The sequence below is a fragment of the Populus alba genome, chromosome 1, assembly GCF_005239225.2.
Source record: "Populus alba chromosome 1, ASM523922v2, whole genome shotgun sequence".
Taxonomy (NCBI): domain Eukaryota; kingdom Viridiplantae; phylum Streptophyta; class Magnoliopsida; order Malpighiales; family Salicaceae; genus Populus; species Populus alba.
In genome coordinates, this window is record NC_133284.1 from 13,628,303 (window position 1) to 13,698,736 (window position 70,434).

Sequence of the window (70,434 nt, forward strand, 5' to 3'; positions counted from 1 at the left end):
CTAATATAATATTATGTGCCTTGATATTTGATGACAAAAGTTAGTGGGGGCTCTGTTGACCATTCATTAAGCATAATCTAAACACAATTATTATTTATTATTTTCATTGAATTTTAAATATAAAATGACAATAAAATCTATGTTTAATAAAAAATGTAATATATCTCCTCAAATCAAAGAAAATCTAATTTTAATTAAAAAAATAACTTATATCCTTAGGTTAATTTTTATTCGACAAAAATAACCTTAACAAAAACTCTCTTTCCTCTTCCCAACAAAGCAATTTTTCTTTTTATTTTCCACTAAACAAACCTAATTTCTATTCCCATATGGTGATGAAAAACAAAATACAAAACCAATATTACCACAATTTAGGTTAGGTTAGTTTTGATAGTAAAAAATATTTGATCTCCTTATTGTTTTTTTTTTTTTGTATTTAATTTCTTAATATAAATTTCTTAAAAGAAATATTTGTCTAAATACATCATATTCATATATATAAGATATGCCTTTAAAAATATTCCAAATAAAAAATTAATATAAATCAATGCTTTTAATTGATTAGAAAATATCATTTAGTATATACTAGTTTACATTGCGGATAAAATTGTGTTGGACTTTCAAAAAAAATCCAATGATTTTAAGAAACTGAAGGTTAAATTAGTAAATTTAAGTATTTCCCTATTTAATACACAAACTTCTATAATTTACAGTAAATCCTATCATCAAAAAAAACTGGAGGTTAAATTAGTAAATTTAATTAGTTCTTAACAAATATTCTTAGGACACCCGTTTACCCTTATTTGACATTTGTATACATGCTTTGCATTTTTGTAATCCAAAGAAATCTTAAGCATTAAAATTGATTTCACCTTTCTTATATTTCTTCACTAGCCATGTACATGCAATATATCTCGGGTTGGTTTTTTTTTCATAAAAAATAATATTCATATTTTATAAACACATTTTAATTATGAAAAAAAATTACGATTTAGATTATAGACCTGATTAAGTTAAATATATTGATTTTATCTTAATTAAATGATAAAATAATAGATAATAATAAAGATGAACCAAATCTTTTTAAAAAAACAACTATAGTAACTTGAAAAAAAAAATTCAGATAAAAAAAAAACAATTAATTTGTTGATTTTTAATTTTTATAATTAATTTGACTGGACTCAAACATGAAAGTTTGACATTTAAAAGTCAACTTATTATTATTCATTTTAATATAATAATAAAATATTTAATTTTATAACTATAATTGCTATATTAGTATAATATAAATTCAAGTATAGATCATTATAATGTTAAACTTCTAATTTCATTTTCATTCAAATAAAAACATTTTTACTTTATTTATTTATTACAAATATTAACAATATCTCTATCCCCTTCAAATATAAATATTCATTCGAGAAGTTTTATGAAAAACAAACTTACTAAATATAAAATGATAAAATTTAATTAAAGAGAAAAAGATTATTATTCAATATGAGTTAGCATAACAAACTTATAACCTGAGCAATAAGGCTGAGCTAACCCAAGTTAACCAATCAAATCTATAGCTTAAGTCATAAGATTAAAATAATTCGATAAAAATAAAAATAAAGAAAATCTCAAAACTTATTACACACACATAAAAATAACCATTGTTGGAATGTTGATAGCGAGAAAGAAAATATGTAAAAATAAAAAAATATCAACCCTAATTAATTTTTTAAACCTGTGAACAGTGTTATTAGATTAAAAGCATCCCATCTAGAAAAACTAAAAAAATTAAATTCTTAAATAATTAAATGTTAAAGTATGAAATTAGAAAAAGAATTTCAATTATACAAAATAATCCAAAATAAAAAATAATAATTAAAAGAATGAGGATCAAAATAAAATTTTTATTTTTATTTTTTGATGGAATGATGAAATTGAAAAGAAAAATAAAAATTAACAAAGGGATCCAAAGAAAAAAAAATAAAAAGAAATGAAGATCAAAATTAAAATGAAAAATAAAAATATTTTTTTTTATTGAAGGGTAAAATTAAAAGAAAAATCAATTTAATAAAAGAACTAAAAAAAAGAACAATCAAAAGAACGAACACTATATTAAAAAAACAATATATAAAAAATTAGAATTAAATGATATAATTGAAAACAAATAAAAATTTACAAAATGACTAAGAATAAAAATAAAAAATTAAAAAAAAAAATCAAAATCAAAATTAAAATCTCAAAATATAGGGTAATGACTCTTAAATTTTACAAAGGTAGCACGATTTTTAAGGAAATAAAAGAGAAAGTTAATGGGGGAAAAATTGTTAGCAATGAACTGCACCACCCCAACCACATAAGTCATTTTATAAGAAAGAGGATACAATGACACATCTAATAACACAATATAAAATGGCTTTTGGCTGGCGAGAATGCGCAGCAAGTATTAGGCTGAACCATTTTCTATTTTTATTTTCTTTAGGGATTTTTTTGCCCTCCAAGTTCTTTTTTATCATATTCATTTATTCTTTAGCTTTAACATATTCTTTAAATACTATTATTGATTTATATTTGATTCTTAATAATATCTTTTTGAATAATTATTGTTTGGTATAAATAATAATATCAATAAATAAATTGTTCATGAAAATGTAATTCAAATTATTTTTTTTTATTTTTAAATAAAATTTGAATATGATTTTTCTAACTTTTAATTAAACATAAAATATGGACATACTATGTAACAATTATAAATATATATTTTTATTAGAAATTTAGTTTAAAATATTGCAGCACTGCGTCGCTTACAAATTAGTTTCTAAATACTTCATACTTGCTTTCTAGAAGAAAATAGTGAGATTAGAAATTGTTACACGTAAATAAAATAAATATCTTTCCTTTTTATGTAGAAATAAATAAGTAAATGTCTTTCACCCAATGACATTGAGCACACTGAGTTCTTTTTTTTTTTTTTTATCACTATTATTTTATTTAATTTATGTGTGTTTTTAGGTGAATATTATATAGTTAAATCATAGATTGAGTTAAATAATGATGTTAATTTTGAATTTTAATTAGTGCTGAAAGTATATATCTTTTCCTTAATAATGGACCAACCATTTTGAATTTTAAATACTGTAATGTGTTTTAAATGTATTTTTATTTAAAAACGTATTAAAATAATTTTTTAATTTATTTTCAATTATAATATTAGAATATTAAAATTATAAAAAAATATTAATTTAATATTTTTTTATATAAATATACTTTTAAAATATATTGGATAAGGACGCCTTCCATCTTATTATGACCAGAAAAATATGTGGGAAAGTATTTCGACTTGTCAACCTGATATTTCTTGCTGTTTATAAGGGTAACTTCGCTATTTAATGTAGAATAAAGGAACATCCGAGATAGAACGCTTCCTTTATATTAAAAAAAATAAAAATTTATGTAAAAGCAGGTTCAACTTTTAAGTATAGGATAATAATTATATTTTATTTAAAAATATATTAAAAATATAATTTTTTAAAATTTTAATATCAATACATCAAAATAATTTTAAAATATAATTAAAAAAAACAAAAAACACTGTTTAAAACAAATTTACAAACTGCCGAAAAACATGAGAGAGTTCAGGCCAGCTCCGCATGAACGAAGCTTGGACTCGTAGGCCCCCCTCCTCTCTCTGCTTGTTGAAAAAAAAGAAGAAAAACATCAAATCAACTTAAATAAAAACAAACTCTAATTGGAGTCGTAATCAAAAGCAAAAGAAACAGACAACAGTTTAAAGCAAGAAAAAAGCTAACCATTTACGAAAATAGCGAAGCATCGCTCCTTTAGATTCACTGCAATTTTCCGCTTCTTTCTCTCTCGCCAAACACGGTACCTCCTCGCTCACACTCACTGAATTGAGATTTGAAGTGAGATTTTTGCTCAATTTTGGTCCGTTGATGTTTGATTTTTAGTTTTGCAAGTGAGAATTGAAATGGCAGATCGCTGCTGTCGTTTTAGTGTTTAAAAGTAGAATCTTACTTGCTCTGTTTCGAGCTCAGCGAGAAATGCGAGTATTAACTTTATAAGCATGAATGTTTGCTATTAAAACCTGTTTATGCGTGCATAGGATTTTGAAATTGCGATCTGATTTGCTTGAATGAATAAATTTCATATGATCAGCTTGTTTTTAGTGCTCTTTTGAGTGGAAATTCTGTATTTGAATTTATGAAATGCCATCAGAATTAATTGTGTATAAAAAACATCAAAAGCACATTATGCTTGTCGAATTGCTGTTAAAGGGTGAAATTGACTTGCTGTGCGAAATAGAGAACATTAAGGATGAGAATATTTCTTCCAACAAGAACTAAACGATTAAGCATGCAGCAAATTGTGGCAGTCTAGACAGTTGAAAATTAATGTGGAAAAAAAAATGAAAATAGTGTTGTTGATGCTGAAGTGCTACTGATGGAAGATCCGATAATTATCATTTTCAACATGTCAAAAGGATGCCTGGTTTTTTACACTGGGAAATTTCTTACATAAAAGAGGAGAAATATTGTTTTATATAACAGTTATTGCGCTTGTTTTTGTGGTCAAATATTGTTTTACGTTGGTTTCTTTTAGTGGAAAGTTTATTTGTGAATTGTTCTATTGAAAAACTCAAATCTCACACCTTAGCGTGCTATTTGGAAGTTAAATCCTCTAGGTTAGTTAGATAGACCGCTGATTCCATTTTGTTGTTTTCAAATCTTCTTATAAACTCTTGGTCTACTTGACAGGTTAATATCCATTGCAACCAGGTTGAAGGTGTGGCATTTTTATGAAACGCTTATTTCTCCAAAGAGTTGGGGAATTAATGACTGCACTACGCATGTGTATGACCACACTGAACCAACTGATATTTAGGAACCTAAGTTTTAAGTGCAGGCAAGAAGTACTTGGTTCATGTGGGTGGTAATGTGTCCTTTCCTAATGCAATGGCAACTTTTTTGTTGCATTATTTTAGGGCTTTTTTGTGCGTCCACCATTTCTTTTGTGCCAGGGAAGTATGAGGGTGGGGGAATTTGGTCAGGAAATGGGTTACATAGTTCTGGATCAGTTTCAAGCCATCACTCTAGAGGTGGCACCTCTAGCTATGTTAAAACATTAAAATTTTCTCTCCCATTAAACAGTTCTGTATCCTGCGAGGAACTAGGAGTGGGATCGCTTAATACCACTTGCTTGGTGAACTCAAATTTGTACTTGAATTCTGATCTTTATATCTATGGAACAGGAAACTTAGAAATAATTCCACATGTTTCAATTGTATGCCCAATAAAAGGATGCACAGTGATGGTTAATATGACTGGAAATGTTAACATTGGTCAACATGCAGCAATCATTGCTGGTTCAGTTGTTTTTTCTGCTGCCAACTTGACCATGGATAGTCACTCTTCTATAAATACAACAGCCTTAGGTGGATCACCACCGCCTCAAACTAGTGGTACACCAGTTGGGGATGATGGAGGCGGTGGGGGTCACGGTGGGCGAGGTGCTTCTTGTTTGAAAAGGAATAAAACAAGTAATTGGGGTGGTGATGTTTATGCTTGGTCAACCTTGGCTGAGCCATGGAGCTATGGTAGTAAGGGTGGTGGCACATCGTCTCAGAATAAATGTGGAGGGAATGGTGGGGGACGTGTCAAACTTCAAGTGAAGGAAATATTATACTTGAATGGATCTGTCACTTCAGAAGGTGGGGATGGGGGGCTGAATGGGGGAGGTGGGTCTGGTGGAAGCATATTTGTGCATGCTGTGAAGCTGTGAGTATTCACTGTCTGAATAGACTAATCCATGCTTTTTTTTCTTCTTTTTTTTTGTGCTGTGGTATGTGGACATGTTACCTACTAGTTGGACAAATAGGCATCATTAGTGTGGGTCACTAGCTTTTCATTGTCAATAGGTGCTCCTGTCCTTAAATATCTTTGTTGAATTAAGATCAAGTTTTGAATAGGTTTCTTTATATTCTCTACAAGTTGACAAGCAGGGTCTACCAGTAACTACACTGCTTTAGACATGGCATATCCCAGGCTCCATAATTATTCAGTAATTGAGCAATTCATGTCTAAAGTATTCTACGAGTCTCGCTGCCCTTGAAGCGTTCTTTGAGTGCGTGAGTATCCCTTTTTATAGTCTATTATGATCAGAACCTGGGAACCCCATTCTTGGACAGCATAGATAAATTGAAAAGCTTGCGATAATCTATCTACTCTTAAAAGGTTCATTGGAATTGAATGCTTGGCCTGCCTTCTTTAACATCTCTCTTTTATTGTCTGTTACTTTGCACAAATCTTTAGGAGCCTCCATGGTTTTGCTCCCCAGCCATACACTTTGTTGGCTATAAGCTTTGAAACAAAGAGTGGTGGAGTGGGATCAGATAGATCCTAGATCTGACATTTCCTATGCATCATTTTTGACTGGATCTTCACTTGCTCTATGCTGTGTAAGAGGTTCATCCTATTTTTAAAACTCACTTAAGCTAGCAAGAAATTCTTTTGTGGAGTATGTTGCCTTCAATGTTGCATAGCTTGCAACAGTTTTGATTTGGATGTCTAGTTCAGTGACATTTTATCAGAGTGCATCTTCAATCATATTTTGACTATTCTCTTTTTGGGTTGGCTTTACTATGTTTATATCAATTGATAGCCATTTCTTGTCCCCTTAGGTGAAGGCAGTGAATACAATGAAAAGATTCTATAAGCAGCTCAAATTCTGCATCATTTATTCTATTGTACAACTAAATCAATGTTGTTGTCTTAGCTGTGGCTATTATATTTATACTTTTTGGTTGAAGAAATGGAAAGATAGATTTTTTTTTTATGCTTCTCGTACTGTTTTCAAATTATTTGACATTTTCTATTCCTTAAAATGGTTTAGTAAGCTGAATGGTGAGATTTTAATACTGGAATTTCCCTTTTTTTGTCTATTTGGGGGGGCTGTATACTGTTGAGATTTATATTTGATACATTGCTTAACATATCAGAATTAGGAAAGAGATTTTCAAAGTAGTATACCGTTGAGATTTATATTTGATACATTGCTTATCATATCAGGATTAGGAAAGAGATTTTCAAATTTTTGTGCTGCTGTTTTTTTTGGTTCATTTGTTTATGCAACTTCTTGCATCGTGTTTTGATTGCACAGGAAGGGATATGGAACTGTTAGTGCAGCAGGTGGAAGAGGATGGGGTGGAGGTGGCGGTGGAAGAGTTTCTTTGGATTGTTATAGCATACAGGAAGATGTGAAAGTTACCGTGCATGGTTTGTTCTGATCAAACATCTGTATGTAGTAGTAGAAGCAACTTTAGTTAACTTGTAATATTTCATTCATGTGCAAGAGGCTCCACTTGCTAAATAAATCTTAATAGTGCACACTGGAAGTTCCTTTTGATGAGATCAATCCATTCACTTACCAGTCTTTGTACCCAAAAGCTTTGATGGATTTTTTTTTTTAATTTCATAAAGAGGTGCAAAGCTGATCTATACATGTGCAATAGGGCACATGTGAAATCAATGAAGTTGGCGCATTACAAGAACATGTTTTCTGTTGGCTATGAGCTGAATTCACCATATTCCATAACTCATTTCCTAACTAGTATTTCTAGTTTCTTATGCAGTCATAACTTTTTATTTTTTTCCATTTGTTTATTCTTTTGGAAGGCATAAACATGTGTTTCTCCATCTTCATCATGAGCACAGCTAACATGTTTTCTTACTTACCATCATGCATGGACTGCTTGCAAGAAGATGAAAATTTCCATGATTTCTTTTGAGATAATTCTTATGTTTTCTTGTGGCAGGTGGTTTGAGTACTGGCTGTCCTGGGAATGCTGGAGCAGCTGGTACCTTCTTTAATGCAGATTTACTCAGTTTAAGAGTGAGCAATGACTATGTGATGACAGAAACAGAAACACCTTTGCTTGATTTTCCTACTATGACCCTGTGGTCAAATGTTTTTGTGGAGAATTATGCAAAAGTTTTGGTTCCACTGGTTTGGAGCAGGGTTCAGGTTGTCTAATATTTTCTCTTCATACATATATGTTACTGTTTTGTTGAATTGGTCGCTTGTTTGTGCTCTCTGCATATGCCAACAACAAGTTTTAGCACCTATAATTCATATACATTGTCTCCCAAAACTTATATTTCCTCAAGAACACATGTGATTTCTCTTTTACTCTTAGATACGCTGGTGCTTTGTAGGTTGTTCCTCCTAGTAATTCATGGTATGTTTCTTCTTAAACAGATAATACGGAAATGGAAATGCATTATTAGTTGTCTGGAACCCAATTTCTGACTTGTCACATGTGCCAAGAAATGATGCATTTGTGATGGCGCATTTCCACCTTGACATTACATGCCATCAAATGTTATAATCCATCTTGACATTACTACTTCTGAAATTAATTTTATATGATTATTCAAGATCATAAATTGGTTTTACATGACACCTACTTGACATATGTTTATTTCTGTTGTAGACTGTGAAGGTTGTTAGCTGAACTAGCACAGTAGGTTTTCCTTAGAAACCTGGTTGTTTGAGCCTGTGTCATTTGTGATATTTGAAGCTTGAGTTAATGAAGAAGGTGATTTATATAAATCTGTAATATAATTTTGTTTAGAGAGTGATCTAGGTTCATGACATCTTCACCGAGGAAATTTGATGAACTTCTCTCTAGTAGACACTTTCTTCTTGAACTTCAACTGACAAAACTTGAATGTATATTTTCCTGTTGGTAGTGGTTGTAAGATTCTTGGACCATTATTCTGCCATAGTCATGGAAGCTGTTGTTTCTACTACTACTCAAGTGGTTATTCTGTCTTCCAGTGGAATCTGTGAAGAAACTCGGTCTTCTTTGTCACCACTGTTTTTCATAAAATGCTACTTTTCTTCGCTGCATGATGAATTTCACACATTCTGAAGCCTTAATACTTTTTAACATTGTTTCCAACTCCTTGAATGCATAGGTTAGAGGTCAGATTAGTTTATATCGTGGTGGCAGCATTGTCTTTGGATTGTCTGAATTTCCAGTTTCAGAATTTGAGCTTGTAGCAGAAGAACTTTTGATGAGCGATTCTATCATAAAGGTATCTTTGTTGAACAATTTTCATGTTTCATTTCTGTATAGCCTGAATCAATATGCATGTGTCTATCTTGAAATCATTCATAATGTTATACAAAACCTTTAATGGGGAAAAATCCAACTTAAGTTACACAAACAGATATACACATGCATAATGCATATGTAGATAACATACCTGTAAAATACTAAGATTAATACTTAGATTTTTACTAGAAAGAGAAATGAGGTGTAGAAGGAACTGGTTTCTGGTTTGGTTGTTTTTCTTTCTTCCAAACACGTCCCTCTTCCAATTTCTTGAAAGATGCATGTATTGTGAAGACTGGAATGAGGGAAGGTTTAGAGGAAGGAGCATCACCCCCTCCTAGTCACTGAGAAAAACAAGTACCGAAGCCATGTTGCAATTTTCACTGGATAGATTATCAATAAAGTGAAGAAAGAATGAGATTTAATTTTGCAAGGGCTTTAATGAGTGCCAGTTCAGCTTATATCCCATTCATACCATTGATGTTTGAACATGGGACCGGGGAGCTTTTTTGTGTTACTTTGGAGGATGTCTTGTGCTTTCATATTCCCGACCTTTTTCAATGAACTTATGTCATCAAAACAAAATATCATCACATTGTACATAGTAATTTTTCTAATTAATTGAAAAAAGGTTTAAGTCCAGCCAGCTTATTTCTACTGGTTTATTGCAGTCATATTTACTAGATATTTTCATTAAGAATAAATAAGAGTGAATGCAAGTAATAGAAAAAGGCATCTCCTTGATGGAAAAAGGAGAAAAAAAGAAAGGAAATCGAATTTAAAAGGTTTTCAAATTCCTTTATATGCCAGTTTTTGCAGCCATATTTAGCATATTTTGAAGTCTTTTCTCTTTTCAGATTTTTTTGAGTTTCATTGCTTCAAACATTGCATAGATATATCCTGTATTCTCTATTTGAGGAGCTAAAACTTTCCTCTCAAAAATGAAGGTTTTTGGTGCATTTAGAATTGCTATCAAAATGCTACTCATGTGGAACTCCAAAATTGAAATAGATGGAGGTGGGAATACTGTTGTTACTGCTTCTGTCCTTGAAGTCAGGAATCTGATTGTTCTAAGGGTACGATAGTTTTAACCTTATTTTAAAAGCTTAACACTTGCTTTAAACATACATCATGTTTGTCTTCAACCAAAAATCTGAGGCTGCTATTCGCTTGTGTTTGCAGGCAGGCTCTGTCCTCGGCTCAAATGCAAATTTGGGGTTATATGGTCAGGGACTACTAAAGTTGACGGGTCATGGTGATACAATTCGAGGCCAGCGACTTTCCCTTTCTCTTTTCTATAACATAACTGTAAGCCATTAGCGTATGGATATGTTTCATCCTTTGTTATTTACAGTGTTGGTGTTTTATTTAAAATCTATTGTAACCTTGTACCTTGTTGAAACTCCAAGTGCTTCAAAAGATTAATGGCTTGTTCTTAGCATGTAATGAGCCTAATACAGCAGTCATGCGACACACAGATTTGTAAACTCTATAACATGGATTTGGAAACTCTATAATGTTGTAAGGGATGGTTGCAAGGAATCGTTCAGGCAGCTGATATTTCACTCCAAGAAGTATGTTAGGACAAACATTCAAGGTTGATAAAAAGATGTGTGTGGTTTGGATCTGGGTTACCATGCAAACAAGTCGTAATGAAAACTGTGATGATACAATGGAGGGCATAAAAACACTATCCTCTCCGACCAACTCTTTCTTCTTCATCTTTTTCTGTAATTTTGTTAGAAGCTGAAATTCCATTACAGTGTTGAATTAAAAAATGGCATGAAAGTGTCATCTATTCTATTTGCTTCTGCACTCTATCCTTGTTTGAATTAGACTATAATCATGTGTGAATTCCTTTTATCCTTGGATCTTATTCACTAGAAATTATGGGTGCTGGGTGATATTTCTTGATGATGTCTGAAAACAGTTTTAATCTCATAATCACATCATTTGTTTTTCCAGATATGACTGGTAATTTCTTTCAGATTTGTGTGATTATTCTGTTATTGCTAATGCCCATTATGGCATAAGGTTCTGGAGTACATTTGGCAATAACTGCTAGTGACTCCATGCCAAATACAGGTTGGACCTGGTTCTTTACTTCAAGCGCCGTTGGATGATGATGCTAGCAGAAGTGTGTGAGTATGAACTTCTATTTTAAGTATTGGGATATGCTGTATTAATACAATTAAAGCTTCATAATATTTCCCTTATCATTACCTTTTTTTATGATGTTGTTGTTGCAGGGTTACAAAATCCCTTTGTGAGAGTCAGACATGCCCAATAGATTTGATAACTCCCCCAGATGATTGCCATGTTAATTACACGCTGTCGTTTTCACTTCAAGTAAGAGTTGAATTTAAAATATGAATATTTCATATACTAGTTATTGTCTGTGTTCCCAGGCAGATAGAAAATGACTCTTCGTGTGGGGCTAATCTTGTTTATGTTCAAGCATGTATAGCACTAAGGAATTAAAGGAACAGCATAGAGAAGTTGAGAATATTGAAATATTACTCCAAAGCACCATTCATAGAACCTAAATAGTATCTCATCATTTTCCTGCAACATCATCTTAAGTTTGCAACTTGCAGTTTTGTGGAGTCATCCAAGTATATTTTAATGTTTCAACACGGAGACCAGCTAGAAATCTCATGAAACATCATACTTGTGCTACTATCATAGATAAATTGAGCAGCTTTGGCTACCATCTGTTTTTTATGCTTTCAGGGTAGAAATGATTTGCACTGCCACAATATTAGTTAAAGCACTGCCATTCTTTCATTAACCATCTTTATATTCCTTGTTTCGGCATGAATTGAAGCTTGTGTTCATGGCACATGTTCCACAGTATCTTTAGCATGTCATTCTTGGAATTTTTGTAGTTTTAGGGACTCAAATTTTCTTTGATGTCTGAACAGCTGATGCCATTATAATCCGCACACTTTGGTTTTTTTACCAGTTTAGACTTCTTCAAGCAGTTTGTGCTCCAAGTTTGTCATTTCTGTTTTGATGTCGAAGTGTTGGTTGGTCCTTTCTCTGTGCAGTCTTTTAATTTGGAATTATTTAATGGCTTCAACTCTTCTTTTGATGCATCAGCTCTTCTGTTTCTATTGGTGTTTACTTGTGGAATCTTTAAATTTTAAATATTTGGCAGATTTGTCGTGTTGAGGACCTCCTTGTAAATGGCATTATAAAGGGGAGTATTATCCACATCCACAGGGCAAGAACTATCATTATTGATACTGATGGCTTGATTACTGCATCGGAGTTAGGTAGAGAGTCTAATAGTATTATTGTATTTCTTTTTTTGGCTGATGGGCGATCATTGTTCTAATTGAACTGCTTGTTTTAGAGAGTATCCCCAGCATCCAGTTGTATGTTTTTAATTCTAATCCGCAGAGCTACTCCTCAGGTTGCAATGGTGGTATTGGAAAAGGGAACTATTCGAAAGGAGCTGGTAGTGGTGCTGGGCATGGGGGAAGAGGGGGCTCAGGTTGTTTTAACGGGATTGTGAGTAATGGCGGTAATAAATACGGTAATGCTGATCTTCCTTGTGAATTGGGAAGTGGAACCCAAGGTCCGAATCAGTCCTATGGAAATGTTATTGGAGGGGGAATGATTGGTAATATTTTCATAAATCACAAGTTTAACAACAAAATTTTCATTTTCACGTTATGTTACTAGTTGTGTTTACATATTCCCTTGTGATGCTTGAATATTTCTGAACAGTAGTTTACATATCTGCAAATATTTGTGATTTTTTCTGTGTGCTTTGAGTAGGCTTGTTCATGGTTCGGTTCGGTTTGAACCACAAAAACCAACTGAACCAAGTAACTCAAATTTTTGAAAATTCAAACTCAACCAAACCGAATTCTGGTTCAAACCGAACCGGTTCGGTTCGGTTAAATTCGGTTTTTTTGCTACAAAACTGGAAAATCTAATCATACCATCAATGAAGGAGACCTCTTCTAAATGAGCTTGTAAATTAACAAACTGTAGAGAAAAAAAAAAAAGAGAAGCAAACCCCTAAATCTTGTCGTCGATTGATTTCAAGAGGAGGTTAAAAACTTCAACATGGTAGAACCAAAAACCCATTCAAATCCCTGGCACCTAAACCCCCATAAGACTATTACTAACACCACTGAGTACTGATCTCCAATTTCTACCCCCAACCCTTTTTTATATATAAATTTAACCAAACAACTAGTATTCAAAAACCATAGCCATCATCATCAAGCAACTGTTGGGTTCTCATAAGAGAAGAGCCCTTCTCCTTGCGATCAACAGAATCATCATCACCATCGGGATCTTGAGCAGGATTAGACTTGTCCATGGCGGAACGAGCCTTGTCAAGGAAGGGTTTGAAAGCCATCTCAATAACTAGCCACCCAAATGCAAGAGCCCCAAATACACCCATTGCCTGTTTCAATTCGGCTTTTTGTGAGGGAAAGGGAGTTTGTGAGAGCAGGGGGAGGAGGGGGTTATGTTAGGTAGGGTTAGGTTAATTAACTATTTATACTCCTTGGCTGACAGCGGGTTTTTATGATTTTTTGGTTGGTCCGGTCCGGTTTCGGTTTTAACTAAAACTGAAACCGGTTAAAACCGAACCGGACTTGTTAAAATTTATGGTTTTAAAAATTGGTTTAATCGGTTTTTCATCTTGGTTCGGTTTTTCAGTTAATTTTTCTTCGGTTTTCTCGGTTGATCGTTTTTTTTGAACACCCCTAGCTTTGAGTTTCTCCACTTAACAGCATACTGTTTGACATCAATCCCAGATCATGCTTACTAACTTGTGCTTCATGTTTGCCAGTGATGGGCTCCATCCAGTGGCCACTGTTAAGGCTCAATCTTTATGGATCTTTGATGGTAGATGGTCAAAGCTTTGATAAAGCATCAGTAAATAGTAATGCTTCTTTGATTGGTGGACTTGGTGGAGCTTCTGGAGGGACGGTTCTTCTTTTCCTGCAAGAGCTTATGCTTGCAGAAAAATCATCTCTATCTGTTCGCGGGGGCAATGGCAGCCCTCTTGGTGGTGGGGGAGGTGGGGGTGGAAGAGTTCATTTTCATTGGTATAAGATAGACACTGGGGATGAATATGTTCCAGTTGCAAGTATAAGTGGTTCAATTAACAACAGGTATGCTTCACAGAGAGAGGAGGCATGTTATGTGATATGAGAGCTCGCGCACGCATGCACTATGTGGACTTTTCATCAAGGCTGGACATTCTAAAATGCTTTTCACTTTCGCCTTTTCTCTCTTCTCATGCCACATGTATTAGACTAGTTAAATCATAACTAAGCTATTTTGTAATAATGGAATACATCATTTGGAGATGCATATGACATATAAGAAGTTTACTTCATGATATCACAGCGGAGGAGCTGGGGAAAATGGTGGTCTTTTTGGGGAGGAAGGCACCGTCACTGGGAAAAAGTGCCCAAAGGGCCTCTATGGTACATTTTGCAAGGTACCTATTGTTCTACACTGCCCTCATGTGGTTGTTGGTTGCTTCATTCTTGAAGTTAATGTAGCCTGGGCAGTTTATAGGCAAGGGTAGGTCAGCAATTTATGCATTTCCTGCATTTTTTCAGCAGATTTTGATAATTTAGTCTTCTAGCAGCACTAGGTTTTCTTTAGCTTTTAATCTTTTAAGTTGTTTTTCTTCATGCTATTTGGAATTCCTAATCCCAGGACAAGGAAGAGCCAAATAATGTCCATAAACTTGGTTGTAATCCATACTTTGATCGTTTGATTATTATGCTAAATTAATTTCTTTAACCTAAAATGGTTGACATAAAATAATTAAATATGCAAAAATATTAACATAGTGGAAAAAAATAGACTAGTGGATTGTGGATATATGAGATTTTAAAAAAAAACTTTATGTATTGAGCACATATTGCGACGGATGTACTTAGAAGTTCACTTTTCAATTCCCAAAAACTTCGAAGTCTAATCAGCAACTTAGGAAAACATAGATGGGAATTCTTGGTCACGGCATTACATTTCACTATCCAATTGTAATTTGCATTGTTGCAAGATAGTATTTGTATTTCTTAAATGATAAACACACACCCACACCCACACCTGCCCACCCACCCACACATAGTGTTTGCTTGACTCTTCTCCTATAATTAAATGACACACCTTATCTACAGGAATGCCCTCTTGGTACTTTCAAAGATGTTGATGGCTCTGATGAAAGTCTCTGCATTCCTTGCTCTCTTGATCTTCTTCCTAATCGTGCAAATTTCATGCATGTACGAGGTATTTCTGATTGACATTACTCTCTCTATCTGTACCTTTTTTAACTGATGTGATCTGATATTTAAGTCACTGGTCCACTGCAGGGGGGGTTAGTCAGCCATCTTGTCCCTATAAATGCATATCTGACAAGTACAGGATGCCAAATTGCTACACTCCTCTTGAGGAGCTGGTGTATACATTCGGAGGCCCTTGGCCTTTTGCCCTCATCCTGTCTTTCCTTTTGGTGCTTCTAGCTCTATTGTTGAGTACAGCGAGAATCAAATTAGTAGGATCAGGTAAATGTTATGATGCAAGTTCAGTTGAGCACCAGAGTCGTCATCACTTTCCACATCTACTTTCCCTATCAGAGGTACTTTGATAGCAAACTGCCTTCGACTATATATGCTGCAGCTATAAATGGGTCAAGATACAATACAGCACTTTGACAATTTCACATTTTTGTATTTTTAAACCTAGGTGCGAGGAACTAGAGCTGAAGAAAGTCAGAGCCATGTCTACAGAATGTACTTTATGGGCCCCAATACTTTTAGGGAACCCTGGCATCTTCCATACTCTCTCCCCAATGCAATTATTGAGATTGTGTAAGTAAACTGGATGACTTTCAATGACACAAAAGGATGATATAATTGGATATTTTTTTAATATAATGTTTGGGGTTAATTTTTTATTCCTCGAATAATAGTCGTTGATTACCTTCTTTTTTTTCATTCAAAATTCTTGTCCCCAGTAGACTCAATCCACTTCTCCATGCTGACAAGATATAGTAAACTGTGAAGCTTTTCTTATCCTGTGCTTGTTTTTCCATTTATGTCCTGTCTTGCTCTAAGACATGCTCCTTTGTGAACTGTTCCAATACATGCCTGGACACACTTTGCAAGCTCTGGAAGTGAAAGCACAGATTGTATGAGCCTCCACTGTTTCCATCCTATTCTATATTTATTAATTATTATTTATAAAGGGAAAACCTTTTTTGATCTGCATGCAGGTATGAAGATGCTTTTAACAGGTTTATTGATGATATAAATTCTGTTGCCGCATATGATTGGTGGGAAGGGTCGGTCCACAGCATACTTTCTGTGCTTGCCTATCCTTGCGCATGGTCCTGGAAACAGTGGCGGCAGAGAAATAAAATTCATCGACTTCAGGAATATGTCAAGTCTGAATATGATCACTTGTGTCTTCGCTCTTGTCGATCTCGAGCCCTGTACAAGGGGATGAAGGTTTGACTTGTTGTTTTCTTAACTTTTCAGTTGTTTCATTTACAGAACTTCACTTTTTTTTAAGGTGTTTTATTTGTCAATACTTCAAGCTAACAGTGACTTCTCGTTTCTGACATGATACTAGAACCCCCTTAACTTTATTACTGTCTTGATGGTGGTTGGAACTTGGAAATCTCCAAGAAATGTTCATGCATGCAATAATGTTTTTCTTATCTTTTGAAGCTCACAATGTATTCAACAAAATAAATAAATGTATTTAGGAGAAAATGTTGTGTTCTAACACTCATACAGAAATGCTCACAGATGATAAATGTGTTGGAATTAATTTTGAAGTCTAAATTCAAAGTGTCATTTTTAGTTCTTCTAGGTGCATTTATTAATGACGTGGTTGTCATCAAGTGTCTAGAATTATCCTTAAACTGTATAAACACATGTATTGAAAGAATAGTAATCTAGGTCCATAGCTTCTCCCCTAATTTTTTCTAACATGGTATCATATTTAGTTCAGTCTAATATAACGTTTAAGGGATTATAGCATGTGTTGAAGAGAGAAATCTCGAGTGAGTGGATGAACAACCAACATCCAAAAAAGAAAAAAATAATTTAGGTGCTAGATGATAGAGTCCAACAAGAAAATTAGGACCTTTCATTAAGAGAAGGATATAAGAAACAAGAGAATGATATCAGAAGTCAAGAGATGCTAAGTGCAAGCAGATAAGTCCATGTGCAAGAGATGATGTGGTACAATAAGAATCACACGTGAAGAAAAGAAAAGAGCTCTTTAAAAAAATGGGATATGGCCACAGAGCCATGTCGAAGAATACAACAGCAACCACCAGACAAGAAAAATAGCTTAGAAGAGTCATGTTCAAGTAAATATTGTTGCTAAAGAAAAGAAGATTAAAGAGATGACAATGAGATGCCTTTAGCCAGTCATGATGATAAGGAATGACAAAAACCAAAGATCCAAGAACTTCAGGGATGAATGCCAAGGGAAATGGTTAAAGAAGAAGAAACTATTTTGCAATTTGCAAGCTTTCCCAACATATTTGCAAGTTTCATAGGATTTTCAAAATTAGGGGAGTTTTGGAATTAATTTGTAAGTTTTAATTCAAAGTTTCCTTTTAACTATTAATGATGTGGTTATCTGATCAAGTGTCCAAAATTATCATACTAGTATAAATACATGTATTGAAAGAGTTGTAATTTAAGTCAAGTCCATAGAGACTTCCTCTCATTTGAGAATAACATAATATAAGTAAGAGTTTATCCTACCTTCTCTCCTAATTTTTTTATAAAAAATGTTGCTATCCCTAACCCATGAGCAATTGCTCTGTTGTGTCAGCCCATTTTAAAATTTTTTTATGATATTTTATCAGCTATTGGTTATTTTTTCTAATTAAATGGAAGGAAATAAATATAAAAAATACAAGTAACCTAACTACATCATATATTATTGACATTATATGTGCATCTAGGTTACTAATGGTTAAATAACTCTTGAATTGTGAGATAATAAAAAAATTTAAACAAATAAGCTGTACATTTGTCTCTAAGTGCATGGAAATAAGTGGATTATGTTTTGATAAATATGTTATTATGCTGTAGCATGGCCAATTTGGGTCAATCATGCTAGTCCCATGCTGTACTGGCACAAGCCCATCACGGTTTGTGTCATGCTGGTTCATGTGCTATAAAACCTTAGCCTAGCCCAAGCAATTTGTTGATGTGCCATGCTCTTACTATCCACTGGCTGGTCTGCCCATTCTACACCTTGACAAATTTGAGTCGTCCTGCACCTTTACAAATTAGGATGTTAAATATTGGTTCTTTTGTTGTGGCTAATCCGCACAAACATCAACATCCCCTGAACTATAGGTCGTTTTGATTGACACTCCCTGAGTTATTTTTGTTTTGATTTCAACCCCTAACTATAGGGTGTTTTTATTGACACCCCTTCCATTACATCCCTTCTATTTTTCCATTAACTAGCATGTGAGTTGCACACTTTTCATAGTAAAATATCATAGATAATTGGTCAAAAACACTAAAAAAATTAACTTTTGCTAATCTTGTGATAAAAACATTATTTACAATATAATAAGGTTATCATTAAGAAATTAACCCTTGATAGTTTTATGAATTTTTGGTGACTTGCATGTGACATTTAATGGCCAAATTGGATGGAATATACCAGAAGGGGTGTCAATTAGAACAAAATTAATACAGGGATGTCAATCAAATGGCCTATAGTTCAAGGAGTGCTTGTACAGTTTGGTTTTTTGCTGAATTTTCTTTTCAAACAGTTTCTATTTGCATTTTCTTTTTAAGTGGAAGAGTATCTATTTTTTTCATTTTGTCTTTATATGAGTGGCAACTGATGCAGGTTGGAGCGACGCCAGACTTAATGGTTGCTTACATTGACTTTTTCCTTGGTGGCGACGAGAAGCGTTTAGATATAGTGTCTATAATACAAAAGAGATTTCCCATGTGCATAATATTTGGAGGTGATGGGAGCTATATGTCACCTTATAATCTACGTAGTGACACATTATTGACCAATCTTCTTGGTCAGGTATGACTTTTGACATAAATTAAGATTTTAAGTATCATGTTATCCTTCTCCAATGTTCTTCTGACATGCAGAAATACATCATTGCAGCATGTCCCAGCAACTGTCTGGAATCATTTGGTGGCTGGTTTAAATGCCCAATTGAGGATCGTGAGGCATGGATCTATCCGCTCTGCTCTACTTCCTGTCATTGATTGGATATGCAGCCATGGCAACCCCCAGCTTGAGTTCCATGGAGTTAAGATGGAGCTGGGATGGTTCCAAGCAACTGCTTCTGGTTACTACCACTTAGGTGTCTTAGTAATGGTTGGTGATTATTCTCTCCATTCTATTCACCAGTCTGACTGGGTAGATAGAGGCAATGGTGAACCAACAAGGTAATTTTGAGAGTTATAATCTATAATGTGCTAGTGTCATGTTCTAATCTAATTTATACCTGTTGGGAAGTGGCAGAGACAGACAGCAGGTGATAGAATAATATTGATTGGTAAGTTGTAAAATGGTCATATTTCATTAGTTCTCTTGAACCATTTTATTTGATGTCTTTAACTGGAGAGAGAATAGGAATATGCTTTAAAGATGGAGAAAAAATTGCGTTTGTAAGACAAAATCTTGTATCCAAAGCAACTTGCACAATATAGTGCTTTTATGGAGTGATCCAAACATCTTGTTGCGATGACTTTTCATTGTTCAAATAGCATGGAAAAATGTGGTAGTAATGATACATGGACCAAATTGCTTTTTTTCTTGCTTCTTGAGTCATCATATGTTAGTAGCCTAAAATATTATCATCTTATAGAGTCGGCCATCATTCAAATTACAGGAACAGTGCCTCAAGTGCAAGCAGAAGTCTTAAGCAGCTGCAGCAAGAGCGGCCATACTTGAGTCAATCTTTGTCTCGCAAAAGGATGACTGGGGGAATTAATGGAGGTCTTCTGAATGAAGCTACCTTGAAATCTCTGGATTTTAAAAGGGGCTTTCTCTCTCCACTCTCTCTCTTATTGCATAACACTAGGCCTGTTGGCCGTCAGGTACTGGATGGCTATACATTTAGCACTTCTCACTTCCTTCTGTTTTAGCACCTCTCTCTTGTTTTTTTTCTTTACCGAATTCTTTTACTTTTTGTTGTTTCAGGATGCTCTTCAGCTTTTCATTACTATCATGCTTTTGGCAGATCTTTCTGTCACACTTCTCACATTGCTTCAGTTCTATTGGATCTCTCTTGGTGCTTTCCTTGCTGTTCTGCTTGTTCTTCCTCTATCCTTGCTTTCTCCATTCCCTGCAGGCTTGAATGCCTTATTCAGTAGAGAACCTAGAAGAGCTTCACATGCTCGTGTATATGCATTATGGAATGCAACCTCCCTGTCTAACATTGTAAGTTATACCAAAAGTGCTGTACTTTTCTCCCAAACTACTTGCTAATCACTACTTGCAATTACAAAGCTTCTTAAGAGCTTTGGCTTTCCAAACAAGTTCTCTTTTTAGCCTAGTTTACCTTCACTGATACGGTTTTTTAAGGCCACAAGTTATGGCAGAAACCTCCCATCCCTTAATGCATACAACTTAAATTGTAGACTCAGGGCAACAAAAACTCAACACCCTTCATGAGTCTTACCTGAGTTCTCTTTTAGTTGACTTAATAAACTATAACCCTTTTGTTGCTTTCTGCAGGCTGTAGCTTTCACTTGTGGTATTTTTCATTATGGATTTTCTTCTCTCCAACCACCTGATGAGGAAAACACATGGAACATTAGAAGGTGAGGTTTTATATCTAATCTGTCCTAAAACAAATGATTGGACTGTAAGATGAAAAATAACAACTGTCAAATAATGCACAGTAATACACTGCATGCCAACACAGTACACACTTGTGCCATTCTCTAATAATTCATTTTCTCAATATGAAGTTCAATGACAACTATATAGTTAATAGTACTTCTAAGTTCAATTCATGTTTTTTGTGCACCAAGGGATTCTGATTTGTTAATTAGTCTTTCACCCGTGCATAGCATATGTGATATATGTAATATGCATACTCCTCTTAGTAAGTTTTACTGTAGATTACTGAAGGTTTTCCTGTCTTATTAAATGCTCGTATTGGATTAAAGGTGTAAATTAACTAGTTTCATTTGTTGAGCCTTTTTTCTTCATTGCTTGCCTAGATATTAGTTTCATGTTTTGATGTTTTATAGACATATTAAATGATAGAAATTATGTACTTGCTGCATTTGGAATTTTTAATAATCTTAGTTTCTCTATTTGTTGGATTCGAAGAAGGCCACAAAAGGATCAGATTGGTTGACGCTTATCCCTGATTGGCCCTTGCAGAAAGAAAATTGCATCAGTTCTGCTCAAAACCCAATGACAGCCACATATATATTGTATTCAAATTCTTCTAGTTCATTTTCTCTGAACTCTTTGAAAAGACTCTGTAGGTGGTTTTCTTTGCTTATGTTTTAGATGTTGAATGGAGACAGCAGATGTGAGATAAAGTAAAATTAGTCAGAATCATGTGACTTGATCTGTTAACTTAGTCTCGGATATGTCTGAAAGGTGATTTAATCTATTAACTTAGGCCAAAGAGATTAATTCATCCTATGCTGTATTGCCTTCAATAACACCGTAATTTTCCAGGAACTTTGGCCTGGCTCTTGCACCACTAATGATCACAGTAGCAACTACTGTGATCATTAGCCAAGCTGGTTGGAATTAATTTTTTGGTGTTATGTTTTATCAAGTATCTGAAAAAGCTTTGGTCATGTTTGCTGACAGGGAGGACAATAAATGGTGGCTGTTGTCAACTATCCTTTTGCTGTTCAAGTCAGTACAAGCTCGTTTAGTAGATTGGCACATTGCTAATCTAGAAATCCAAGACATTTCTTTGTTCTGCCCAGATCCAGATGCCTTTTGGGCTCACGAATCTAGTTCATGAATTCAAAGATACTGATGCATCTGGAAAGAATTATATATCCTGGTTTCTCTGTCTTGTTGACAGGTTCAGGGGAAGAGGCTTTCACCTTTTGCATCAGGCTGTTTCCTCAGGTGAGACTGCTTTTCCGTGTAAATTTGTTCAAAATAGTGTAAGACATTGGTTGTAGGTGTGCAGTTTTCCTTCTTTGTAATTATAATGCCACAGGAATTACTGGAGGAAAAAAAATGTTGCGAGCAAGATAGGATCAATTCGTTCACTATGTTTTTTAGTTCGTTGTAGAAACCACACACTAGATTAAAGATAGTTTACTGTAAGATAAATCATTTTTGGTGTTCCATGCTAGCCCTTCTCTCTCTTTCCAAGCCTACTACACTAGGTTCAGATTTTTTTTTTTTAAGATAATCGTTTTTGGTGGTATTTCCTTCCATCTCTTTCGAAGCCACAGCGATGTTAGATGAAGATGCTGCATGTTGCACAATTGCAGAGTCTTGGTTATGTGATGAGGCATGCCTCTTGGCTACAGCTTCGAACTGGGTATAATCTCCTAGTAAATACGTTTATATTACTCATTCAAATAGATCTGCTAGTTCAAAATGTCATGGCAACAACCAGGTGAATTGCTGATGGTATTTTTCGTTTTAGTAGCCCTCCGAAAGCATGAACTTTAGCTGTTGATTGATTCATTTGGATTCATGCTAGACCTCATGACCAGCCAGTGAAATCATTTTAATGTTAGGATTAGTTTTCAATCAAAATAAGGTTGTTTATCAAGTCTAACTTCGTGTAAAAAAAACCAACCGAACAATTAACATTTCAACTTTTAAAACAATTCATCGATTAACACATTTTGAAAATCAACATATTTGTCAATTCATTGAAATTCACTATTTATAATCAAACACAATTAAGATTCACAAAACATTTTATTAAATTTAAATTAAATTCATAATTTTTATAACTTTAAAGCCTATAATTTAACTATATTTAAAAATAACTCCAGCTCATGGATAGGCTTCAAGTCGCAGATGAGCAAGTCTGCACCACCCTAACTTGTTCAACTTATAGATATACTTGTAATGCTTGTTAATAGATCAACACCAAAATCTCTCTGGCTCATAGATGATCTTGGAATGCTCGTGGACGAACTTTGATCTCTCATAAACAAACCTGCCTCTCTAACTACATCTTCCTGTTCATGAAAAATGATATTATCATTCATTAATGTGTCTCATCTCATCAACTTTTTCATGGATATATATATATATATATATATATATATATATATATATATATATATATATATTTGTACTTATTATCTATAACAACATGAGCAACATATTTAATAAATGTTATATAAAAAAATATTGTAAATCAATTTATTCTATCTCAGATAATGAGGTTTGAAATGCATTGAAATACAAAAATGCCTTAGAAAACACGACTTGATTGGTGTAATAAACTGGCGTGTTATGGATAATTACATTTCATATAGCTGTCTAGATTAGTTACCAGATATCGCTGTATGAATATTCAATCTCTTCCGACATGATAAATATGTAGATATGCTTCCCGCTTACCCTGACAATTAGTATTTAGTACTGAACAACTCACTACTAGTATCTATATAATTGAGGATACGTTGAGACAATCTAAATTGTCGCATAAATCGATAAAAGAAATGATATCAAAGCAGTGCAGGGAGTTGTGCTAGCCACATATCATCTCCCTCCTGGTATAATGGTTCAATTTTGCTTGATCTCTCGAAAAGCAAAGGCTCGATTTTTCCATCTTTTTTGCTGGTTTACGTGATGCTCCTCCATCGCAATTTTTTCCCGTTTCTTTTTGGCCACTTGTAGCTTCCCATCATTTATTGCACAAATCGATAAAAGAAATGATATCAAATTTTAATTAGATTTATTAATAAATGGACTTGCATGATTTTAAATGTTATATATATATATATATATATATATATATATATATATATATATTACATTGTTTTGCAACAATCACAAAGAAAATCCAGTGGAAATAGCATCCAAATTTTTTGGGGATATGTTACACTTGGTCTCTAGCTGTGTAAGATGACCCGTGAAAAGGAAAACCAAAAAAAGGTTTGGAACAAGGCTAGGGACGCATAACATCCATCTTTAAAAAGCATTACTATAATATAATTTCTTTTTTAAAATTTCTAGATGTAGATATTAAATCTATCGATTTAGAATAGTGATCGAGAAACCCTGCGGTGCTCTAACAAATCTGCCTTCTCTGTTGTAGTTAGTTCAGCAGATATTGTCTCTTATCCCCGCCTCCTCCTGACTCTATTTTGTCCATGCATAACGACATTGCTTGACTCTATTTTGTTCATGCTTAACAATATTTTCTCTCACAACAGTTAATTTAGCTTCTCGATTTTGAACGGAGGTTTACTTGATCTTGCACATTTGCATGGACAGTTTTTACAGAGAAATAATGTCATGCAATGATAGTGTTCTTAAAATAGCAACAAAACTCTAGGATTTGGATCATTTATTCAAATGAATTCAACAGTTTTGACTAATTTAATAATTTTATTAAGAAAAACCAACGATAAAAAAACAAAAAAAGAAGTCAACGACAGGTCTGTTTCTCACAAGTTGTTTGATGACACGAAAATGGAATTTAAAACCAAAAAAATTAATTTTTTTTTTATATACTAATATAAAAAAATAAAAATAAAATAAAATAAACATTATTTTTATATCTTTCCAAATAAAAACTTTAAAACAAACACCCCGTCCCGTCGTATGCTTCGACACACCAGAAATGAAATCCTAGTATTAAGTCTTTCAGATTTATGAGATTGCTCTCCGAAACAACACAATTCTAGTGTACACCTTGAGCATTGGTGAAATCATACAGCGCATCTGCCTTGCATTACATGTGAAGAGACAGATCAGAAAGCAAGTTATCAAGGAGTGCGACTCTATTATTTGATTTTAGTATTGTTGCTGCTACTGTGCTCCATCGCGACTAAATCAATGATTGGCGTATTCTTTTGATGTAACAATCAATTGGCAGAGAGTATATCAGACAGTTCCCTGGTACTTAGCCTGATACTCTTCCAGGTTAAGCTTCCAACAATTCTCAAATTATATGCACTATGAAGCGGCTGCTGGTATAATCAGAAACCGTGTAAAATAACCTGCCAGACAAGCCTCGACATTCAGAACAAATTTACAACTTCCAATCAGTGTTGAATGGCAGGCATTGCCTAGCTCCATTAAATAAATAACTTATACACAGTATCTATAATCACACAAAAAGATGAGAAGGGGAAAGGGTGCAGAAACAATAGGGATGCGGTGGCTTACCCGCCACATGAGGAGGGGGGGGGGGGGTGTGGATTCATGGGTAACTTTTCAAAGATTATGGATGTTAAGGTCCAAGCAGTAGAACTTGCCTTTCCTTGTTTGACAACTGACCAGTAGAACTTCTTTTGATCTCCTATTGCCGAAGGCGGCAGCGGCAGAAAAAAGGCGAAATCTGTTGTCTGCCAATTTACATGGGACAAGCCAAATACCATGTCAGCAGGGATTGGTTAGATATAGTCCTAGGGGGTTCTGTCATAATTTTGAGTGTTGTTTCCAAGGGCAGCCACCTTCAAACGCTTGCTCCAGCACGTCTTCCATTCGCTTGGCCAGTAAAATCTGTCAAAATGAGAGTGGGATGCACGCAGGTGAGGCAAGCATCATCACAAGAAATGTTTACCATCTGACTACCATGCTTAAGTTTCGTATGGTTGAGAAATCTAAAATAAAAAGATTTCCCAATGTGAGAGATTCTGGCAATTGACCTGTAATAATCTCAAACAGTCCATTGAAGGGGAAAATGTCCACACTACCAACGAATTCAGAAATGAATTAAATAGAATATATCTGCCATCCAGAATCCTTTTAACATGACCAGAAAAGTGAGGTAAATTAATTAAAAAGGCAAGGGGATTCTAGAATCAGTATTAGAATCTAAAAGAGGAATTGGCACTGTGGTTCCATAGGAGACTAGTTAATCTATGTTTAACATGTACTGGTAAAAAAGACTCACATTATGCTTCAAACAGATAAAATTACCTCGAGACTGCCAAGCACAGCTGCGGGTACTTCAACCAAATCCTTCAAATTTTTCTCTGGCAGAATCACTCTCTTGATGCCATAGCGGTGTGCCGCCAATATCTGCGAAAGAGAACAATCTAAGAAACAGCACCTTTGATATATGCATACCACACATGGGCGAAGCTGATCACCTACAGTGATAAAGTTCATGGCTAAGAGATGGTGTTTCCCCAAACTAATGATTAGAGTCCATTTTTTTATCAAATGATACAGTGTGTTTATTAATCAAGTAAGCCATAACCATCATATTGACCAAAAAAACATAAATGCAAAACTACAATCTATCAAATTAGATATGCAAAATAACGAGCCTGAGATACTAGCAACATCCTCAGAAAGCTACATCACTTGCCACAAACTCCATTTTACAGCAAGATTTGATTCTTGTAAGAAATGTTACTGAATTTGCTAGAGCCTACCAATCAGCATTCCCAACTGCCTAGCCAGGCAGTTGTCAAGTAATACAGAAAAGTTTTGGATGATCCTAATAATTTTAATGGAAGAAACCATTATTTGCCAACACTTGGAAGAATATCATCAAGCTTAAAACTGAAGCCTAAATTGGAAGTCACCAATCTGATCCGACACAAATATGTTGCAAATGAAAACACAATAACAGAGAATGTGTTTACATTTGCAGCAAGAACACATAAGACCAGGAACAACTATAAAATGTTAACATTTCTAACAAGCACACAAGTTAAGGTGTTTCACAGGTCAAGAAAAGTATATCCAAGGCCTTGTTATAATTAAAAAAAAAAAAAAGCCAGTAATTTGGAACAAGAACTCCATTTATTAAGCTCTAAATGGGAAAAAGAAAATGTCAAAATGTCACTTGTTGTGGTACATGGTTAAACTTGAAAAAAAGAGAGAGAAAAAGAAAGAAAGAAAGAGAAGTGCTAGAGGTGAAACTAACAAGACTAGCTAATCAAGTGGCTATACCTTATCCTTGATACCGCCAACAGGAAGCACAAGGCCTCTCAAAGTCATCTCCCCAGTCATAGCTGTATCTGCTCTTACTCTTTTCTGACTAAACAGTGAAACCAGAGCTGTTACCAATGTCACTCCAGCTGAGGGCCCATCCTTAGGTACAGCACCAGCAGGGAAATGTATATGAACATCTCGATCCTCAAGGAGATTGGTTTCATCAGCAGCTGCCAACTTAAGATCAGTTGCCCTTGCTCGTACCTACACCATAGAAGACTCGATCAAATAAGTATCTCTGAATGAAATTTTATGAGTATAAAAAAGGATTATTTTCTGCATAACAGCTTATTTTTTGTGATTTTATATCCAATCATACATTTCAAACAGTGGAAGGTGCTGCGCTTTTGAATATAGGGCAAATAAACATTTCATAAGCAGTTTAAAGCATGGTCTTCCTCAATAGTGATATTTATTCATTTCATAATTGTACAAGGAACGAACTGAAGATCAGGAAAAATTTGAATTACCCATGTCAGTGCTATTTGTGCTGATTCTTTAATTACATCACCAAGTTGTCCAGTGAGATGTAATTCACCCTTTCCAGCCATTGATGTAACCTCCACAAACTGAACCTCTCCGCCAAAGGCAGTCCAGACAAGCCCAACTGATATACCTGGGGCTGCAACACGCTCTGCTGCTTCTCTGTCATCAAACCGTGGAGGCTGAATCACAGAAAAAGATTCTCAGATATGGTCAAAATTACAATCTCTCGTGCAACATTATGTAATTGGACAAACCACAGTATTTAGTCAATGTAAGAAATGTTTTAGCTTCGGACTACATAATGCATTAGAATACCTAGCAATGTCAAGGAACTGACAGATCACGCTATAATCCAAACTCCAACACACAAGACAGAAGGTTGAGCAATTTAACTTCTTCCATCAATGCCAAAACAAAAACCAAGTGCCAGCAGTGCAGTTATCATGCTTGGCACGTACCAATTCTATCAAAGAAAATTGAAATGCCCAAACCACAATCCTACTCAGTATTCTCCATTTGGAAAAGGGAACCATCAATGCATAACCAAATGTCATCAATTTTATTAAGATCATCCAAGCGAGCCTGCCATGCAAGTACTTCAATGTAAAGAAAATTTCCACAATCAGGTTCCAGCAACACAAGATTAACACCCTTATGTACAATAGTAAACCAACTAAATCTAATTGCTAAGCAGACGAATATAACAAAGCTCAAACCTCTATTAAAATAAACTTGACTAATGCATATAAAATTAGAAGCATCCAAACATAAAGTATCCTGTTGGAAATCAATAAATGATGAGAAAAATCATTACCCCCAGTACTTTCTCCAGCATAGGTTCATCCACAACCAAAGGTGAGGCAATGCTGAATGTGTTTGATATCTCATGATTGTTTTCGTTCATTGGTATAACTTCCATTTCCACTTCTGCTCCCTCAGAAAGTCTGTTCTCCAACAATGGTGAAGCAAGCCGATGCATATCTTTGCTCAATGGTACAGTTTGTTCTTGCTCTGCAACTCTTACAGCTGCAGCACGAGCCAATGCAGCCAAGTTTCTCTCCAGATTGCGTACACCTGCCTCCCTTGTGTATCTCTGAATGACAAGTTCCACCATAGCCTGCAATATTAGGAAGGCTTTCAGGACATATATTCCCTTACAACATGTGCAGCTTGTTACAGAATCTGCAATATCTCACTGAGTCCTTTCCTTTTGTTTCTCATTTTCTTTATAGTTCCAAAGCAGGAAGACATAAAGACATGGATTCATCTTAGTTTGGAAAGAAGTAATCAGATCATCATATGTGAGACTGCAAAATTTCAAAGATATTATGTTAATAGATGGTCATGGTGAATTCAACTCGTCTCCATCCCAAGCTAGATGGAGTAATTACATGGATCTCCTTCCCCATTAATATTGGTTATGAGAAACTTTCATAAAGTTGTCATGATTCTAAATCTGTTTTTTAACAATTCAAACTAAGTCAATTTTTGTCTGCCTCTCCCTCTACCACTCAAACACTTCACTCTTATTACACTTACCGTAGCATCCATAAGTCAACTACTGGATGAACCACTTCAGAAAAAACAGCACAACTATTGGAAAAAGCATTTAGAAAGAAAGAAATGCGATGATTGGATGATTCAGAAAATATCATGCCATTACTGTATCTACCCTTCCCTTTGAAAATATTTCCATGGAATATACAGATACCTTGATGATCTGACCAGACATGAATATTATCACAACTCAATATCTGAAAAATTGAAGTCTCAACAACCAGGATTTGAACATACAGGGATGGTATCCTATAGGGCCTTGATAGTTTCTTTCTGCAAGTGTTTTTGATAGTAGTTGCAGTTTCGTGAGCAATTAACTTGATTAGGAAGATTAGATGCTGTGATGTCAACATGAACTATTAACTACCCCATAGTCTAAACCTTACCCTAGAAATGAAATATGGTACCATACTGTTTTTATCACATCCTTGTCTGTTTGCCATAATAAGTTTTTTTCAGGTTTGTCAAGATAAGCATGGCACCGTGCATGAATTACATGCCAGAAAGCCAACTCTGAATTGCAAGTGGCTTCAATGTCGTTTTTTATTATGATAGATAATAAATGACCACACCATTCCACGCATTTTATGACTAATGAAATCACTGGCTCACAGCTTTCAACAAGAAATATTCATCAAGTAAAAATAGTACTACTCATAGATGACCTTCAGCTAAAAGATGTTCACTCCGATATGAAATGCTTAATGGTTGACTTCTATGAGAACAAGAAAACACTAAATTTCATCTCACAAGCAAGCATAATTCTGCAATTGTGAAGGGCAATGATATCCTTGAGCATGAAATTTATAAATGATAAAAACAGCTCTAGCAAATCCTCTACCTCTGGAATTTGAAGGAACTCAGAGCTCAACCCATGTTGATCCAAAACTCTTGGAATCAAATACTGCATCGCTATTCTAAGCTTTTCTTCAGGAGTGTATCCAGGCAGCTCAATGACCTCCATCCTGTCTAAAAGAGGTGGAGGAATAGGCTGCATCTTATTTGCAGTTGCCACAAAAATCACCTTTGAAAGGTCAAATGGAACATTCAGATAGCTACAGACCTTAAGTTAAGGAAGCATTATTCTGGCATATTTATCATGAGGGAGATGTTATTTTAATCAGAGTTCAGATTTAATGGCATCAAATCAGCTCTAAATTTCAAAACCTGCTCCATATGAACTTCTTGCCTTCAAATAGATCCTGGTCCTATTGAAAGAAAAACAAATAGAATTTGGATCTTTAACGATAGTAATGAAAACTTTAGATTTAAATCAAATGTATCTGGAATTAATAATTAGCGATGCAAATATGTGTCCAGTGAGGCAAAACTAAGATTCGGTGAAGGACATCCTGCAGCAAAAATAAAAGGATACTGATCATTGAATGTTTTATTCTGTTCAGGATCAAGAACCTCCAGCAGAGCTGAAGCTGGATCCCCGCGCACATCAGAACCTGTCTTGTCAATCTCATCCAGCAGCATCACAGGATTGCAAACACCCACTCTCTAAAGCCAAAAGACCAGAAAAAGAAACATATCACAAACTTGGTCACGTGATCTTCCTTTTTTTCCAAAGAGGAAGTTGGCTCTTAGCTTCAAAATTCAACTCTTATGCAACAAACAAATCAATTGCAGGATGGTACAGAACTTAATGATCTAATTCCAGTCTAATTTACACCCAAGTTTTAGACTGCAAATGTAAGCATGAATACAGAAGGTCCCAATTATGAGCATGCTGTATTATCCTGACAAAAAAACAACTCTAATAAAAAAGAGCAAGAGAGGAGAAAGCTCAAATTATGCAAATCTACATAGTTCCAGAAGTAAGGACATAATGTACATAAATTGAAGCAGAATCCCATGGATGAGCTTGAAAACTGAGTGAGCCTTCTTCAGTTCAGATATTTTTTCTATTAAAACCCATTGGCATCACATGCTTGGCGTAAATCAGGGAGTATGAACTGGGCCGATAACTGCATTACTGATAAAAGAAATCCTGGTTTTTTTCCTTCTACAGAGAAATCTATTGGCATAAAATAATGACCAATTGGAAATTATGTTTCATTTCCTCTGTACATGTGAACCATCATTGCAGAAAGGACAATAATCTCCCACTAATCTGACCAATCTAAAAGAATAAACTTTTAGATTTCACTGCACTTGTGACAGAATTTAAGATGCCCATATGTTGTTTATTGATCTCTCAAGAGAACTAACCGGTTTCATGGAACAATTTGATTGCAATTAAAGCATCACTGCTTCTCCTCTAGAATTACATAGGCAAATTTTTAAGAGTGATTTCAGTCATATAATGATAGGGACTAATAGGAATCTAGTTTGTGTGAGTTACATATGTGGATAATACTGAGGTATTAAAAGCTGATGCACAAGCATAATAGAAAACTTCCAGCTACCCCAAATAGAAATTCCTGTCCTAATTGAAATACCTTCTAGAGGCTTGTGTACCAACAAAGATATTGACAAGAAACGGCCAAAATTGCAAAAATATAATCCATCACAGTACTTTCTACCTTTATTCCATCTATGAGACGCCCTGGCATGCTTCCAATGTATGTTCTCCTGTGCCCTCTAATATCAGCCTCGTCCTTAATGCCACCAAGGGATATACGGGCAAATTTTCTGCCCAAGGCAGCAGCAATAGACGAAGCCAGAGATGTTTTTCCAACACCTGGTGGACCAACAAAGCATAAAACTGGTCCTCTTGCATCTGGTTTAAGCTGCAGTGGAACAAATAAATCCAACAAAAATCTAATTGAAAATCAAATTTTTAAAAATACACGCAACGAAACAACACTTGAAAATAGGTCAACCTTGCGAACAGCTAGATATTCAATAATACGTTGCTTGATCTTGACCAGACCATAGTGGTCATTATCAAGACGTTCTTTTGCAGCTTTTAGATCCAATTCAAGTTGTTCACTTCCCGTCTGCCAGGGCAGATCGGCAAGAAGCTCCAAGTAAACATGTGAACTATTATAACCAGGTTGCTGAGGTTGCATCTTCTTAAGCCTCCTGAAATGGAGAAAAAAGTGTGAGTATAGTAGAAATGAACAGAAAACTCAAGGCTGGAGAATATGAAATTAGGGTCTTGCATTAGAACATTTCAGAGCAAGAGACTTTAATTGAAATCAAGTTTAAATTTTTCTAAAAGGAAACAAAGGTACAACACAGAAACCACGAAAATTAGCAATTGCAGGTAACCCATTGAAGATAATTCTCACCTTAAATTAGGATAAGAACCTCTTTTGGCTCTATGACATCCCATTGAGATATTAGAAATGCAGCAGCCCAATGGGTCTGCAACAGTAATCCACCTAGTCTCTATGTATGGATAACCCTAAAAACTTGGATTGTCCAATCAGCATCAAAAAATATTGACGCAAGTATAAATTGAGAGGAAGGATACAAGCGTCTCCAATGTCAGGGTTTGCACAATTCTTACTACACTAAATGCAATGGAATGTTTGTAAATCAGATGTTTCTCAGATCTAAATGTTGACATTTACGATTTCTAACACCATCAAGTCTTCATAAGAATTTTCTAGGACTACAGGGAATTTGGAATAGAGTCATCTACACAAGTTATGGTATTTCTTCATGTAAACTTTCCAAAATAACAATATTTTAATGCTGCATCAACATGTAGTTTTAGTAAAATCCTTGACTAGATAAGAATCAACTACTTTTATTGCCACTCTAAATTCAGCTATCAAAAGATTGTGATCATCTGTTCTATCTTATCCAAAAACACATACCTCAACTCCCTTTGGGCATGCTTCCAGATATTTGAAGGCATTCCTGCACTTTGCATCTTCCTTTCTATGGCAGCCACATCATCCTCATCATCATCATTGTCACCAAGCTCCTCTTTTATAGCCCTCATCTAGAATATGTATCAAATGGATTAGCCCAAAAATTATAATAATTGTAATATCAAGCAAAGACTTAGAAAAAAATGTTCTTATAATTATTATAATATCTAGTAAAGATTTAGAAAAGAATGTTCTATAATCTATAAGTAAACAATTTACTAATGGGTCAGCAGCTGCACTTTTATCAATCTGATGGCACTTTGCATCATAATCTATAACCATATATCCATTACAAAAAAAGCTAAGATGGATAGTTCCACATCTGATGGCTAAGTACACCAGTCAATATCAATTTAATAGCCTTCAATTAAGGCACCTTTCAGGCCCCATCACTCACAAAATAATTCTGGGGAATCTGATAAATGTAAAAACTATATAATCATAACTCCCTCTCCCTCTCCCTCTCCCTCTCCATCTCCCTCTCCCCCAAATACTGCTAAAAATGCTCCATTGGATAATGAACTTAAAAGGTGAAAATAAAATGCAGCTAACACAATAGAACAACTAGACTTCAACTTCTTTCTTTATTTTAAAATAACAGTTCAAATTAAATCCTTATGACAGGACTTATAGATTGTTTGAACTTCCATCCTCCAGAGGGAAAAAATTGTTCATCACTGATAGTAGCATGAATCCTCCAAAAAAATCCTACCAGTTGGTTAAAACATAGCTTGCATCTAAAATAGCTTTATGTCTAAAAACATTCAAATTGCATTACTGAAACCAGAAAACCAGGCTCTCATTTCCATAATAGATGCTTCAATTATGCTGAAGTATCTACATATCGTACCCTACATATTATACTAGCTAAGAAAAAAAAGCATACCTGCTGGCGCAGAAGAAACTCTTTCTGTGATTTTGACAATTGTCCTTCAACCTTTTGCGTGATCTTCTCCGCCACACGTATTGACTGTCCACAAATAAATGTTAAAGCAAGACTCCATAAAGATCAGAGGAATAATCAAGTTCACTTTATGTAAATGCATCAGATGTTTGCTATCAGAGGATGAACAGATTACCTGTAAATGTTGGTCAACCAGCTCATTAGCTTTTGACAGCCTTGCCTTCAGATCAACAGAATCCAACATAGATAGCTGCTCTTCAAAACTTATCTCAAAGCTAGCGACAAATATATCTGCTAATTTGTGAACAGGAACAGTCTCCAAAAGGACTTTTGTCCTCCCACCCGTTTTTTGTTTCTAAGAGCAGGAATGAAACAACAATTTACAGAACATCAACAAAATAAGATGAAAAGCAATATGAAGAAGCTAATTCTTTTCTAGTAATATAAGAATCAGCATTCTTGAATGACAGGCATACAAATTTAACAATTAGTTCGCTAATGAGCATATCTTACCATGACAAGGTGCACATACAAATAGAGGTGGTGCATTTTCATATTTTTAATCCTAAAAATTACAGCAGAAAAATTACCTGCTCAAGAACCGAAATGAGTTCCATTGCAGTTGCTTTGAAGTGGCGAGACAGTGCTACAAAATCAGGATCTTGATCCACTTGCTCCAGCTCTAATAAAATATTAAAGAGTGGAAATGATTCAGCATACTGATCAACAACGCTATATAGAACGCATTACTGCTAAATGATTCAGCATCAATGCATGTACGAAGCAAATAATTTAATTCAAAACTTACCAGCCTTTGTCATTTCAAGCGGAGATATCCGCGCAGTATAATATGCCCCTCTCGTGCTAAGTTCATGGAGATTGAATCTGCACAAACCTTCAAGAACAACTATGTATGTCACCCTCCCACTAGGTTTCTCCACTCCTCTAGACAGATGCAAAGCACGAGCAGCCACTCCCCTAAAGGAACCCAACAATCATTATCCATCAGAACTTCAATTTAAAATTTAAAAACAGCAAAAATAATAAACTTGAGTGTGAATTAAAATATTAACCTGTTATGCCAATGAAAAACTTCTTGCTGGTGTTTCCCATCAAGCTTGACATTATCCGAGGATGTACTAGCTGGAGTTTTCGAGCTTTTCTCACTGGTATCACTTCCAGCACCTAAACAATCATATTTCCATTCCATTTAGTCAAACATACGATTCGAAAAAAAAAAATCAACGCTGCCGAAAAGGAAATAAAAAAACACGAGAATCACGAGTTTTACTGTGGGATAAAGTAGGGCCCACAGATGCCGTCTCCGCCGTGGCAGCAGCAGCATCTCTAACAGGCAAAATCCCAATCAAACCCTTCTCTTCTCTCTGCCACAGTTCTTGCTCCACCAATTGTACACTGGAATTCATCGAAACAATTCGCAAATAGTCAATTTATAAAGATATAAATAAATAATCATGCATTTCTTTGTAAATTCATGATCAAACAGCTCAACCAAAAACCAAATAACAAAAAAATCAGATTTATGGAAAAAAGAGTAAAAGATGGAGCGAGAGAGAGTTAAATGAAAAAACAAAAAAAGGATTACCTGCTGGGCGAAGTGCAGCGAATGCGAATAATGGCGCCAGGTAAAAGCACCTTGTTTCTAAACGGAAGGATAGCCAATCGACTCGGTAACTCTACCGATTCAGCCATTTTTTAACTCAAAAGTCAGCAGGAAAAGAAGAGATGAAAGAGAGAAACAATAATGAAATTTCAACGAAGAGGATATTTGTTTATAAAGAGCAAGAGTTTTGAGTGTTTGTTTATTTTATTAATTAATTTAGAGATGAGGACGGGACAGGGGATATATTAGTAAATAAGAATCGAAGGAAATAGAAATGAGATAGAGAGAGAGAGAGAGAGGCGTTGGAGTTTAGGAAATATAGAGAGGCGTGGGAGCCTGGTGAGGGATTGTGGTAAGTCAGCGGCAAGTCATGGGATTTTAGAGCGAAGGATATTTTTTAAAATTTTTAAAAGTAGGTTGGTGGTTATTTTTTAAAATATTTTTTATGTTAAAATATATTAAAATAATATTTTTTTATTTTTTTAAAAATTATTTTGAGATCAACTCATTAAAATAACTCAAAATATATAAAAAAGTATTAATTTAAAAAAAAATTAAATGTGGTTATAATCATGTTTTTAATGGCTATCTGAAAATATCTACGTCATTTTTCTCTTTTCAATTTCGATTTTGCTATCTGTATGCAAAAGCTAGCATCTGAATTTTGTTTTTGGATTTATTTTTACTTTATCTTTATTTATTTTTAATTTTACTCGATTTATTATTTACTTATTTATCATGTTACAAGGACAGATGCATGTTTTTTTAACGGTGTCAAAATTTCAAGACATGTAACAATTTTTTTTTGTCGGAAGACATGTATCATTTTTATTGACAGAACAACAGGTCTCCCTCTTCCTTAACCGAAAAGAAAAAAATAAACGTTTTTATTGTGTAGTCGTAGATGTCCTTTTTTATTGAGACGTGAAAGATGCCCAACTTGGAATGTTCCTTACGCAATGACTGTTGTGATTTTCTTTCACATGTATTTTTGAAAATAAAATAAAATTGTCTGGTACTGCCTTCACTATTGAAAGTTAGGCCTCGCAACAGCGGGTAGCAGCCCATACTTTCAGACCGTAGACCTCACGGCCACGGCAGCCGCCTTTCAAAAGAAAACTCACAGCGGCTCCTTCCGTCTTCCTGGTTGGTAAATGGCAATTTTGCAATATTGCACACCTCGTATAATTACAAATTTACAATAGCTATTTTACCCGTTTTTTGCAGCGGACTGGATAATATATTTTTGAAGTAAATAAAAGGAGTATATAAGTGTTTTTCTTTTTTAGTTAATAAAAGGAGATATTTTAGTTGTCCTATTCCAAGAAAAGTTAAAAGATTGTCCTAATCCTAATAAATTTGGCAACGACAAATGTATCTCTCGTAAATGTCTATTTTACCCCTTATTGGATAGTGCATTATTTGTTTTGGAAATGGCAAAGTGGATATTTCACATCGGGTTTCTGCGTTAATAATTTCTCAGCTCTCTTGTTTTTCATATTCAGTTATCGCACTCGATGGTATTGTTCCTAATTAGATTTTCTAAACGTCTCAGCTTAGTTAGATTTGGTTATATATAATTGAAAAGCAATGATACTGACAGTCAATTTTAAACAATCAAATTAGTTGACACTTGTCATTATAACCATAATAATCTTGAAGTAATCAGTACAATTCATGTTATTCAAAACTAAATTTGTTCAAAGATTTTTAGTAAACATATACAATTTATATTTTTCAAAATAAATAAAATCAAGTAAAAAAAAAACTAGCATACATGCTAAGAGTCTGTTTGTATACACGATTAAAACTGTATTTCCTCAAAAATGATTTTTAAAAATTAGAAAATATATATTATTTTGAAGTATTTTTAAACAAAAAATACTTTGAACCGCAACCGCTACTACAATCTCAAACAGACTATAAGAATATAAATAAACTTGTAAAATAAGATTTAAACAGAATCATAACATGCATATTAATTATATAATATATTAAACCAAAATTAAAATAATATAAAGTATTTACTTATTGAAGCACTAAAATTCTAATTACATTGAATATAAATTGTTGTTAAGGATCAGTTATTTATCTTCAAGGTATTATTTCTCCTCTTTTATTGCAAACAGAATGTATGCAATCAACCTTCTAAGACCGTTATCTTATTTAGATGCAATTTCAAACAAGGTCTAGGGACTCAACCGCTCAAGAAAATTTGACTTAAATATTTTTTATCATATATTAAACTGAAACTCTAGTATAGGAAGAAAAATAGAGGAAATAGAGCTTAAAACTGAAAGAACTAAGTTTAAAAATCAAGGCGAAGAAGAGTGACAAAAATTATGTAAAAATTATCAAAAACAAATAAAACAACCAAAAACTCCTTTCCTTTAACCTCTTTTTACATAGGACTTTAGAACTAGAATTATTATAAAATTAGTTATGGTAATTATCATAATTATTTTTTTTCCATTATCAATCTTAATTACTTGTCATAAATACATGTCATAAAACCTATTTTTTCTTAGGTCCTCTCTCTTTTAAAAGCTTTGATGTTTTTTAGGCCTAATTTTTACTCTTCATTTTTCCACTATATAAAAAACAAGATTTTTCGTATTTCTTTTGTTTGTATGATAGAGGCATTGGGTTTCAGAAAAACATATCAACTGAGGGTTCTTTGAGATCAATTTCTCATTCACTTATAATTTATTTTAATTATGTTATTGTTTCATAATAAAAAGCTTTTGTTTGAAAATAAATTTCTAACCATAAATATGAGTGGACTATGCTTTTAATTTGGCCTTAAATGTGCTTGTTTGTTACATGATCAAGTTCATCATCTTTTTATTGATGACTGCTTTAGTTAGCTTCAATTTTTCTTTTAATAGAATGATCTCCTTATGCTTTCTTAAATGAAAACGTATTTCCATAGAATGTAGCATTTTCTAATTTCATAATAGTATTAAGATGAATGTTCTCAATACTTGATTAAGATAAAAAAATGCCACATTTACAAGATACTCCTATATTTTGAGGTATTTATAGGAAGATATTTTATCTTTTTACAATTTATACGACATGTTTTCTAGCTTTTTATAGGATAATTTTACTTGTTAAGTATATAATTGGTAGTCAAAATTATCTCACTCCAGAAGCTATGAGGAGCACCTACTTATCAATATGATATTCATAATTTATTTTAAAGTTTGAATTTTACATTATGTAATGTCATTTTATCATGGTAAATAAAAACTAGTGATTTGGTGGATCATACAATTTTAGGGGAAAAAAATTCACCGAAATTAGCTTTATATTCTCCATATATATCACTTATTATTAATTTTATCTTTTTATTGAGTTGATTTTTTATTTTATTCTAGTAATGTTTGAAAAATCAAAGAGCCTCATATTTGTTTCTAAGCAAGTACTTACAACAATACATTGTGCAATTAACTATAAAAGTAATGTAATACTTTTTCTTATCTATTTGCACAAATTTTAAATCATCTATATTAAAATGAATTAAATCTAGAGGTTCATTATATTCTTTTAATTGTTTGAAAACAAGGTTTTGTGACTTTTGATTTTATACAAAGCTCACCTGTGATTTTTTTAAAAAAACCATAAAGTTTTAGGAGCAAGTGCGATTTCTTCAGGATCCTTGTCAAGAAAAATGTCAATTTCTTACTCATACTCGGTAATAATTTAAGGTTAATTAACCTTTGTATATAATTATAATTCACATATTCCAACCTATCATGCAACATATCACAAGACTAAGCAAGTAAAAAGAAAATGTGTCATCGTCATTCTTGGTTACAGTGGTCATTATATTTTGAGATGGTTATCACTAAGACACCCTTTCCTATAAACATTATGTTTATAGAAGGTATAAATTTATCATTCTTAAAGATCATCTTAAAACAATTTTTGCTTAACAATGAATCATACACTAAATTCTTTCTAATGTTAGCAACACAAAGTACATTGTCAAAAATGATAAGTTTTTTTAAAGTCATCTTTAGTATGACCTTTCCAACACCTAACACCTTATAAGTTGATGAATTATCTATGTATAGGTGTTCTTCATCTATATTTTATAAGTGAAAAATATCATCTTCTTAGCATATGCATGTCATGTGGCATTAATATCAACCCACCACTACTCAAAGTTATTATCCATGTTGATTTTGAAAACAATAACAGATAAATTTATTCTTAAAACTTCACGTAAGGTGATCAACCTTGCTGGTACTGGTTTGAGTCGCCCGTCCCTTTTTAAAGTTCCATTGTTAAGATTTATTTCTACAATCATTAGCCAAATGCCCAATTTTTGTTATAGATATAGTATTTTTCATTGAACTTTTTGGCAATTCCTTTCCCTTTCACAACAAGCCTTTTCTTTTGATTTTTATTGTGGGACTTAGTTACTTGCAAAACAATGCTTTTTTTATTAGCCATACCGAAGTGCTGACTTTTTTTTTTTCAGACAACTTATTATCCTCTTCTATTCTTGGTCTAAAAGTGAGATCTTCAACTTCTATTTCCTTGCATTTATGTTTAAGGCAGTTCTTGAATTCTTTCCATCATAATAGTAATTTTTTCATAATTATGGTAAAATTTGTTTAATAATATGGTTAACGAACACATTTAAGGCCAATTTAAAATTAGGATCCACTCGCTTTTTGACTTAAAACATTTTTGAGATTTAATCTCCAACATAAGCTTTTTAACACAAATCATTAACATGATTTAAATAAATTATGGGTGAACAAAAATTTAATCTTGAAGAACTCTTAGTTAGCATGTTTCAGTGAAACTCAAAACTCTCAAAAAGCTTATATCGCATATAGACTAGAAACAAAACTTTCCTAGTTTTTATAAAATGGGAAGTTTAAAAGTTAAAATTAAGCCCAAAGGGCACCCAAGCTTCTAGAGGGGAAAGGTTTTGAGCAAAGTGGGTTTTGGGCTTAAACCTATACACTCATACGTGTTGGCCTGACCCGACTCATGCTCAAGCTTCAGGACATGCTTGGGTTTGGGCTCATTGTAAAATATTTTTTTAGGTCACAAAAGATTATTTTTTATCAACTAAAATTTGGATACTGGCTTGGTCCACGAAGAACTATTTCTTCTACCTCAGCCCACTGTTTTTATCCAATCCATGAAAAAAAAAATCTGATTAGTTTTTTTTATAACTCTTTTAAGGTTACATGAGTAAAATCTTTAACCTAAAAACCACATGATTTAAATCCAAATACATTTATATTTAATTATGGTTTATTATGGGTAATCAAAATGGTTAGTGGTGGAAGTTTATCAACCTTTGGTCTTTGAAATTCTCTATAAAAAAGGGCAAGAGAAGAGTGTTTAAGGTTGGTTAATTATGCATTGTTTTAATAGAGTTTTATTCTTTTATTTACCTTATTTTCTAGCATTGTGTTCTATTTTAAACCTTTTGTTTTTCCTCTCGAAGTTTCTCCTAATCTAAAACTTAAGTTCAATCCTCGTAGAGGGATAATTAAACAATATTTTATTAGCTCATTAGGCCTGATTTAAGAGTACATTTAAATAATGTGGTGTTGTTTGGATCTTGGAAGGTTTTATTAAAGAAAGTCTTATTACACCAAGTAACAAGTAATAAAGCCTTAAGGATAAAATATTGATCCTTAACAGCAACAAAGCTTGATAAATTTTAAATTGTTTTAACAAGTATCATCTTGTTTCTTATTTAATTTTATATATTCGAGTGTATGTTAGGATTGTGATTCTATTATTTATGCAATATTGCGTATATGTGTCTAGAAGCATACTTGTCCTTTTATTATAATAGCATATTTATCATGATTTTATAAATTGTGTGAATACACATACACTAAAAATATATGCTCATTTTGTCTAGTTATTATTTACTAGTATTTTTTGGACAATAATTACAAGTACTTGGAAGGGTTCATTTCAAGCCATATCTTCAACATGAATTTCATGCAAGATAAGTTGAAGCTTTTAAACTTGGTTTATAACTATTCTTCGATTGATAATATTAAAATTCAGATATTTGCCAACTATAAGCTTTCTCATACCAGCATTTTCAGCCTTGTATTTTTTATCTAGAGCTTTCTAAAATGCCTTTTCACTTTTAATTGAACTATACATATCATATAGTGTATTATCTAATTCACTTAAGATGTAGTTCTTGCATACGAAATCTCAATGATTCCATGCATTCATAGTTGCCACAATAAAAATATCAAATTTATTATCTAACAATTTTGGCGCTTCCTTCGATGATAACTTTATCAAGTTCAAAATGATTAGATAGAACAACATTTTATGTTTTCACCTCTTAAAGTTTAATACATTAGGCTTTTTAGGTTTTTCACCATGCACTACAGAAAGTAGGGGTGTTCACGGTTCGGTTTGGTTTGGTTTAGACTCAAAAAACCAACCGAACCGAATTATAGTAATTTTGTAACATATTAACCGAACCGGACCGAAAACCGGTTCAAACCGAACCGGCCCGGTTCGGTTAAATTCGGTTTTTTTTGGCAAAAAACCGGGAAACCTAATCCCATTTTTTTTTGGATTTTTTTTAAAGCTTACATTAAATTGAGCTTTTACAGCTTTGAATTTACAGATTTTTTCCATAACTTAATATAATGAAGAAGCCCATATATGATGAAAAAATGCCGTGCCAACTTGAGAATTACAAAACTATTACAGATTAGCAACACAATTGTAGGTTTCAAGAATATCATTAGAAGCACTTAACAAGGAGTCTTGCTCGTAGATGGATATTTTTTTCAAACCTGGGTATAGGATCCATCCCAACTGCCTTCCAATTAAGCATTACATCGTGCATAAATTGCCAGCCACTGAAGAATACCCCACCAAAAATAGATAAAACCAAAGAGAAATTGTAAATAAATAATTCTCACAACATCCATTACAGTAATCGCAACATGAGCATACTATAGCAAATCAACAACCTTGTAAATAAATATAGGAAATGAATACATAATAGATCTACATAAATTAAAAAAAAGAAGTAAAAAGAAACAAAAAAATTAAGAGATAAAGATTGAAGAGAGGGGGGTTGCTGTTTGGTTGTTAATCCATGAGCTTAGTCGACTATGCTTAAAGAAAAGAACAAAAAAAATGGAGAGATGAGAGATAAGGATGGTTCGTTCACTAGATCTACTTTGTGGGAGGAGAGGGGGTTGTGCTTAAAGCCTTAAAAGGTTGAGAGAGACGAGAGATGAAGATGTTGGCTGGGGAGAGGGGGCTGTGAGAAAGGTTGAGAGATGAAGATAAAGATGGGAGGCTGTGAAAACGGTTGAGAGATGTGAGAAAGGTTGAGAGATGAAGATGGGGGGTTGTGCTGAGATGAAGATGGTGAAACATGGGTGGCGGCTAGGTTTAGAAAGTATGTGGGGAGAGTAAATGGAGAGAAGAGAGGGATGTGCTGGTGCAACTTTTTCTATTATACGTAGCCTAGCTTAGAGACCATTTGTTTGAACCTTCGGCGGAAATCTCTCCGTGTTAACCCGATTTTCTCTGCACTACAAAAACCGAAAACAGAACTGAACCGGGGTTTTTTCTATATAATTAATCGTTTAATCAGTTTTATTTTTCGGTTCGGTTTTTTCGGTTATTTTTTGTCGGTTTTATCGGTTTCTCGTTTAATCGGTTTTTTTTGAACACCCCTAACAAGAAAGCGATGGTGGAACTCTTTACTGAAGTAGTATTATTGTAAGCAACATATATCTTGTAATGAACCATTCTTGCAAGTTGATTGTATGATTATTTTTTGTAAGTACCAATAGCAATATATTATAAGATTAAATGTTTTCTAAAAAAAAAGAAATATATATACTTCTAATAACCACAAAAAATAAAGTTAACAAAAAAAAAACTTGCAAGTATATATTAATCACTTTAATATTGTTTTAGTTCCCAATAGCAATGTTCTTTTACATACATTGTATAAAAAATAAATGAATTGTATGAGGCATACACAGTTTAAAGGTTACACTATAACTTAAAACAAGACATCTAACAACCTTCAAAATTACTATGAGTCATAAACAGAATTTAAAACTAACAAAATTAAAGTTTGAGTTTGTCCATCCAAAACTAGACTAATGCTCAAAGATGTCTCGTTTATATGTATAACAATTTATATATTCAAAGTAAACTTGCACAATTGTATTGATAGAAATTACTACCATGCATGTTATCAGTAATATGTTAAACTTAAACTAAAATAATATAAAATAGCTTAATTGTTGAAGCACTTAGATTTATTGAGTGAATATAATTTGTTGTCACTGATTAATCTTTATTTTAAACTTTTGTTGCACCCCACTTGATTGCAAATAAAAAAGTATGAAATCAAGTCTCGTATAATTTTAATCACCATCTACCTTATTTAAATGCATTTCTAAAAAAGGTTATGGGACTCAAGAAAATTTGATTCAATTAATCTTTTTTACAAAACCTAACTTAAGCTCTAGAGTAAAAGAAAATAAAAAGGAAAATAAAGTTTAAAATTAACGGAAATAAACTGAAAAACTAAGGTGAAGTTTAGTGTCAAAAATTCATTAAAACATTCCAAAAATAATAAAAGCCTATTCTTTTAGCCTTTTTTAATAGAAGATTTTGGTACTAAAAATTGATGTATTAGAATTAATTATAATATTATAAATTTTTTTTTGTATAATCTCAGCTTTAATTATCTACCATAAAATAATATTTCAAACTTTATAGAATTAAACCAAGATCTCTCTAGATAGTACAGATAACGTGTCAGCTTGTGCGATGTGCATGGTTTATTGACGTGTGAAGATAGTGGTGCCGGCGGCTCGGGGCCTTTGGCGTTGGGCTACTTATTTGAGTGTGCTCAGTGGTAACATCTTAGACTATAGTGGGCGTTTCCACATTTTTGTTGGGATCACCACACGATGGGACATATGTTGTTTAAGCATTGTGGTCCAATTGGTGTTTGAAATTTTTTTGAATTTTATTTTTTTAGCTACAAATTATTTTTTGTATTTAGATTATTTTTATGTTGTTAATGGTTCAATAACATAAATTTTTTGAAAAATTGTTTTAATATGTTTGTTAATAAAAAAACGTTTTAAAAAATAAACATGCTACCTTACTTTAACTTTAAAGAAGTGTCCTAGGTAGATTTTAATTGGGATGCTTATATTACTTTCAACGATGGCTCTTACATTAGTTGATGCATGTTCTCCGCCATTGTCTCACCTCATCGTCTATTTTTTTATTTAAATTGACAGTGAATCACTAGTTGGTGCGGAATTAAGGCCACCCAAACTTGACTTTATTGTGGACATTGATGAAAAGTAAACATTGTCGAAGCTTGACTTTTATGGGGATTGTACGCTAATCACCATGATAATGTTTCAATTCAATCTGAGGAATGGATTCCAATACAGCTTGCAGGATTGAGTCTTAAACTCGATCTCTTTTTTTCTAAAAAAAAAAGTAAATCTTATCCTAGTTGGTGAGCTTCCTATCATACAGTGCATTTATTACAATTGAAAATGCTGCCATCAAACCTCATTAAAACATAGTATAAATGTACAAATTTCTATTGTAAATTCCAAAGATGATTACTTATTTGAATATTCCCATTATTAAGCGCATAAAGCTTTATTTCCGAGAGTATATTATTGGTTAATTTTTTAATTATTTTTTAAAATAATCATATATATAAATTATATATATATTTTTATATATATTTTTATTTTTAAAATTACTTTTAATATCAACATATCAAGATAATTTAAAAAACACACCCAAAAAAAGTTAATTTTTTAGAAATACTTTCAAACAAATAAAACAATTCATTCTATTTCCGATGGCCACACAATTCCTCACTTAAAAACATCTTTTTTATATTAAAAAATGTGGGGTGGGGGTTCTGCCCATGCAATGGCTCTCTTGATGATGTGGCTTGGCAATAAGATGTTGAGTCATTGACATGCTGAAATTATTATATTTTAGTCCTAGAACTCTAGTTTATAGTTCACTTTCATCCTTATAGTTTGACTAAATCTCCATATCAATCCTGAAGGTTTGAAAGAATTTTCAAACACGATGTTTATCATTACATTATGGAATTCGCAATCCATCTTCTTTTCTGCCTTTCAAATTGTCTTATTTTTTTTTTCCTTCTAAAATTCGTTGATATGTGATTATGTTGATTTGAAGGGACAATTTGAATGGATTTTGTTGTCTTTTATTATTATTATTATTATTATTATTATTATTATTATTATTAATTATTATTATTACCTTAACTAGTAAGTGGGGTCTTGCTCATGCTTGAATGACTTCTCTTGATGATGTGGCTTGGTGAATAAGATGTGGAGTCATTGACATGCTGAAAATTATTATATTTTAGTCCTACAACTCTAGTTATAGTTCACTTTCATCCTTATAGCTTGACTAATCTCCATATCAATCCTAAAGTTTGAAAGAAGTTTCAACACGATGTTTATCATTACATGATTAATGGAATTCGCAATCTTCTCATCCTCTTCTTCTGCCTTTTCAGATTGCATTATTTTTTTTCCTTCTAAAATTCGATAATATGTGATATGTGATTTGAAGGGACAATTTGAATGGATTTTGTTGTTTTTATTTTATTTTATTATTATTATTATTATTATTATTACCTGAAATGCTTAACTAGTAATTTTTTACTTTTTTTGGAGATCATCGGAGCAAGCATACTAGTTATAAACATAATGTGAAAATAATAATAATAATAATAGTTGTAACTCAAAAAATACAATAAATAATAATAGATGAAGAAGGAGGGAGGAGTCAGTTAGGTTGTCAACTTGTCACTTTGGCGATGGGTTGTTGCAGTGTGCAAATCTTTCAAGTATTTATATGTAACCGTGAAAGAGGTTGTATTTAGAAATTTAAATATTTTATTTTTTAAAAATATTAAAAAAATTATTTTTAATATCAATACATTAAAATATTAAAAAAAATAAAAATAATATAAATAATAAAACAACAGTTCATTTGCAACACCAATCCTAAATACTCAATGATATCATGTTCAATGCAAAGCACTAAAAAACACTCCATGTAGTGAAGCAACTTGTAATTTCTAAATATAATTTCTTTGGTACGGTTCGTGTTTATATTTTCATAATTGTAGCGTGCGTCTTCCCTTCTGTTTTCTATTTCAAGGAAGAAGCTGAAAAGACACGGAAACAAAGGACACACTAACCAACAACTAAACACGTTTAATAATAATTGGTTCTTTTCCTTTATTGTGTTTGAATTTAGGCCTGTTTTTTACTCTCTTTTTTAGCTAGAAAGTAATTTTTTTTTAAAAATGGTTTTTTTGAAAAATAATTTTTTTTTAAAATGAATTATTTTATAATATTTAATAATATCATGAAAAATAAATTAAAAAAATACTCTCTAAATATTTGATTATATCATTAAAAATAAATTAAAAAATAACTTATTAATATTTTTTTCAAGATTATTAAAATAATAGGAATAAAATCTTACAAATTAAAAATGTTTTCTATTAACTAATTTTTTTTTAATAACAAATAAAGACAGAAAATTTTTTAAAATAATTTTTAAAAAAATTACTTATAAGACCTTAATAACAATTACTAATAATTGATTCTCTCCTTCAATAATACTGTGAGGATATTGTCAAACATATAACAAGTTTACTAGTATGTATAAAATTGAAATAATGATTGTTTTTTAAAATATTTTTTATTTAGAAATATATTAAAATAATATTTTTAATTTTTAAAAAAATATGTTCAATATAGCATATAAAAATAATTTAAAAATATTTAAAAAATATATCATTTTTTTTTAAAAAAATATGTTTCGTCATGTTTCCAACAACACCTCACACAACAAGAATATTATACAGCCTTAAACATGTAACAAGAATATTATAAATAATTAAAAAATAAAAACATATATTATTTTAATATATTTTTAAATAAAAAAATAATCTTAAAATGCACTTCTAAATTTCTAATACTCTCTCCGGGTGCCCTGTAAAATGTAAATGACATGATTTTCCACACGGCAAACTAATAAGACCATTTCCATGCAAGTGTCTAATCTGACACGGTCAAAATCAAATGGTATAAATTTCAACAAACCTATTTTCATAGCCTGGGTTCTTTTCTTTTTTTTCTTTCAAAAACAGACTGTGACTAGGCGCGTAAAAAATTATGACTTCCCATCACTATATTTGACCTAACATGGTTCCCATCAAAGGAAGCATCGGCATTTATCTCATGAAGTGGGATTGAGTTTACATAGTTACCAAACCCAAGCCAATATCTTGATCGGGTATTGAATTTTATGAATTAACTTGCATTGATATATGTCAATCTTGATCAATCTAGAAAAATATTTAAAATTTTAATATTTTATATAAAAAAATTAAAAAAAAAATCCATATGAATATAAACTATATATATTATAAATAATGGAGTTTAAGAGAATATTTTTTAAAAAAATTATTCCATATTGAAAAGATATTATGTTATGCTTTTAAGTTGAAAATTTAAACTAAATTTTTTTTTTATCCCACATTAAAAAAACATAACTTTTTTTCTTGTAAACACAGAGTATATATACTAAAAGACTTCAAATCCCACATTGAAAAAAATGTTATGTTATTATTTTAAGTTAAAGTATTTAAACCACAAAGTTTTTTTATTCCATATTAAAAAAACTTAACTTTTATCTTGTGAACATAGAGTATATATATAAAATGGCTTCAAATCTCACATTAAAGAAATAACTTTTTATTTGAAACATAAGAGTATATATTCTAATGGGTTTCAAATCCTATATTGAAAAAACATAATTTTTTTCTTGCGAATATAAGTATTTATACTAAAAAGGCTTTAAATCCCACATTGAAAAGATATTGTGTTATCTTTTTTAAGTTAAAGTATTTAAACCAATTTTTTTTTTATTCCATATTGAAAAAACATAACCTTTTTTATTGTGAACATATAGAGTATATATACGAAAGGGTTTCAAAATACTCGCATTGAAAAAATAACTTTTTTTATTGGGAACATAGAGTATATATATATTAAAGGGTTTCAAATCTCACATTAAAAAACCATAATTTTGTTGTTGTGAACATAGAGTATATATATTAAAGGGTTTCAAATCTCGCATTAAAAAAATAACTTTTTTTATTGGGAACATAGAGTATATATATTAAAATGTTTCAAAATCCCACGTTGAAAAAACCATAATTTTTTCTTGAGAACATGGAGCATATATATTAAAGGGTTTCAAATCCAACATTGAAAAAACATAACTTTTTTCTTGGAAACATAAAATATATATACTAAAAGGTTTCAAATCCCACATTGAAAAAATAAAATATTTTTCTAATATTTATATAGCGAACTTTAAAAAGTGTTAATAAACAACTAAAAAAAAAATGAAAAAAAAGGGGTATAGGAGAAAAACTACATTAAAAAAAAAAACATCAGGCCTCACTCGGGTCTCAACCGGGTTTGGCCAGTCGTTGTACCGACCAGTCTTTTGGCAAACTTGGACCGGTCCATCCATTAGATCCTGGGTCAACTCGTCAAGCCGATTCGGTTTTGATAACTATGATTTACAAGATGTTATTTAGAGTTGAGTTTTATGTTATTTATTAGCACTTCACAGGTGGATAGAGTTGAGTTTTTTCAAAGAATAGCACAATGGAAACAAATATTTTCTAAACCAATACAACTAAAAAAATAGTACTTGAATTAACACAATTATATAACACACAGATAAAAATATATAAAAAGTAAATACTTTTAAAAAAATAAAAAACATAATATTTAGGTAATTGGTTGAAATGAGTTTAATAAACTCTGTTAATTTAATAATATTATTAAAAAAAATAAGATATTGACAACAAACAAAACAAAAAAACAACGACTCAATGCAGAAGATGAACACTTGCTAATATTATAGAAATAATCTTCACGATATTCCAAAAACATTTCAATGATCTTATTTGTTATCAAGGTAAAAATTAAACGAGAATAGTATAATTTTATAGGAAAAAAATATATGAATATATAAAAAGACAATAAAAATCAATTATTGTTAACTTTTTAAACCATGACTCGAGTTATAGGACCGAAAACACTATATATAAAAAATATCACAAGGGTTAAAATCACAAAAGAATAACACAAAAAAATCAAAAATAAAAATTACAATAAAAATAATGAATCTTAAAATTACAATAAAAATAAATTAAAAGTCAACAACAAATTTTAAAATTAAGAGTTAAATTAAAAAGAATAAAAACGTTAGCAAATGAACAAAAATCAAAAGAACAAATACAAAAAAAAATAAAAACAATACACTATAAACTTGGCTTAAATAGTGAAACTAAAAATAAAGAAACTTTCATGAAAGATTCAAGAAAAAAAAAAATTAAAAATCATAAGAATAAGTATCAAACTCTAAACATCAAAACATATAAAAAATGGATATTCAGAATTCTTCAACATGTTTTTTCACACTAAAAAAAACTCCTAGATATAAATTGAAAAACTTATGCACACATCTAACTAAACAACCCAATAACCATTGTGTAAAGTAATGAAAAAAAACTTTCAATGATAAACAAAAATAAAATTGAAAAAACCAAACAAAAAATAAAGATTAAAATATCTAACATTGCAATACATATATTTTACCTAGTTATATTTAATAAATTCCTCAATCAAAATAAATTTATAATAGAAAAACACATAAAATTTATAATAGAAACCGACACTTACATTAAATTTATCGAACAATTTTTTTTTTAAAAAAAGACAATGCAAGACTACACATATAAAAAATCTTACAAAAACATCAATATTTTAAAATAAATAAATTTAATCCATATAAAATTAAAAAAAAAAATCATAGATGAATTATACCAATCTCTTTAAAAATTAAATACACTAAGTATCATTTAAAAATAATCACAATCTAATCAAAACATAAAACTAAAATTTATTTGAAAAAATATATAAAAATAATGTATTATTAAAAAAAAAAAACAGGCTATTTCTTTTAGGCCCGGCAGATGATTTACCTCCTTTTCTTTTCTTTTCTTTTTTTTAAAGAAAAATCAATTATCTTGAATGGATTAAAATGCCACGACAACACGTCTCCCTTATTTCTTCCCTGTCGGGTAATAATTTATGTCATCTGCACCGACCAAGTCTTCAAAGAGAATCAATTAATCTAGCTTAGCGGTGTCTGCATTGATCAGGTAATATACAAGGTACGATGATTCATTTTACTGCATATTTTACTTCTTTTACCGGCGTTCTCTTGCCTTTGACGTAGTCAACAGATAAAAGCAAGTGCTTGCTTGCAAGACAGCTCAACACCCTTGCTGATAGTGAATTAGTGACGTAAAATATATTTAGAAAATGTTTGGAAATGTGGTATAAATTATATATTTTTTATTTAAAATTAATATTTTTAGATCGTTTTAATATGCTGATATTAAAAATAATTTTTAAAAAATAAAAAAAATATTTATTTTAATACATTTCTAATAAAAAGTATTTTGAAAAACAACAACAAACTCACTCCCTAATACCCTTTTAATGATGTGTAAAAAGTTTAAGGATTTTTTAAGGATTATGGTGGTGTTTAATATTATAGCAGTAATTATTTTTTAAAATATATTAAAATAAAATATATATTTTTGAAAAACTCACTTATAATACATTAAAACAATTCAAAATCTTAAAATAATAATTTGAGGCAGAAAATAAACATGGAAAGTAAGAGAATAAAAAAACTAGTTATGAAAAAAATTGAGAAATAATACTTGGTATTTCGTGTATCAATTTTAAATTTTTTGGTTAAAATATCCAAATAAATGTTAAAATAAAGGTATTTTTAAAGTTACCGTAAAAGAAAATAATTTTGTGTATTAACCTTAAGCTTTTAAAAATTCTCAACCAAGGATTTTTATCTATTTTCAAAGCTTTTTTGTCCTTGTCTCCATCTATGTTGCATTTTTTTTTTTGTAAAAAATGATGTCGTTTTATCAAGAATTTAACATTTTCTTAGTTATTATTAATGAGAATTATTAACAGAAATTTTTTGAAAGTTTGATGGTAAAATTTAAACAAATAATAGCTTGAGTGTAAAATTAATAATACCTCTATAATTTGCTGGTATATTTGATGTTTGCCCAATATATTTTTGGATATCTCCTTTTTTTTGTCTCAGAATATACACCAAATCAAAATTTAATATTCTCTCTTTTAATAAATATTTAAAAAATTTAATAAATATACTAAACGTTATTAAGAATTAATCTTGTAATAATCCACCCTCGTATTTGTTTTTTTATCTGCCTTCTAAAACCCGCCCAAGCATTGAGTTTTTTTTGTCTCTCTTGTTATGACTGGACCCATTAAACTCCCACCCAGATTCCAGGCCCATCAATAGATGAATCTAGAAATCTACGAGTTCTTGGGTTCATCTTGCCTAATTTATACGCAAAAGGCCCATATCCAACCCATTATATATTCTCCTAATATCACCCTCAATTTATACTTCTAATCTCTCCCCGGAAAAAAAAATAAAGAAGAAAGAAAACGTTAAAAATCAAATCGCCCTCCCCCCCTCTGCAACCCAAACAAAATTAGCCGTAAAATTGCAACAGCTCACACTTAAAATGGCAGCCTCTTCTCCAGTCATTAGCAATAACAGCTCCGACATCGGCCAAACCACCATCTCCGCCGCCGCCGCAGCGTCTTTCAGCGTGCCACCGAAGACTCTCCGCGGCCTCAACAAACCTAAGTGTATTCAGTGCGGCAACGTTGCTCGCTCCAGGTACATATATGTACATGTAGTATTTTATAATGGTACACGGTATCGTTTTCGTTTTTGCAGTTAGGTATTGGTTGTTTCAATTTGGAATTACTTAGCAAGAATAGTGGAATTGAATTTAAGAGGTGTGATTGTGTGAATTTATTATGAAGATAGTTACTTAGAAAAATGTGAATGATAGGTGCCTAGCCCTAGCAGTATTGTATTGGTTAACACTGGTCAACAGAGGAGTTAATTTACCGGGGGAGATAAACAATTGGTGATTTACTTTCGCTGTCATCTTTAAAATGCATTGAGTGAATGATAATCTGTCTGAGGATTTTGGCTATCTCGAGTGAGATTTTACACCTATTCTCGAGCTTGTGATCTTTAACTTCGAGGAAATTTTCATAGGTGTAGTAAATAAAGTTATAGGCTAAAAATGTAGTTATGTAGCTGTGAATCAGTTAAATTGGGGTTCTCGACAAAGTATTTGGATATAGTCCTACCCTTTTGCTCTTCCTTTTTCGGGCAGTTAGGTATTGACTATTAGGTTATACAAGTTTTGTCTGCTTGGATTTCTATTTGAGGAGAGAGGCGTTTCCATGTCTATTAGAAACTGACCAACTCAATTTGATATATGGACATTCCAGTGGTGTGTTGAACAGCTGATTTTTAGTGTTTAATATGTTGGTTTGTATAGAGAGCCCATCTAGCAAATGCTATTGTTACTGTTAGTGCTGATATCTAAAATTCTGCATGCCTAGTGGATAGGTTTGTGATCGTTGAAGATGCTACTCCAGTGTGCATGTGTGTTAGAGAAGTATATATTTGTCTGTCTATCACTTACATTTTATTATTGTGAACGTATCTTAAAAAAATTGACATCTTTTCCACTTTTTGAACCTTTCATAAATGGAACTATCTATGCAGGTGCCCTTATCAGTCGTGCAAAAGTTGCTGCTCAAGAGCTCAAAATCCATGCCATATTCACGGTACCTCTATATTCTTGTGCAAATTATGTCAAACTATTCTCTTTGTTGCGTGTTATTGCCCCAACATCAAATTTGATATTCTGTCTTATTATGGAAAGAGAAAACTTACTAGACATACTTAGTAAGGATGTCTCATTCAAAAACTACTCTAAATCCGAGGATGCTCCTTCATTATTATCTTATCTTTGCACACTTTGTTTTACATATCTTGGAAGGAATATTTGGAGATAAACTACAATGTCAAGCCATCCAACCTTATTTTCTTTTTGGCCAGTTAGGGAAATAGAATCATTCCACCATTACTTATTTCATATCATCCGAGGAGGTTGTTTCTCTAACGACTAAATGATCATATATGGTACATGGCCCTATTTGGGATTGCAATGCATATTTTTTGATTTTTTTTGTGAGAAATCTATTCTCTGAAAAATCCTTGATCTTTCAGACATAACAAGGAGAATTTCTTCTCAGGTTTGAGCATTGATAAATTTATATGTAGGCGAATTGATGGCCTTTTTTACTTTGTGTGCTTTCTTAAACTTGATTTTGATGCTAGATATCTGAAGAAAAGGTTTTTATCTTTGGTTATTCAGCTTTGTTGGGCTGAAGTTATAAAATGATCTGGTGTCACATATCTTACTGTAAGTTGAGCCCCTGACAATTGAGTTGCAGAGGAAGATACATGAACAATTAATTTTCAATTGGATACTTTAGTTGAGTTCAGTTGAAGGTGGTGTGTTGTGCGCAAGAAAGGAGGAAAATCTTAGCCATTTGGTTATTTACTGTCATGTGGCAGTGGGGATTTGGACTGTGATTGCTACTTGTCTTAGAATATGTTGTGTGCTTCCATGTTCAATATTATTCCTGGAAATCTGGCAACGAAAGGTTGTGACCATGGAAAAGAATATATGGGATTTGCTTCCTCATGTTCTATTTTGATTGATTCGGACAGAGGAATGAGCAAACAGAGGAGTTTACAGAGGGGATGCTACCTCCATTATTAGGTGACAGCTCTTCCTTGACAGTTCTAAGGTGTTAGAATTTACTCTTTTCTTGGTGTGTGAGCTGGTAGATAAGTTTGTAAGTAGCTTGATAATATCCCACGTGTTTTTTTTTTTACGAGAAGTGTTGCCCCTCTTTTGGTACATTGAATATTTATTAGTGTGCTTTTATCTTACTGACAAAAAGGACATCTTAAGATTCCTTAAGGTCAGCTATGTAGTAATCTAATCTTTTGAATTCATATGATTTCATGAAAGGTTTGTGCTTGTAGAGAACTTGAGTAAGCTTAAGATTTAAAGGTGAAAGGTAGATGATACTTGAGAAATCAAGTTGCTGGAAAGTCTGGATGGGGTTTGATTTCTTTCGTGCTATGTGATCATGAAAATACCAAAAGAACTTTAAGAATCTGTACACCGAGGTTTAGAAAATAGAGGAACAAGGCTGGTTGTGAAGTGAAAAATGGATATTGTAAAAGAAGAACTGTGGGCTGAATACAGGATATTGCTCTATGAAACATGGATACTCTACATGAACTATGAAATAAGGAGCCTGCCAATGGTTGAGTCGGGTGCGCATTGAAACCTGTATGAGAATTTCCCAAAATTAGCAAATTAGTTACTCATTCTTAATTTTTTTTTCTTTGATATCATCAAGAGAAACTTGACTTGAAATACAAAGGATAAGAAAAAAGGAGGTCTTATAGAAGACTGGCAACAGTCTGAGCACCTGATTTTCCTTAGTAGACCTGTAACTTGATTGCTTTTAGGTTTGTAATTTAATAAAGGGACTTGAATGCATGATAAGTTAGCTTTGAAGGGTAAGGAAAATCTGCAATTGATGTTTTGCTGACAGGTCTTGGTCGGGAAAGGTTTTGGAGAGATGCTGTGTAAAAAGGATTTTTTACTCTTGCTCAAGTTTTGGTTTTTAATTTTGTTTTTGTTACGGGAAGCCTTATCTGCATGTTTGTAGAGATGAACTCCTCGGCATGTTATACCTTAAATGACTTATCAGCATGTCATATTCTGTTGTACCTCCTGCTTCCTATGTTGGAAGTAACTAGATAAAAGCTGCAGAGAATCAAAGAGGAGTGCTTATAACTAGGAGGAAAAAGGAGAGAGGGGTTGAACACTGGGCATGCATATCTTTGTAAAGTAAAAAAGGTTGAATTTCCACCAATCGAAGTCTCGTATCTTTATGATCACATGAAAACTTGTGTCATTTTCATTGTTCAGATTGGATTATGATTGCTTAGTTCAAACCTAACAGATGAACACCTAAAGTTGATGAAAACATACCTCAGACATATAGAACCGTACAGAAATCACTAGAGTTGAAGTTACCTTTATTTAAGCATGCTCAGGTATTCCTGAGTAGGAAACTAACAGAAAAGCACCAAATGGACTAGCCTAAAGTTGAAATAACTATGCCCAAGACATTTAGGAACAACTAAAATGTGCAAGCTGTTATCATGCCTATAAAATTATGCATTTCAACTTGTCACTGCTTCTGCCACGGCTGATTTAAGGACTTGTGTAGCTCACTTTAGATTTATGTCTGAACTACTTATGCAAGGTCATCTTGCATGTAGACACATGTTTAAAGTCCCAACCCCAAGTTCTCATATATGCGTGTGGGTGTCTGTAAATGTGCAACAGTAGCAAGACTAGATGCCAAGACTTGATGCATTGTCACACAAATTGTAAGAACGAAGTGTGGAAATTCAGTTGCTTCATGATTTTGGTGACGGGAAGAAAATGTTACATAACACTTTCAATATTGCAATTGTCTTTGAAATCTCACCTTCAAGGACGATGCATTGTAAAATGACATACCAGTTTGCTATCCATTTGTAAAGAACAAGTGAATTGTCTGCATGCCATTATATTTTTGGTCTGTTAACATCCTCATTTTTGTAAATGCAGTTCTTAAAGCAAATGCAACATTTCCGGACAAGACTCCAGCTTCAAGTGCTCCTCTCTTTGAGCAGCAGCCGAATGAAGCACCTCCTGCAGTGTAAGTTAAATTCCTGTCTGTAAGCATACCTGTTGTACACGTCCATATTCATTCTTATGCCATGTGTTGTGACTTGGATGCTTGACAAAGCACTAAAATATCAAGCAAGAAACGACCTTACACAGTTGTTGGAATCTGTTACTTCAGTAGATGATACTTTCACTTCATTATTGACTTCTTATCCGAGGTTAAGTTGTAAAATTGCCATACGGCTCAAAACAAGGATATGATACATATTATTACATTCAATTTTCTTTTTGTGAAATGGTGAATTCTTTAATTCTCAGTTCTTTCCATTGAATTCCTTGTTTGTTTCTTCTAAAATATGCTTTGCTTTTCTAAAGTTGCTCGTTCTGGTTTGCTAAATGCTTCATATACTATTTCATCTTTTGGATTTTATTCAACTTCGACTTGGTTGTCTATACTCTGTATTACCTACTTTCTTGGGATGTGTTTCAGGAGTTCTCATAGAACCGCATCACTTAGGCAACTTTCTAGCAATTTTTCCCAATTCAACAATTTACATTCCCCACTCCGTTCAAGGAAATCATTGACCAGAAAGGTGTGTTATAATAAGCTGATATATACCATTGCTGACTGCATTATATTTTGGCGCAATAAGGTTTTTCCTGATCTAAAGGATCTGTTTCAGGAAGCTGCGGCTATAAATGAATGGAGGTTTTCCAAATTGAAGGAATTCAAGGATAGAAATATTGAAGTGGAAAATGAAGCTTTTGATCGGTACATGCATAATATCAGCCTACTGGAAGAGGTATTTTCTTTGAAATCTTTCCTAGAAGGCTCCACTGAGGATGGATCACTCTCTTCAAACCACGACAATGCATCTGCAGAGGATGACAACACAGAGGAAAATATGGTTTCAGAGCAGAAGTTGAAGCTTCGGTCAAATCCTAGAAGGAGTGAGAATGTCCGTAAGAGGCTACAACAACTTGTTGATGGAGGATTGAAGAAGCTTCAGAAACTCGAGTTGAATAATGGCAGTGTTAATAACCAAAATGAACTTGATAAAAGGCCGGAGAAGGCAAAAGGTTTGAGGGCTGAGAGGGCTTCAGCTTTAAGTGATCTTATTGACAAGTTAAACAAGGCCCGCAGCGAAGAAGATCTAAATTCTTGCATGGAGATAAAGGCCCAACTTTCTACTCAGCACACTCGGTCTAGAACAGAAACCAAAGATGTTGAGGTATCGAAGGAGCAAATTGCCAAAAATGACGTGGCACCACCTCAAAAAGAATTGGATTATTTTTCGCAAAAATTATTTAGAACAGTGGAAATTGACCACCAAGCTCTGACAAGTATAGATGCACACTTCTCTTCCCTAGAAAAGATTGAAGATTTGTGATGTGGTTAGGTCCATTAATAGAGGATAGAGATTAGGTTAGTCTAGAAGATAGAAGGTAGGTACCAAAGCTATGCTTTACTACTGATCTAGTCTGGTGGCCTGAACTTTTCTCATTTAGTTTTGCCCATTCTTGGGTGTCCTTGTGTAAAATTTGTCGTCGTTGATATGGAAATTAGTAAGGTCCACGTGCCATGTATTTTCTTTTGCACCAGGTCTTCCGTGAAGGTTGATTGCGTTTTGCTTTTATGGGTAAAAGTACAGTGTTTATGCTGAGCTGTTTCAAATTCGTTCGTCCTGTGATCGCCTAATGTGCAAGAAATTTCAATAGAGCATTGGGCCATTTCTTTGCCGGAAGGGAAAGCTGTTTTGGAGGTATGCTGTGCCTCCTATTTTGACCGGCACTAAAGGATGCGACGGTGTTAATAACTGGTCAACACTCTGTGCTGACTTTTCTAAAGTCTGACCTTCTGCAGGTACAAAGTAAACATAAAACGAAAAAAATAAAAATAAAAATAGACATGACATTTCACAAGAGACACGATGATTGAAGGAAGGGAAGCTTGCCGGGGGCAGCCTCTGTGGGCTTAGAAAATGGGTAGATAAGTATTAAACAATCTTGGATAATCTGTTAAATCTGTAGTTAAAATCATGAAATTAAAATAATTTAATATAAAATAAAAAAATACTATATCTTTTAAAAAACCAATCTCAAATAATGAAACCATACAATAAAATAAAATAAAAAAAACAATGTTAACTTGTGTTAACTTTTTAAACTCGCGAGCTGATACATTTGACCAAAAACACTTTATTTGAAAAAACAATGAAGCTCCAATTTTCAATTAAACAAATATTAAAGGATGAAAATGAAAAAAAAAATAATTTCAATTCAATGTTGAAGGATGAAACATAAAAAATAATTAAATCTAAAAAAACTTGCCCAAGTAAAACAAATAGCAATCGAAAACATAATGATTAAATTTAAGATAAAAATAAAATGAAACAAAATGATAAAAGATGAAATTCAAAGGCAAATTCAACTAAGAAAAGGATTAAAAAAATAAATATCAATTAAAAAAATAAGAACCAAATCTGAGAGATGAAAAAAATTGAAAGAGGATGAAATCAAAAAATAATTCTAATTTTACAAATAATTTCAAATAAAAAAAATAATGATCAAAAGAGGAGGGATCAAATATAAAGAAAAAACAAATTAAAAGGTTGATTTGAAATTATGAAGCACCATGCATGGAAATCAAGGCGGGTAGAAAAAAGAAAGAAAAAGAAAAGCCCATTGACACTAAACCGAAGGTCATAATGCTATACATGCTGCCATGAGAGGGCGAGAACACCAAGACGAATCCAACCATATCAAAAAAGCTCATCATTTATTATTAAAGGCCACTGCACACACCACCTGAAAGCGATAAAACATTTGACATTATGACACGCTATGCACATGCTGGTATAATATAATTGGTTTCATCAAACATGGATATAACAATAAATATTATGTGAAAAGATGAAATAGCCCATATGAAAACATATCAGGTTTTAATTTTTAAAGATATTTGTATTATTTAACCGCTATAACCAAAATAAAAAGATAAAAATAACCAATAGTTTATTATTAATATTATTTTTAAAAGTATTTTAGTAATTTGACTATGTTAAAAAAATAAAAAAAAACTAATTTATCTCTGATCAATTATAAATAATGTATAATTGAGAAAGACTGAATCACCCTAGCATCAATACCATTGATTTTTTAAAAGGGTTTACATGTAATTATACTATACAGCAATGACTAGTAAATGAAGTTTACATGCACAGTAAATTTGCCTTGGGTTTTAGTCTTTTGTTATATTTTCTTCGTCGAGAGGAGCAATATATTTTCATAGCAGCCATGCATGTATAATATCTAGCATGATCTCTCACATTCTTTACCTTTTAACTTTTAAGAAAATCCCAATTTGGAATATTGGTTTTCGATCGATATCATATGCCCAATCTTTCCGAAAGCTTTCACCGAAAAATATTGACCTCTGGCCAGTTTGCTTGGATGCTCCAACTGTGAATTGAATTTGCGCAGTCCTGTTCTTAAGAGAATCTGATGGTTCAACCTCTTGTTCTGAGATTTGAAAACATTACAGGGGAACCCACCAAAGGCAAGAAAAAATGGCCACAGCCAGCCATGGCCTGATTTGAATTTTGCTGAAATAATTATGGAGAAACCGAGCAATCCCTTGCACAATTATTTATCTTTGAATCAAAGTCATGTTGGTTTTGCTGGTGCCTTCACAAAACGAATCCTCAAGAGGCGACTTTTCTAAAAGAAGACACCATTATGACAAAGAAATTCCAGCTTTCTGAAATTTCCCTCTAAGCTCTCTTTTGAACCATTAAATTTTGTAGGTTTCTTTAATGGGCGTTGCTTTTATTGCCTTTATTCTCCTATACACACTTCTTTCTCAACCCACAACGACCTTTCTTGGTGGATATCTATCTTTCTTTCCTGATCATTTTCCCTTGAAATAAGGCTGTCATCGCTTTCAATTTCAATGGCTATACTCATCTCAACATCACCTTTTCGAGGACCTTTAATTTGTATTTTTGTCAACCCCATTATCATGGTCACCGCCCTCAGCCACTTGATCCTAATCATGGTTCTTATTAATTGATTTTTGGTTCATCACACACTAAATTGTTTGGCCATCGATAAAAGAAGAGGAAAATGGAGGGAGAGACTTCTCTGGCAACGAGGATCTTGATAATAATGCAAGAGAGAAATCAATTTCCAAGCTTAAAAAGCTGTTCCCTCTTGTGATATAAAATGCCACCACGAATAAGTGGGGAATTTTCAATGGATAATCAAAGTAACCCAACTTTAGGGTGAAGCGAAAGATATATTTGCTCCCCCTTGAGCTTAAATTATCAAAAACCCAACTGGCAAAGTCCCTGACAGCAAATTATTCTTGATTTAACGTATGGATCCAAGGCATGAACACAAGAAGCAAATCTCAAACTCTTCGGCTATCCCGTTTCTTGGACTTTGATTTTCACATGCTATCCATCTGGACAATCAAGCAGATTAACTTAACAAAAGGCCACACAAAGACGCGCCATAATAATTATGTTGCTGATAGAGATTTGATTAATCAAGGAGATTAAATCTATAATAATATCACATGTGATGGTCATTCCCTAACACATTGATTGTTTGTATTAAAAAAAGAAGACAGTAGATCCCTCGTGGCTATCAAGAAAGCTGGTCAGATAGGCAAGGCAGCATCATTTTCTGCGATGCCTGGTTACACACACATATTCCTCTTTTCAAAAAGTTTTCACCCATGTGTATGTGCAGCCAAGAATCGTGGTTTCTCTATAATTGTGTATCTTGGTACTGTTAGGGCTGTGATTGATGCCCTTCCAATGACAGAAGGTTTTCATGGCTTCAACTATGCCACTAAAGCTCTCGCAAGGTCTTGTTTGCTTGTCAAGTCTCACAGCCACAGAGGACCACAGAGTTTTGGCACACTACTCCAAGTTCTGTAATAATTACAGAGAACTTGAGGCACATATACTTAACTTGGTTGATTCCCAGGCTAACTTGATGAATCATTACACACACACACACACACACACACTTCCTTCAACCTGATCGATCTAGTTCCTCTAATACTGATGGATAATTTGATTTCTGGATAATATTCTTATGTTTAATTTCATCTTACTGGTAAAATTGATCGACTGATAACAAGTAATTACTAGTGAGGTAGTCTTTCATAATTTCTTTTGGTTTAGACTTGTTATTGTTACATATATAGTATATTATGACGACTTCCTCCCCTCAATTTAATTTGAAATTAATATTACTTGTTGATAAAAAAAGAGAGGAAATATTACTTGTAGGAAGATCTACTAATTAATTTACCCACCATTTTGTTGTTGATGATAATAATTATTTTTAAAATGTTTTTTATTTAAAAATACATTAAAATAATTTTATTTTTTAAAATTTATTTTTGATGGGGGCATTACAATAATATAAAAAATTAATTTTAGATAAAAAAAAATTAAAATTTTTATCTAACAGCGTTTGAGCCGTGTCCCAAAAGCTACTCAAACCTGAGGACGTGATCCAAATGAAAAAAAAAAATAATGTTCAAGATTAGAAACTCCCATGGTCCCTACAAGGACTTTAAACTCCATAATTAGCTGCAAATTATCCTTCCCATAATCACAAAGCAAACATATATTCCAAGTGGAGTGGCCCTTCTGCCCAATAAGTCAAGAAATATCAAATTATTTGAGTATTATTGCGTAGTTGGCAAGGAGCAAATAGGGGATAGTGGAGTGTTTGTTTTTGTGTTTAAATTTTTTGATTTTTTAAAATTACTTTTTATATTTTTTGATAATTTGACTTATTTTTTTTAATTATTATTTTTAAATAAAAACTATTTAAAAATATAACCACTGCTATAATTTTAAATACCATTAAAAGAAACATGTGACACTAATTCCATATAACACGTTACGATACACATGTTCCGTGATAAAACTATTTCTGAATATATATTTTTTATAATAACTATTTCTGAAGATCGTTCAATACAAGAAACACCAAACCCTAATTAAGGTGTCGAGAGGTAAGCGTCCCAACCAAATATGGTTCGTTGCTCAACTCCATTAGACCGCAATTATACGAGGATATATATATATATTAAAAAAAAACTTGCACCTCCACCTCCACCTCCACCTCCACCTCCACCTCCACCTCCTCAAGGTAATAAATTCTAAACGTTGGAAAAGTAAACTGGACAAAGCCGAAAGGACCGTGGGGGGAGGCATATATATGGAGATTGAAGAGTGTCCTCTGTGGACCAACCTGCGATCAGTGAACGTTGTCGGCAATTTAAATAATCGAGGGGAATAGTATCGATCCAAACATGCCTGATCGATCGGTTTAATTAGACATTGGAAAGTCGTCCACTTGTAAAGCATCTTCTTGCACTTCAAATTATTACGTGCATTGTATAGTAACATGGCTCCTCTTTTGCCCCCTTCTTTTCCTTCGATTTCAGTTTTTCTTCTCCTTCTCTCTTCTGTTCTTCATATGTATTTATCAGACAGAGTTCCTCCTTGTTTTTGAAAGATTCACGTTTCATTGACATTGTTTTAGCCTGACTCTTTATTTTAGAACAAAACCATGGGGTATATATAAATCTACCCGTTGATTCGAGAACTTGGCTAGCAGGCTACGCGTTCAGAGATCATTAGTTAAAGGCTGCTTTTGTGCAGTCTGCCATAACAAGCTGGCGGAGTGATTGATCAATCTCACCGTCCCATATGTTAGAAATGAATAATTACCTGATTGATTGTGAAATTAATTAGGGGACTAATCCATGCAAGCCGGTGATTAATGGGGCCTAGCAAGCAGCAAATGACACCCTTAGAATAGGGTGGAATCTCATGCTAGCTAGGGTCATGACTTGTATCTGTCTTGCATGGTTTTTCATCTAGGTCAATCACACATATAAAATTTAATTGTCATTTAAATTTTAAAATATGGAAAAATCTAGCTACGTGCCTTAAACTGGTAACTAGTCAACGAAGAAATAGCTGATTAATTTAAACTGCAATTTCTTCTCATTAGTGGTAAATTAAACCAGCAGTTCAAAGGGATACCGAATATGTTATTTGGTCGTGAAAAATCTTACATGATACCTCACTGTTAGCTCTCTACTGATTCAGTATATGGTTTCACTTTCATGTATGGTTGTTGCTTTCTTGCCTTTGCTTTGGTTGCCGAAGTTCCGATGCTATTTATGATCGATGCTAAGATCAACCATGTCTTTCTGCATATCTTCTGACGATTTTCTTCGTTTTTCTGCGGCAATCTTATCTCATTTTTTCAGAGTTTTGTTGTTTGATGCCCTGTTTGCACCTGGCGTCTCTTGCCTTTTGTTATGTGTTTTGGGTTTTAAATGATAATTCACCAATATATTTAAGCAAATTGAAAACATTTTAATATCAAATATACAACATTATAAATTACTTCAATAGTTTTAGAAACGTTGGTGGTGATTTTGTGTAGCATATGAACAAGGAGGGACAAAATCAAATCCTGTCGTAACGTAACTTCTCGCACTTGGATTTGAACCTGCTCGTAGACTTGGCTCCATGGAAGCAGTTAATTTTAGTATAATTATTAATCTGGCTAAAATTCGCTTTCTTTTGTTGAGAATCAATATGGTCACGAGTGTGGCTCCCAAACCATGCTCGTTACTTATCAGCAGCTTATTACCCTTTCTATTAAAAGAATTGAAAAACATTATTGTGCTTCACTTTTCATTAAAACAGTATAAAACGTGAAGTGCCTTATTTTTTTTCTTTTAATTTTGTAATTTGTTTCCATTTTTTTAAAAAAGTCTACCTTCTAAAATTTTTTTTTTTTATCATTTAATATTTTATTAATTTTAAATTGATCATCATAATTTATTTTAATTTTTTTTATAAAATTATTATAGCCTCAAACAAATATTATGATATTTGATTAGTAATTGAGTTTTTGCAAGCAACTATTTTTGTTATAATGTCATTAAATAAAAAATAATTTTTTAAAGCCTAGTGAAGTATATGATCTAGCTCACGGGTTTTGTAAGTAAAGCCGGAAAGCCTGAGTCAATTCAATATATCATTGTCTTATTATTTTAAAAAAAAATAGCATCTTGAAACTTCTTTTAAAGCCAAACCATGCTTTTACCAATCGTCAGGGTTGTATGTAGACCCATCAAGTCAACTAAGTCATATATAGTCAACTCCAATACGAAATAATTTTAAACCTAGACTAAGCAAGAAGTTGATTCATGAGGTTTTAAGGTTGGCCTATTAGATCTGATTAAATGCCAAATAGTTTTTTTTTTTTAAAAAAAACTGTCATCTTTCATTTTTTTTTCCTATCGATTGAATCCTTTTTAGGGTTTTTTTATACCAATCTCACCCTTTGATATTTGTTTGATTTTGAATTGATTTTTATAATTTGTTTATGTTTGCTTTCTATGATGTTATCGTAATTCTAAATAAATATCTTGATATTAAGCCAGTGCTCAATTCTGCGATGGTCTATTTTTGATTTCTTATCATTAAGCTAAAAATAAGTTTTAAAACGTAAAATTGTTAAATTTAATGGAGTCTATAATCTGGATTGCAGATTTGATTAGTTAATTAGACATTAAGCTTGGATTGATTGAATATATTACCATTTCAATATTCAAAAAAACATAATCTTAAAAGTTTTTTTAAAATCTTAATTGGGTCGCATTCAAGCAATTATCACATGATTAATTTTAAATAAAAAATTATGTAAGGAATAATATCAGAAAAACTAAAGGTTGGTCTACTGGACCAATTTTAATAACAACATAAAATAATTTGCTAGTATATGAAACAAATTATTTAGTTCAAACTTTTTTTATTTCCCGAATGTTATTTGCCAGAAAACTAGTGATAATCTAGCTATATTGGTTAACGTGTTCAACTTTTGCCTTGTTAGATTAAGACGAAACCTCATATTCGAAAAAAGAAAAGTGGAACATTTTGTTTTATTAATTTTATCGTCTTTTCATCTTTCTTTTTATCGAGATGATGAGATTCTTGCTTGCGTTTGTGTTAGAAGTGCATATATTTGGCCACTTGGAGAGAGAGAGAGAGAGAGAGAGTGGGCAGAGAAGGCTTCACCTAAACCAACTAATAAAGAGCAAAACTATGGTTGAACTTCATTTTCCTTTCTCCAACCCCCCACTGGAATTTCAAGACCGAAGATTTCTTTAGATAAATGAAGACAAAAAGATTTTGCGAAGAAAAGTAAACTAGTGGAATGCTTATCTCTCTTTGCAACCAAGCAAACCTAACCCTCTAACTTGGGTCGTTGCCATAAATCATGATCACCGGGGAGTGTTATAAACAATGTCTAATCTACCATAGCAAAGCCAAAAAATCACACATCAACCAAGCCAATTCATGACAAGAAAGAAAGGGAGAAAAAAGCATAGCCACAGAGAGAGAGAGAGAGAGAGAGTGGGAAGCAGATAAAGGATTAATATCAGAATTAATATAGTCTTTTTTTAAGAAATAAACTTGTTATTATACCTTACCTGTCTATAGAAGAAGTTAGGAAAAGCGATGTATGGATCCGATTTTGTAGTAATAATTTGACCTAGCATGTGTCCCAAGTCACATGTCAATAGCACGTGATATGCTTTGATTTCAAGAGTCTCTTTTTTTATAATTGTTACATAGTAAAGATGCATGAGGTCGAGCAGAGAATTGGGGCCCTTGTTGCAGGACGCCGAGGACAATATTTAATGGGCTAGACCCAAGTATAATTTGAATGGACCCATTTCTTTTCCTTTTTTTTCGTTTACTAGTCAAATTTATCTTGTATCTAGTGGGTAAACCAGAGTTAAGAAGAAGAAGAAGAAGAAGAAGAAGGGATGAATGGTTTGGCAAAAGATCAGTAATTAATTAGTAGATTGAAAACTTTCGGGGAATTCATTATTGAAGGATGTAAGAACTTGAAATCAGGATCTCAAGTTCAAGTTCTCAGTGTGCTGTCGAAGATGACGATCATAGACCACCTGTTCAAAACCAGAGAAAGAAAATAAATAATAAAAAGAAGATCCAGGCAACTTTCTAATTACATGATTAAATTACTCATGATCGCTAGCTATTTACTTTATAAATAATAAATCACTTACATGCATCAAACATGGTAAGAAAACATCACGATATATATATATATATATATATATATATATATATATATATAATCATTAAGAAAAAAAATGATAAATTCTTTAAAAAATACATATAAAACATCAAATTAACATGATTTATTGTAGATCCCATAATATATTAAGATTACAAGAAAGATCCCTAAGGTTATTTTGGTTAAACTTGGCCAACAAATTTAGGAAATCTTTCAACCTACAAAGGAGGGCACGAGAACGCGAAGAACGCATATAATGCATGTGATGGGAAGTTGAATAAAATCTGCTTTGGAAACTTAAGAAATTAAGTTGAAACATGAGAACCCATTTATTAAATCACCAAATGAGCATGCGATATTAAGCTAGATTGAAAAAAAGATTCTAATAAAGCTAGTCCTTTCCTTTTATCCATTTCATGAGTTTTTTTTTTTTTTTTTTTTTATCAATTTAGCTTGAAAGATGTAAGAGTGAGATCAGGAGGTGATTTGAAATGGGGATATGTGTTGGAAAATTTATTTAAGAAAATAATTAATGGATATATTTGAAATCAAATTACATGTGAGATTTACTCACTTTAAAGGTTAAGATTTTGTTGAAATTTAATATCCAACATAAGTTTTTTATCATGAAATATTAACATGTTTAAAATAAATTATAGGTGAATGAGAAATTGATTTAAAAAAAACCATCGGTTGGCATGTTTTGATAAAACCCAAAACCCTTTTATTAAAAAAACTCTATCACCTATATGTGCACGTCGGCTCAGGTCAAGCCCAAGCTTAGGTTTATTTTAAAATAATATTTTAGGTTATAAAAGATTAGTTTTTTTCCAAATGAGAAATAGACATGGGCTTAGTTCATGAATACTTATTTCTTCTAGCCTATAGCACCTAAATGGTCTCTTCTATAAGCATTTTCAGTAAACTTTAAAAAATTTTCTAGCTCAAAAATTAAGATTTATGGCTAAAACATTCATGTTTAATTCTTTATTTATGGTGGCTAATTAACTATTAACAATAAATTTTTTTTCCAGATATTTACACACTCTTCCTCACCTTATTTTTAATGTTTTTATTCTTTTTTTATGTTTTAGTTTTCCTTCAAAATCTAGAGTTTATATTGACTTTGTTGAGAGATAATTAAGTCTTTTTTACTTTGATTCAAAAACCTTATTTAAAAGTGCATCTAAAATAAGGTGGCGTCATTAAAATCCTGGTAGGCTTATTGTAAATATTCTTTGCATCAAGAAAGGAGACATAAAGTTTTAAGAACAAATGAGTTTTATTTGACAACAACAAAATCTTTATTATTTTAAAGTGGTTCAATAAGTAAGTACGTATCTTTGCTTCTATTTTAAACTTATATATACAAGTTAGGATTTTGTTTTGATATCAATTACAAGTTTGATAGATTTTTTTTTATGTTGATAACATGTTAATCACGATTTATGTTTTTACATGCTCATAGTTTTAAACTTGTATAAATTCTAGTATTTTATTAGACATCTTTTGTTTAGTTTGCCTTTGTGATGATAAATTAAACAATCTATGTTAGTCTTTTATATTGCAATATGTGCCAAAATAAGTGTGATAGAATGATATGAAGGGAAAACATGAATAATTTAGGAGTAGCATGGATGAAATGAAAACGATGGTTAACACTCAATAGGCAACAAAGCAATGTTGGGGGCGGGGCACCGGGGGGGTCCAATTTATGAGGTTGATTCGAGAAATGATAAATTTAGAAAATGATTTAAATCAGGGTACTAATTGAATCGATAAAGACTTTGACTTAAAAAAACTCATTTGACTCGATTAGGATTTTAACAACATTGATGACCTAGCAAAAAATAGTTCAAATCCAGGTGTGTTAGCTATAAGCTAAAAAAAAATCTCTTTTAAATATCCAATAACTCATTATGTTCATTCAACTAAATTTGACAAGGAACTTTATTATTATTATTATTGTCTTTTGGATATTTAAGAATTTAAGTGTAGAAATTTAAATTATGTTTGTTAATTTGAATTTTTATATCTTAAAATTATTATTATATTATTTAAAATTAAAATTATATTGAAATGGAGGTTAAAAGTCGTGTTGGAATTATGCATATTTATATTCATCATGTTATATTATTTTTAATATAGAATGTTATTGACCTATCAAGTTGACTTGTTAACACATAAATTGATATAATAACACGATAACCCTAACATTTTTTTTTATATAAAATCAATATATTATAAATCAAAGGTTGTAAATATATATATTAGACTAATGAGTAAAAATATTTAGTTTATCATCACAAAAACGTGCTAAACAAAAGAAGTACAATAAAAATCTAGAGTTTATACATGTTTAAAACTATAAGCATGTAAGAGCATAACTAATGGAAAATATGCTTTCAACACAAAAAATGATAATAGAACTCCAACATGCATGCTAAACATATAATCAAATCTACAATTGATATTAATTCAGAATTACTACATGGATACTAGTAATAAAATAAATTGTACTTCAATTAAAACAAGAAGAGTATTTTCTTGTTTTAGCATTTTAAAGTAGTGGATTTTTTGTTGTTGTCAAGGATGAATCATTTGTCCTTAGAACTTTATTACTCCTTATTATACAACAAAGTGCTTGCCATGTGCCTCCCAAGATTTCATCAATATCATATTGGTTTAGATGCACTTCTAAACAAGCTCTCTGAAAAAAAAAAAAAAAACTTATGTAACTCAAGTATTCCTCAACAAGATGAGCTTAAGCGCTTTAGATTTGAAAGAAAAACCAAATCATAAAAAGAAGAAGAAAAACACTAAAAATGAGGTGAGGATGAGTGTGTAAAAACATGAAGAATTCAAGTTGGAAACTCTTCCATCACCCCTTTATTATAATGGATTTTGTAAGCTAAAAGGTTGAATAATTAATAAGAATTAATTCCCACAATTATTAACCTTTGAGTAGCCATCATAAATCAAGAACTAGAAAAAACAAGATTGATTTCTCATTTACATGAATGGAAATTATCTCACTAATTTGAATATGACTCAAAGAGTTGTTGAAAATACTGAATTGATAAATTACTACATCAAGATAGGTAACTTTTGACTTTGAATTTTTTTTAGTGAAATACTATCGAATTTATTTGGCTAAATAGTAAACACGGTGTCTTTAACTATTCAACATTTCACGTAAACAAAGACAATGGTAGTTACATAATTCTCTACCTATAGGTTTTCTTTGATTCTCATTGTTGTGTTCATTTTGGTCTTGAACAACTCTTGGATTCATGGGTACTTTAAAGAATTTAATCTTTATTGAAATTCTTAAAGAAATGACTATATTTCTCATTCATATAGGTGATCTTTCATTAAAAATATTTTGCTATGCTCCACTTGGTGTACCAAAATATAAAAATCATTAAAAATTCAACTCTTCTTTTATTACGCTGCAAGTAGCACTTATTTCATTAATAAACAAGAAATACTAATTTTCTAATGTTGCCAATAATATTATATGACATTGTTTTTTTAAAGTGGAAACAATTGAGTTAAATGGATCATGTCGAAGCATCTCCCACGTAATTTAATATTAAACTTGGACTAAATAAAGAATCGGGTCGAGAAGTTTTTTTCCTGTTAATTTCATCTTTTTTTTTCTCAATTTTTTTTACTGTTTTTTTACTAGTCGACCAGTTTGCCTTTAAACCCTTTAAGTAGATTAAGTCATGTTGA

The 70,434-nt window shown here is 32.4% G+C and overlaps 3 protein-coding genes across 7 annotated transcripts; 2 read left to right on the plus strand and 1 right to left on the minus strand.

Annotated features, from left to right (window-relative positions):
• Positions 1–3,641: 3,641 nt before the first annotated feature.
• LOC118039040 (uncharacterized) lies at positions 3,642–22,459 on the plus strand. 3 transcript variants are annotated; one of them, XM_035045601.2, is made up of 23 exons: positions 3,654–3,876; positions 4,767–5,786; positions 7,168–7,283; positions 7,823–8,031; positions 8,988–9,107; positions 10,075–10,203; positions 10,310–10,435; positions 11,213–11,268; positions 11,377–11,476; positions 12,288–12,405; positions 12,546–12,755; positions 13,944–14,268; positions 14,507–14,600; positions 15,292–15,400; positions 15,484–15,749; positions 15,857–15,981; positions 16,386–16,620; positions 19,007–19,195; positions 19,283–19,569; positions 20,016–20,223; positions 20,327–20,566; positions 20,864–20,949; positions 21,965–22,459. In XM_035045601.2, exons 2-23 carry the CDS (start codon positions 4,933–4,935, stop codon positions 22,122–22,124), a joined length of 4,362 nt encoding a protein of 1,453 aa, XP_034901492.1. In that variant the 5' UTR covers positions 3,654–3,876; positions 4,767–4,932; the 3' UTR covers positions 22,125–22,459. The 3 variants fall into 3 exon arrangements, with proteins under 3 accessions (XP_073266335.1, XP_034901492.1, XP_034901494.1); XM_035045603.2 differs by lacking the exons at positions 3,654–3,876; positions 4,767–5,786 and adding an exon at positions 5,854–6,473; XM_073410234.1 differs by lacking the exons at positions 20,016–20,223; positions 20,327–20,566; positions 20,864–20,949; positions 21,965–22,459 and having other exon boundaries at positions 3,642–3,876; positions 19,267–19,530.
• Positions 22,460–25,299: 2,840 nt separating this feature from the next.
• LOC118039090 (lon protease homolog 2, peroxisomal) lies at positions 25,300–35,946 on the minus strand. Of its 3 annotated transcripts, none has more exons than XM_035045684.2 (17): positions 35,646–35,941; positions 35,331–35,455; positions 35,113–35,224; positions 34,848–35,017; positions 34,630–34,721; positions 34,215–34,394; positions 34,022–34,105; positions 33,079–33,206; positions 32,134–32,335; positions 31,834–32,040; positions 30,678–30,808; positions 30,144–30,357; positions 28,560–28,862; positions 27,730–27,924; positions 27,218–27,463; positions 26,234–26,335; positions 25,300–25,813 (listed from the first exon to the last, which is right to left on the minus strand). In XM_035045684.2, exons 1-17 carry the CDS (start codon positions 35,750–35,752, stop codon positions 25,730–25,732), a joined length of 2,682 nt encoding a protein of 893 aa, XP_034901575.1. In that variant the 5' UTR covers positions 35,753–35,941; the 3' UTR covers positions 25,300–25,729. The 3 variants fall into 3 exon arrangements, with proteins under 3 accessions (XP_034901575.1, XP_034901574.1, XP_073259998.1); XM_035045683.2 differs by having other exon boundaries at positions 35,322–35,455; XM_073403897.1 differs by lacking the exon at positions 25,300–25,813 and having other exon boundaries at positions 26,268–26,406; positions 35,322–35,455; positions 35,646–35,946.
• Positions 35,947–52,193: 16,247 nt separating this feature from the next.
• Positions 52,194–58,199, plus strand: LOC118039091 (uncharacterized). The gene is made up of 7 exons (XM_073412476.1): positions 52,194–52,250; positions 52,430–52,580; positions 53,490–53,551; positions 54,504–54,555; positions 56,476–56,566; positions 57,026–57,128; positions 57,219–58,199. The coding sequence occupies exons 1-7, from the start codon at positions 52,194–52,196 to the stop codon at positions 57,924–57,926; spliced, it is 1,224 nt and encodes a 407-aa protein (XP_073268577.1). The 3' UTR covers positions 57,927–58,199.
• The last annotated feature ends 12,235 nt before the right edge of the window (positions 58,200–70,434 follow it).

Excerpts from the sequence above, each read along its gene's own strand:
- LOC118039040 (XM_035045601.2), top strand. The coding sequence starts at position 4,933 with ATGTGGGTGGTAATGTGTCCTTTCCTAATGCAATGGCAACTTTTTTGT. Across the intron at positions 19,196-19,282 it reads TGACCAATCTTCTTGGTCAG|CATGTCCCAGCAACTGTCTG; the intron begins GTATGACTTTTG and ends ACATCATTGCAG. Across the intron at positions 20,224-20,326 it reads CTAGGCCTGTTGGCCGTCAG|GATGCTCTTCAGCTTTTCAT; the intron begins GTACTGGATGGC and ends TTGTTGTTTCAG.
- LOC118039090 (XM_035045683.2), bottom strand. The coding sequence starts at position 35,752 with ATGGCTGAATCGGTAGAGTTACCGAGTCGATTGGCTATCCTTCCGTTT. Across the intron at positions 30,358-30,677 it reads AATAAAACATTCAATGATCA|CTATCTGAATGTTCCATTTG; the intron begins GTATCCTTTTAT and ends TAAGGTCTGTAG. Across the intron at positions 28,863-30,143 it reads AGTTCCTTCAAATTCCAGAG|GCTATGGTGGAACTTGTCAT; the intron begins GTAGAGGATTTG and ends CTAATATTGCAG.
- LOC118039091 (XM_073412476.1), top strand. The coding sequence starts at position 52,194 with ATGAATCTAGAAATCTACGAGTTCTTGGGTTCATCTTGCCTAATTTAT. Across the intron at positions 52,581-53,489 it reads GGCAACGTTGCTCGCTCCAG|GTGCCCTTATCAGTCGTGCA; the intron begins GTACATATATGT and ends CTATCTATGCAG. Across the intron at positions 57,129-57,218 it reads GGAAATCATTGACCAGAAAG|GAAGCTGCGGCTATAAATGA; the intron begins GTGTGTTATAAT and ends GATCTGTTTCAG.